Source organism: Halichoerus grypus, chromosome 5 (genome assembly GCF_964656455.1).
Source record: "Halichoerus grypus chromosome 5, mHalGry1.hap1.1, whole genome shotgun sequence".
NCBI lineage: Eukaryota > Metazoa > Chordata > Mammalia > Carnivora > Phocidae > Halichoerus > Halichoerus grypus.
In genome coordinates, this window is record NC_135716.1 from 33,644,810 (window position 1) to 33,716,560 (window position 71,751).

General features: G+C 39.8%; 3 protein-coding genes across 5 annotated transcripts; 1 reads left to right on the forward strand and 2 right to left on the reverse strand.

Annotated features, from left to right (window-relative positions):
• Positions 1-859: 859 nt before the first annotated feature.
• Positions 860-26,342, reverse strand: DCAF13 (DDB1 and CUL4 associated factor 13). Of its 3 annotated transcripts, XM_036120153.2 has the most exons (11): positions 26,035-26,342; positions 22,969-23,168; positions 22,288-22,395; positions 18,240-18,329; positions 16,243-16,398; positions 12,261-12,338; positions 10,306-10,388; positions 6,413-6,577; positions 3,110-3,245; positions 1,726-1,889; positions 860-1,041 (listed from the first exon to the last, which is right to left on the reverse strand). In XM_036120153.2, exons 1-11 carry the CDS (start codon positions 26,102-26,104, stop codon positions 954-956), a joined length of 1,338 nt encoding a protein of 445 aa, XP_035976046.1. In that variant the 5' UTR covers positions 26,105-26,342; the 3' UTR covers positions 860-953. The 3 variants fall into 3 exon arrangements, with proteins under 3 accessions (XP_035976046.1, XP_077928280.1, XP_077928281.1); XM_078072154.1 differs by lacking the exon at positions 12,261-12,338 and having other exon boundaries at positions 26,035-26,341; XM_078072155.1 differs by lacking the exons at positions 22,288-22,395; positions 22,969-23,168.
• A 51-nt stretch (positions 26,343-26,393) lies between these two features.
• Positions 26,394-41,716, forward strand: SLC25A32 (solute carrier family 25 member 32). Its single transcript, XM_036120155.2, has 7 exons — positions 26,394-26,804; positions 32,399-32,549; positions 34,566-34,651; positions 35,786-35,946; positions 36,328-36,441; positions 36,761-36,906; positions 38,057-41,716. Exons 1-7 carry the CDS (start codon positions 26,651-26,653, stop codon positions 38,196-38,198), a joined length of 954 nt encoding a protein of 317 aa, XP_035976048.1. The 5' UTR covers positions 26,394-26,650; the 3' UTR covers positions 38,199-41,716.
• Positions 41,717-49,031: 7,315 nt separating this feature from the next.
• On the reverse strand, positions 49,032-59,806 carry CTHRC1 (collagen triple helix repeat containing 1). The gene is made up of 4 exons (XM_036120152.2): positions 59,527-59,806; positions 54,956-55,177; positions 52,709-52,925; positions 49,032-49,551 (listed from the first exon to the last, which is right to left on the reverse strand). Exons 1-4 carry the CDS (start codon positions 59,677-59,679, stop codon positions 49,409-49,411), a joined length of 735 nt encoding a protein of 244 aa, XP_035976045.1. The 5' UTR covers positions 59,680-59,806; the 3' UTR covers positions 49,032-49,408.
• Positions 59,807-71,751: the final 11,945 nt, after the last annotated feature.

The following is a 71,751-nucleotide window of genomic DNA, read 5'->3' on the forward strand; positions in this document are numbered from 1 at the left end:
TTTTGATCTTTATCATCCCTGTGCATTTCTTTATATTTTTAATACAAATATATGCATTCTTAACATATATATTTGTGTGTTTTAAAAAATCTCTTCTTTCAGTTTTTTGTCTTTTTAAGTAGGCTCCACAACCAGCATGGAGCTCAGTGTAGGGCTTGACCCCATGACTCGGAGATCAAGACCTGAGCTACAATCAAGAGTCGGATGCTTAACCAACTGAGCCACCCAGGTGCCCCTAAAAATCTATTCTTTACTTAAAATTTCCTAAAATTTGGGTTATATATACTCATAGTAAAGTTTACTAAACTACAATTTAAAAAAAAAAAAACAACATATGTCACACAGCAGTATTTATGATTTACTGAGATTGAGAAATTAGAAATGGATCAAAGTTACAATGTTGAGAAAAGGAGGTTTTATTATCTTAACTTGACCATAAATTATAATTTTCATAAAAGTTATATAAATGCAAGCTGATCATCTTTAAAGTCTCAAAGAGCCAAATACAAATAAAGCACTGAAAATTAATTGAATTAAAAAAGTTCTGACATAATTCTTCCACGTTACGTGTAATCATAGGAAGAATCATTGCAATAATTACCCAAAGTAATATTAAAGGTAACAAAAGAGCTGTTTGGTCTTAAATGTAAATTCAAATGTACAGTATATCTATAATAATAGATCAAAGAGAAAGTGTATCTGCAATTTCTAACAGTAATAAACATGTTAGCTAGCAAATACTGTATTCTTCAATGAAATAAGAAAGCAGATCAAGGATAAAATGTTGGATAGTCTTATCAACCAGGCCACCTTTCCGGACAGTTTTTCAGGGTAGTGTTCTACACATGTAACTGAACTGTTTGTTATTGTTCTAAAGCCAGTACTTTATTTGCAGTCTGCACATCAAAATGTAACAAATAATTATTCATCAGGATTGGTAGGAATACCAAGTATTATTTCACAACTGCCACTATGTGTTTCTTCTTCTCTGACACAATTGATACAGATCCAGGCTTGCTATGTTTGAGACGATTCACCTCCCTAGAAATAAACAAAATAAACATAATTAAACGTAAGCACGTTTATGAGAAATCACCTTAACCAAAGAAAGCTTTCTTAGAAAAACCACAGTCTTTTCTTTCACCAGAAAACTCCTTATTAAAAAAGAAGTTTTCACAAGGAGATTGGGTAAAAAGTAGCTAGAGATCAACTCTGTTTAACTTATTTGCTTCTTCTCTTATCACATAACGATGTCCTATTACAAAGAGAAGAATATTCTCCTGGGAAAATGGTAGCGAGAGCTCTGTCTTAGATCCAAAATTCTATGATGGATAAAAATTTTTCTAACATGTTTCAAGAAATGGATGCTATGAGTTCTTTGCATTCTTTCACTTGGAAAATAATACCTCTTAATTCCAGCTTCATTAGAAATCATTTTTTAAAACATTATTTACAATAGTTTTTTTTAGTATGAGCAGAAATGTTTTCTTATTTTGATTGAATTCATTTTTACTGGTTGCCCTTTAAACATAATCTCAAAAAATAGGTAATGGAAATTCCCAGATAATCATTGCTTCCCCTTCAGGGAGTATCCAAAAACATCTCTACTGTGTAACAGCACATAAACTATTCCCTCAAAAGGCAGGTTTTTGTTTATTTCCAGCGAGCTAAGAGGAGAAGTTAGAAAAGGGTACTCAGAGAGAAATCAAATGCCCCAAATCATACTTCCGTCGGCGAGCTTCCTTCATGATGCGCTGTTCCTGGATCTGGCTGTAGATAGATTTTGGTAGATGCCGGTGACGAGCAATGCGTTTTATATGAGGATGATGTTGAAATTTCTCTTTCAACTTCTGGTTATAATCTTTGGCTGCTTTTTCTCGTGATGTAAGCTGGAAAAATGCATTTTGATATTTCAATGAATGGTTTGTTCTTTTTCTTCATATAACAAAGCTAGGAAGCACCGTTTGTCCCAAAAACTAAACTTCTAGGACATGCAACCAAAACTGCCAATGTAATTCTACCCTTTACAAGGTTATGTGAGTCATATCTCTGCAAACACTGAATTTCCTTTTAGGCTGTATGCCTCCAATGTAGACAGATGCCACCAAGTTAAAATATCAGTGCTGAGGGAGTAGGGCTATGTGGACCACTGAATCGGACCTTCTCTGGGCATAAATAACAGAGAAAAAGCTCCTAAAATAATCCCTCAACATTTTTCCATAAAAATAACTACTCAAAACGAAAACAAAAAGTGTTCAATTCTGTAATGACAAGGTCTTGTTTAACAAATGTTAAGGATGATATGATTTAGAGGAACTTGTAATGATGAACTGAAACCTAGGCATAGTGTAATACTTACCAATCATTAAGCCTAAAATAAAATTGTCTTTAATTACTGTTTATCATATCTTGATTTTCTTACTGGGGCTAAGTAGAAAATAACTCATATTTAACCTTTCCTTTTTAAACTCAGTATTTGTTGCTGATATAAACACTCATATTTGATACGTCTCATGTTTCTGCTATTTTTTTGATGTTTTTCTAAATGTCTCATATTTCTGCTATGAAACATGAGACATTTAGGATAACACCAAAAGAAAAACCAACCATAACCCCAACCCAGAGGTAGCCAGCCAATGATAATATGTGTTATATCTTCACTGAATCTTTTTTATAGCCTGAAGCTTTCTGTAATTTTTTTTTAAGTTAGTGTTTCACTGTTTTTGAAATTAAAAGACCTCCCAGGCACTTGCAGCCTTTGATGTGCCGGATTACTATTCCTTTAACAGAAGAAACAGGTATTCTCAGTTCTAACCTTCTAGTCTCTACACCTTCTCTCCTTATCTCAAGAAAAACACAAAGAATCAAGAAGGCTCAAATATTATCAAACGTTTTAATTAACAAAGGCCCCTGAAGGTGCCTGTGACATGAAAAAAGTAAATCTCAATACAGATTTGTCTATTTTGTTGCTAACTTATTTCTTTTTATCACAATTATGCCAGTTTGATCAAAATACTTAAAGAACTTCAAATAAATTCTTTACAATATAATAATACCCACTAAATTAGAAACTAGTTTTATGATAATGAAAGAAAACGAGTTCTCTTACCACACCCAATTTTTCAGAAGCATTAGCTTTCCATAGACGAATGTTCATTTCATCAGATCCACACATAATATATTTGCTGTCAGAAGTCCATTTTACACAGATAACATGTTGCATTCTCTTTGTGTGATAGACTTCCCTAAAGAAGAGGAATTAAGTTAAAATTAGGATTTTGATATAGATTTTCTTTAACCACTGCCCATCAAGTATCAGGATAGCACTTCTGAGTCTGAAGAGAGTATAAAAGGGAAATTCAAATTAATTTTTTTTTTTTTTTTTTTAAGATTTTATTTGACAGCGAGAGACATAGAGAGGGAACACAAGCAGGGGGAGTGGGAGAGGGAGAAGCAGGCTTCCCAAAGAGCAGGGAGCCAGACGTGGGGCTCGATCCCAGGACCCTGGGATCATGACCTGAGCCGAAGGCAGACGCTTAACGACTGAGCCACCCAGGTGCCCCGAAGCTAGAGTAATTTTTTAACAATAAGAAATAGATTGTCTCCTCCCTCCAAATCAATACAGGTCAATAATCACTTTTTTTTTTTCATTTTACTGGAGAATAAAATAAATGTAATAGCATTCAAAGAGCACATCCTGATATGTTGATCCTAATGTCTGATTTTTGTTTCAGTCAAATTGTTTTAAAAAGCTTGCTTAATTAAAGTGAGAGTTGATGATTTACATGTGTGAACAGAAAGGGAAGGCTATAGAAGTATCTGATGAGTTAAGAATCATTTTATAAATGGAAATGTAAAATATCGTACCTATTTGGAAAGGCTGTGAAACATGTTAAGTGAATTCACAGAAGATACTATATTGGGAAAGTGTTAAGAAGAGCATTAAAAAACAAGTAAAAGACGGGGTCAGGAAAAATAGAGACTTTTGGAGAAATGAACTTTCCATATCTGGGTTAGATGATTCAAAATGCAGACTTGAGAGAAAGGAAATGAGCCTGGCCACTCTGCACAGTAAAAGAAAACCCACACATGATGACCAGATCAAAAAGAATTTGGATTTATAAAAAATATCTGAGACACACTCACGAAACTAGTCTTTTACACTGTTTCTAACGGGTATGTTTCGAGCTCTTGAGTGAACACGTAGAGAAACCCTAAGAAATGTATTTCTAAAAGGTGAAGGATGGTTAGAAAGAACATCAACTATTAAAATAAAAACATGATAGACTGCATTTTTCCCCCCTCTCAATTATCTGCTTTTACAAGATTCATTTTTCATAATCTCTACCTATTTAAGCGGCCCTTCTTTTCTTTAGCAATATAATATATGTATGTATGTATTTATTTATTTAAAAAGATTTTATTTGTCAGAGAAAGAGAGAAAGAGAGAGAACACAAGCAGGGGGAATAGCAGGCAGGGGGAGAAGCAGGCTCCTCACAAAACAAGGAGCCTGATGCAAGACTTGATCAGAGGACCCTGGGATCATGACCTAGGCCAAAGGCAAACCCTTAATCAACTTAGCCACCCAGGCATCCCATAATGAATTTAAATGACAGGAAATTCAGGGTGCCTGGATGGCTCTGTTGGTTAAGCGTCTGCCTTTGGCTCAGGTCATAATCTCAGGGTCCCGGGATGGAGTCCTGTGGCGGATTCCCTGCTCAGTGGGTAGCCTACTTTTCCCTCTCCCTCTGCAGCTCCCCCTGCTTGTGCTTGCTTGCACGCTCTCTCTCTCAAATACATAAAATCTTAAAAAAAAAAACAAAACAAAACAAATGATAGGAAATTCATCAGGCTTTAACCATTAAAAATAATCTGTTGATATATGAAACCAGTCAAATCCATGGTTAGTTCCTTAACCAAAATAGAGCCTCCTTAATGGTAAACTATGCAGAGTTCTTAACTTCTAGATATGTTTATATGCGTTAAAGATTTACAAAAGGGGGGCGCCTGGGTGGCTCAGTCGGTTGAGCGGCTGCCTTCGGCTCAGGTCATGATCCCAGGGTCCTGGGATTGAGCCCCGCGTCGGGCTCCCTGCTCATCTGGGAGCCTGCTTCTCCCTCTCCCACTCTCCCTGCTTGTGTTCCCTCTCTCGCTGTGTCTCTCTCTGTCAAATAAATAAAATCTTTAAAAAAAAAAAAAAGATTTACAAAAGCTCACTAAAAGTTATACTATTAGGAGATACCTTTTAAAAACTTAAATTCTTTACTACACAAATTATTCCATGTGAATGCAAGTAATTTACTAGTTTGCTTAGTAAATATTGAAATAGCAATTAAAGTCTAATTTCATTTTTTTAAGCTCTCAAATTAGTAACTTTATTATTTTTTTATTATGTTCAGTTAGCCACCATATAGTACACATCATTAGCTTTTGATGTAGTGTTCAACGATTCATTAGTTGTGTATAACACCCAGTACTCATCACAATATGTGCCTTCCTTAATACCCATCGCCCGGCTACCCCATCCCCCCATCCCCCTCCCTTCTGAAACCCTTGGTTTGTTTCCCGGAGTCCATAGTCTCTCATGGTTTGTGTCCCTCTCTGATTTCCCCCCTCTTCAGTTTTCCCTCCCTTCCCCTATGGTCCTCTGTGCTACTTCTTATGTTCCACATATGAATGAAACCATATGATAATTGTCTTTCTCTACTTGACTTATTTCACTTAGCATAATTCCCTCCAGTTCCATCCATGTCGATGCAAGTGGTGTGTATTCGTCCTTTCTGATGGCTGAGTAATATTCCATTGCATATATGGACCACATCTTCTTTATCCATTCATCTGTTGAAGGGCATCTCGGCTCCTTCCACAGTTTGGCTATTGCGGACATTGCTGCTATGAACATTGGGGGTGCATGTGCCCCTTCTTTCCACTACATCTGTATGTTTGGGATAAATATCTAGTAGTGCAATTGCTGGGTCATAGGGTAGCTCTATTTTTAACTTTTTGAGGAAACTCCATACTGTTTTCTAATTTCAAATACTGACTTATTGTAGTTTTTAATAATCTATTAAAAATTTACTTTAGAATTACATTTTACCATTTTAAAGTCTTTCAAAGAAAAACAGTTTAAAAATAAAGATTATTCAAAGCACTGGCTGTGCTATTTGATGTTTGTAATGAACTAGAGCAGACCACAGAACAAACCAGAACTACCTGTTAAGCAGATGAAGGCAAAGATCAGAGGAAATACCACTTGTATCTAAACCCAATCACAAGTACCATATACCACCGCTGTGATTACAAAGTTAGTCCACCATATACACATAACCAAACAACCTTTCAAAAAAGGTAAATGATGATCAAGACAAGAAAACATCAATAAGAAAAAATAGTTTACTGGTAGTCACATACCTGCTTCTACTTTTGTCCACAGGAAAGATACGAATAGATTTATCAAAACTAGCAGACACAAACTCTTTCCCAGTGGGAGAATAATCCACATCAAGCACCGCAGATACATGATCCATATGTACCATTACAGGAGTGTCCAGTGCACGCATATCAAAAGTATACAAGCTGTAAATGAAATTTTGATTATTCCATACAAATTTCTATAAAGAAACATATGCAGTACTAAGAGACACTAGGGAAATTAAGACCATTAGCTAAATAATGCACACCTAAATATATAGCTTTTTTATATAGCAGCAAGGGATAGGGAAAAATATTACCAGCTTTTATTATTCCTTAAGATTACACTTACACACTTCCATCCTCATTGTAGAAAATGTGAAACTTTCAAAAAAGTACAGAGTACAAAGCTTACCTTCAATTCCACCACCCAGAGAAACAACAGTTAGTGCAGTATAATTACTTCTAATCTTTTCACTATGCTAATATTTAAATATATACTTTTAACAAAATTTGTAACATTGTATAAAGTTCTGTATTCTGATATTTCATGTAGCATATTATAAACACTTATGGTTGCATACTTAAATGAGTTAAAATAACTTATAAATTATTTAAAAATTTAAATATATTTATTTATAATTTATTAATAAAAAATTTCCAACTTTCAATTTTAAATAATTCTTAAATTCCAATATTTGAATTTTTGAAATTCAATCTTTAACTGAATGGGACAAATTCAATTAAATCTGGACAAACTCCTGCAAGTGAATTACTAAGTCCAAAAGCATGAGAACTTTTAAGGTTTTTGAGTTGACAAGTCATTTCCAACAAAGTTCCACTCCTGTCGGTGATATATAAAAGTGACTATGGCTTTTCAAAGGGTGTTTTAAAATTAGAAAGCTATACTTCGTGCACAGCTGGTAAAAAAAAAAAGGAGTTCATTATTTTCAAGATTTAAAAATTCTTTTTTTTTTTTTTTAAGATTTTATTTATTTATTTGACAGAGAGATATAGAGAGAGCACAAGTAGGCAGAGAGGTAGGCAGAGGGAGAGGGAGACGCACGCTCTCCGCTGAGCAGGGAGCCCGATGCGGGACTCGATCCCAGGACCCTGGGATCATGACCTGAGCCGAAGGCAGCCACTTAACCGACTAAGCCACCCAGATGCCCCAAGATTTAAAAATTCTTAATCAACAGCTAAAATAATAATGCTTCAAATGAACCAATGTGCATAACCGACAACAGTAACACAGCATTACTGTAATCAAGTTCCTAACATTACAACACTTCAAAATGCTAAGATTACGGAGCAAAAGTTTGAGGAGAAACCAGGTATCTACATAATTTCAAGGTAACTCTCCAAAGATTAGTGTTAATTACAAAAGGAAAAAAAATTGTAACTTTATAGTGCAGAAACTTGCCAGATACCACCTTAACTAAGTGATCAAGATTACCACCACCAGTAATAAGACAAAGTGACATCATGTACCCCTGAAGTGATGAGCTAAGAAGGGCACATCTGTATTGTGGTATTCTTGCAAAAATTGTATAGTCTCAATCTAATAATGAGAAAACATCAGTTTAGCCCAAATTAAGGGCAGTCTACAAGGTAAACTAACAAGTAAATCCTTTTCAAAAGTACTAAGGTCATCAAAAACAAGGGAAGGTTGAGCAACAGTCACAGACTGAGCAGACTAAGGAGACATGACAATTAAATGCAATGTGGAATCCTGTGTTGGATTCTAGAACGGACAAAGAACATTAATGGAAAGACTGGTGATGGAGTAAAGTCTGTAGTTTAGTTAATCAATGTCAAATGTATTGTACCAATGTTAATCTCTTGTTTTTGCTAATTGAACTATGGTTACATAAGATGTTAACCTTGGGGGAAGCTGGCTGACAGATACTATTTTTGCATCTTTTCAATAAGCCTAAAAAAATGTTTAAAAAATTGACCTAACACTTAAAGAATACTTTTTAACATCATTACTATGAAAAATCACTCATGGTATTGGTAAAATATCCCAAATGACACAAAATTCTCAAGAGACAAGTCACTGTTGGTGGCGTTGTTTAAATCTCCCAACATACACAGGATGGTCAGCCAATGTCATACTGATCTTTGAGGTTAAACTTCTGAGTTGACAACTGCTTTATATTCATTGTCTAGAGCAGTGGTTCTCAACCAGGTTTTCTTTGTTTTAGCACATTGTGATTTGTTAGTAAATTCTGTTAATCTCTACACAAGAAAAAGGTTAAGAACTTATTCAAAATCTAAGTAAATCAACCCATTTGAATAGAAAATGTTTACATAAACAAAGTTTCAAGTTACAGGAGTCTTTAGGGATTATCTATTTCAACCCTATTATCTTACTGATGATGAAACTATGGCATGCAGTTAGTTTACATGACTAAGTCCAAATTTTTACAGCGGTTACTTGGGTGGGTTTTAAATTCAGAATGATTAGATTATTTGGTGGGCAATAAAAGAAAATACAAAAAACCATAGACTACCAAGGCAAGATCACTTTCAAGTAAGAGCAATTACGGTAGTCTAACAGCCTTCTTACAAGGGATGTGCTTTTTGTTTCAGGTGTCATATGAAATTCTTCCCAAGGCAAGAACTGAGAAATCCCAGAGATACTCTGTAAAAAGGTATCTTGCCAAAAGAGCTAATTAGAACAAACTTTAGAAACCTTAATAAGGTTGGTCAGCAAAACACTATTTTATTACCTTTAACTGGAATAAGGCCATTTAATTTCTAATCGTTCATAAAGACTTAAAGGCCTTCAACTAATTTGGTTGGATATTACCACCTAATGAGAATCCAACTGAGCATAAGTAAAGAAAGTCATAACAGATGTTTTTAGTTGGTACCACTAAAACATCATGTAATAAATCCTATTTCTGAGCTAATTTATGTTTTCATAAATAATGACAGTGGAAAGAACAAAGAATTTAAATGCCAAAGATCTAAAGTTCAATCCAGTGACAAACTTTCACCTTCTCAAAAAAACATGTATTAAGAATCTACCATATGCATTGTACTACAACAAATGCTTTGGATTAAAGAAAAGGTAAGACACTCTTTCCTCCCTAGGGGATTAAACTCCCAGCTTTAACACCCTCATGTCTAAAGATAACATACATGTCCTCCTATCTACCTTACAGGGATACTGAGAAGATAAAATAAGACAGCCAATGTGAAATGCCTCAACAAGTTTTAAGGCAATATATAAGGGATCATAAAATTCCATCTACGTCAAAAATGTAAGGCTGCTAAGTCACTTTGCACGGAGTCTATAAACATTAAGGTAAAAATTGAAACTTTATTTTTCCTTTTGTCTTACTGAAGTTAATAGTGATGCTGATAACATGACTATATGAATATCAGCTATGTGAAGAACTACACATTTGGTAGGCAAATATTTTTAGTTTCTATTAAAACATGTATGGTTCAGTCATTATTTACATGGTACAGAGATCAGCCAACTTTTTCTGTGAAGGGCCACATAATAAATATTTTTAGCTTTGTGGGCCATGTGGTCTCTGTTGCAACCACTCAACTCAGGCATGGTAGCACAAAAGCAGCCATATTCAACATATAAATGTGTATCATTATATTCCAATAACTATGTACAAAAACAGGCAGCAGATAGGATTTGGTCCATGGGTTGTAGATTACTGTCTCTGGTCTGTATCACTTTGAAAACTGAGAATATTTTTCTAAGAAGCTCTTTTCCCATTTGGGAAATACATTTACTTTAGCAAAGCAAGTGACAATTTTCTAATATTTGAAGGACTATTACCTACGAAAACGTATTAGTAAGATTTATACAACTGAGCCACTTCACATAGAAACCAGTAAGTTTTAAAAAGAAGAAAACTTACTTGTAATCTTCATTTGCTGCAGTAAAAATGAAAGCTTCCATAGGGTTCCAACAAATTGTATTTGTTCTCATATCTAAGATGACCTGAGAAAGGAAGAATACACTAACCCATTACCATGAAATCAATTCCCTCTCAAATGGATAAGTCTCCCACTTCATTTCCTTTCCTTTTTTTAATTGATTTAAGCAAATATTTAGTAAACACCTGTTATGTGCACAGTACTCAGTTCGGGGCAACAGGAAAAGAAATCAATCAATCATTGTTTCCAGAGTACATAGGCTAAATAGTAAATACTGAAAAGTACAAAAATGCTTAATAAATGGTCCTTCAACCTCGAATAACTTATAGTTTAGTGAGAAAAATGAGATATATGTAAGAAAAGTTAAAATACAAACAAACAGTAAATGATTAAGTATCAAATTGGGGGCAAAATTAACAGTGATTTTAGGGTTAAAGAAGAGAAGAAAGGTTTCAAAAAAGACAAGCATGATTTGAGCTGACCTGGGAAGGACCAGCATATTAGTGTTCTCAGCAAGAACACTACTGGCATTTTGAGTAGAATAATCTTTTGTTTGGTGTAACTGTCCACTGTAGATGTTTAGCCTCTCAGGCACATGTCCACTAAAGGCTAGTCTCTAAAATGTCTCTCCCACATTTCTAAAAATATACCCCTTGTTGAGAACTAGTAAGTGTAGGAGAGAAAAGATAGAAGACACAATGACAGCCTACTATATAGAATAAAGAAATGAGAGAAAATAGTATCTCTACCTCCATCAAGGCGACTTGCATGTGACAAACCCTATTTAAATTTTGTCTTACTGACTGAAACAAATATATCAATGGAATGCAAACTGGGACCAGATCTGGAAGGCCTTGAAAGCCAGGCTATAGTTCTTTTCTTCAACTAAAAGTAATGGAGCACCATTAAAAACAGAAAATGTAAGGGCAGAGGGGGCAGAAACTACTATTTATTAAACTAGATTTCATCTTAGCATTTGGCTAAGTGGTTAAAATATCATGTTTTATTCTCACCAATGTGCTGGAAAGTAATTATTAATATCATTTTACAGGAGAAACACAGATTAAGTTGCCTGCTTAAGGTCTAACACCAAAGTTCATGCAGGATTGGCCCACTATACCATGTGAATGAGTGAAATGATTAAAATGGTACTTTGGAAAGATCATCATTTTTATGTAGTTCAAACCTCAATGAATATACTCTACTTCTAATATTTTCGAATTTACTACATGTAGTAAAAATGGTTGAGAAACAACAAAAATGTTAAAAGCATTTCTTTCACATGTGGACTATCACAATGGACTTGTGGCACATGAGCAGTGTCTAGGCCCTTCTGCACTCTGAGTTGGAGCACTTGAAATCAACTTTATCCCCTTTCACTTACAGGGGCACTCCTCTCTTTACTGACAATACATCTGTCCCTCTTGAGAGTCAGCTTAAGGTTGTTTCAGCTTTGGTCTCTAAGTCCTGGAATGACTGCCTTAAAACTGCTGGGAGATGTGTCACCTTGAACAAGATAGTGCCTATCTAAACAAAACGTCAACAATAGTATCCATTAGCATGTAATTAAACAAAGCTGGTTATGTGAATCCATTACAAAACATTCTAGAACAGAATACTGTATGTCTTTTGAAAACCATGGGGTGTGAAGTAATGGGATGCAATACTTAAGAACTTTGAGCTCAGTAAGTACCAATTTGGGTGCCTAAAATTTACTGGCATTATGGAAGATATGAAGTTGACTAGGATATAGAACTTAGTGAAGATTTAAGGGTCTCGAAAAAGCAACAGTGAGATGAGAGAATGCCATTATAATCACTTTGGCTTCTAAGAACAAGCCTGTGAAAATATTTAATTCTGAAAAAAACATTTGCTCCATATTTTTTTGTCACTCACTTCATAAAGGAATGCATTAACAATTGTACTTGAAACTCACCTTTTTCAGGGGAGTAGACTGCCTCATATCATATAGTACTATATTCCTGTCAGAAGCACAACTTCCCAAGAGAAATGTCTAAAAACAACAATCATCAGTTAAAAGCCAAGCTTGGCAGCAAACCCTGTCCATTCAAAGAACAAATGATTCAAATGCCCTTATTGTTTATGTTTAAGATACAAAGTTATAATAATATCAAAGTCCATTTTTAAGATAGAACAATGAATCACTCATAACCTCAGCAACCTAAGTCAAGTATTTTCATTGCTAAATGCCCATGAGTGTATTTTACATGTCAATGATGGGAGTGTTCAGATAATTCAGTGTTCTTTTTATAACAGAACATATTCTATTTATCCATTCTTTTTTTTTTTTTTTTAAGATTTTATTTATTTGAGAGAGAGGGAAAGATAGAGAGTGAGAGAGCACAAGCAGGGCCAGGGACAGAGGGAGAAGCAGACTCCCCACTGACCGGGGAGCCAGACATGGGGCTCGATCCCAGGATACCAGGATCATGACCTGACCCAAAGGCAGACACTCAAAAGCTGAGCCACCCAGGTGCCCCTATTTATCCATTCTTCAACTTAAACAATCCTAGTTTTCAGTATTATCACGAACACTTCAACAAACATTTTCATAAATTCAAATCTTCTTTTTCTAAAATTTCAGTAATGGATTACTGAGTCAAAAGTATGAACAATTTTATGGCTTTGATATTTAGGACAAATTGTTTTCCAAGGAGCTGTATCAATATACACTGCAGTGTGGAAATATGTCAGTTTTACTGCAACCAGGAAGCATTAAGGTAGTGGCATTTAAAAGTTCATATCTGTACAGAAATATTTTCTAATCATATAAACTATTGATTTTTAATAGTTAAACATTTCCTCATGCTCATTACCTTTGTATAAACTAAGCCTGTTCTTTGTCCAACTGTTTAATTGCTGCATGTATAAACTAATTTTTAGTTACCAAGAGATTATCATGTTAGATGGTATAAGAAAATATCCTGATATCTAAGTTTTACACTCTCAGAGACCCAAAGCTGGTAAAAGAGAAAAAAGATTAAGTCAAAGTAGCAGGGTATAAAATTGTTTGTATGAACTACTGGAACAGGAGGTGCTGCAGTTTGACATGAGTTTGGCCTTGTGGTGCTGCTGAGAGGTCAGCCAGTCAGAGGGCACCCTTCCTGCCCCCAGCACATACCCCCCTGCAAGTATTTAATTTACTTTTAAGTCAGTTATAGTGTCCAAGAGGCTGATATAAGTAACCCCTGGCTTTATGTTAAAACAAGCCCTCTACCTACCAGCAGGACCTGAGTCCTGCCATGCCTCCTCACTCATGGTTCCTGACACTTAATAACTCCTGGCTTCTGCCTATCACTTCCTACTGCAAGCTTAGGAAGAAGAGTTATCTACTACATGGCTGTATGGCCAGCTAACTACTACTGTATGTGTGTACACAGTCCAAATAAAACATCATAAAGCTAATGCTACAATCATGATCTCTTGTCCAGTCCTTTCCAAAACCTTCCTTTTTGGGGTGCCTGGGTCGTTCAGTCAGTTTAAGCATCTGCCTTCAGCTCAGGTCATGACCCCAGGTCCTGGGATTGAGCCCCGCATTGGGCTTCCTGCTCGCATCGGGCGGGCTCCTGCTCGGCAAGAAGTCTGCTTCTCTCTCTCTCCCTCTTCTTCTGCCCTCCCCCACAATGCTCATTCTCTCTCCCCCAAATAATAAATTCTTTAGAAAAAACAAAAACAAAACAAAACCCAAAACCTTCATTTTTAAATCACTTCCTCTGAGACTTTCCCCTAGTTAGTGACTCCTCTCAATCTTTCTTGGTTTCTCATTATGCCACCTCAAAGTCTGACTAGGTTCCATTTCTAAAAATAAAGACTTTAATCTGAGCAAAGCAAAAGATTCTGCCTAGACTGAAAGCCGACTTTTACACTATAAAATGTGGCAATGCTCAGCATAAAACTTTTGGCTTTACCAAAATTGTAGGCTTCAGTATTTTAACAGAAAATTAACTATTCATGATTAGAGGAAACAAATACACTCCCCACTTGTTCACAGCAACATGCCCTTCCCATTAAGTTTTATAGGGTAAGAGACATGCACACCATTTGCTTTTACCACTCAGTTCATAAGGGTAATAATAATAATAAAAAAAACCCATACAGCTTAACAAATATAGTTGTTATACAGGCAAGTTTGAAAAACATGGTCACTAGGTCATCACTAATAACTAATTATGATTTTTGGAATTAACCATCAGCTCTTCTGACACAGGTGTTCACCAAAATAGAGAAGCAAAATACTGTTTATCCCTCAGAGAAATAGGAATCAAATTCTCTCTGTTCTGTTTATTTTTTTAATAGTAATAACATCATCCTAAATTTGGGTAGCATCTTTAAAAAATATTCACATAGAATTCATCATGTTTTACCCTCATGACAAACATATAAAGTACACTGGAAGATGTATTTAATCTCATTTTAAAAATAAAGAAGCAAATATAGAGAAGTGTGACTTGTATAAGGTCACTGCCAAGGTACACTGGCAGAAAATACAGTTCCAGTTTAGCTCCACACCAAGTAGGACACAAAATGTTTCTACAAATTGCTTGTGTTTGTAGCCTGCTTCTGCCTAGGGTCACCTTGGCCTGGCTCTGCTTAGCTGGCCTGCCCCCGCCCCCCATGCCATATCTCACTTCTACAATCAAAAGGTGATGGAGGATGGAGTGAGGAAGATACAGTACAGATACTCTAGACCAAGGGTCAGCAAACTTTTTCTGTAAAGGACCAAAGAGTAAATATTTTAGACTTTGTGGGCCATTGTGCTGTCATAGTACAAAGGCAGCTACAAACAGTATATAAATGAAAGGACATGGCTGTGTTCTAGTAAAAATGTGATTTATAAAAACAGGCAGTGGGCTCACGAACCAGTTTGCCAACCCCTGCTCTTGACCTATAGCCCCTCCCAGAAGTGTGCAGGTAGGTATGTGCTGCGGGCAGGAAGGATGCCGTCTGACCTCTCAGCAGCACCACAAGGCCAAAGTCACATCAAACTGCAGCACCTCATGTTCCAATACTTCATATAAACAATTTTATACCCTGCTACTTTGACTTAACTTTTTTCCCCTTTTATCAGCTTGGGTCTCTGAGAGTGCAAAACTTACATATCAGGATATTCTCTTATACCATCTAACATCATAATCTCTTGATAACTTTGAAGATTAGTTTATACATGCAGCAATTTCCTTTTCTTTCTGCAGGAAGAGGCATCTCTACTGAGTCTTTTGGACAATGAGTTCATCTATTGTTATGTATTCAGAAATAGCTCAGGGGAAGGTCTTAAGTAAGGGCTAGCTTAGCCTTTAGGGCAGCCTCCTTTCCTAAATTCAGACCTCAATAAACAATAAGTAGAGTTTAATCTCCAACTCTTCCCTCAGACCTCGAAGGACTTAGGAATCACCATATCAGACATCTGAGCAAAGAAAAATATAACTATCATCAGGCAGTATAGTAGTAATCGTGGATATTATTATAGATCTTTAGTGCCCTTGTCACTTACAAATAATTAAAGAAAACAATGCTCAATGCCTCTTCTGACCTCGATGAGAGTTAAGAAATGAACATCTCCCCAAACATACAATGATGCAATCTGTGGAACATGAGCACTGAAGGCATGAGTAAAACCGTTCACAGTACAGTATTTGCTTGACTTCTACTCCTAAGAGCACATGCACACACCTTCCTTTAATGCTACGTAACACTGGTACATGGGGCTAAACTGTGCGCAAACATGTCAAGATTGACCAAAGGTGTCAGAACTCAGATATACTCTGGAAAACTAACCAAATGTCAGAAGCCCACTAAAATTTAAACAAATTCTTATATCATACACTCAAAAGCTTCCTAAACAGAGCTGAAATTATTAAAGAAACAACAAGCAGAAGTATTTCAAAAAGCAGCATTACCTCAATTGGGTTAAATTTAACACTACTTATACTGTCGAATCCCCAGGTCATTGAACATACAGGACTTGTTCTTTGTTCATCCCAAATGTCCACTTGCTGTCCACATGTGGCAAAAACAGCTTCTTTCCAGTGATGATCAATTCCCGTATACACTGTCTTTAAGAGCAAAGATGTTGTTTTAGATGGGTCTTTTTATCATTAATATTTCAAATCTGCATATTTTAAATATATTTACCCACACTCTCATTTTTTTAAGAAAATCCCTGTTTACAAAGAAACTCCTTTGAAGCCTTTACTTAAAGACTCAGTAGAGCATATGACTCTTGATCTCAGGGTCGTGAGTTCAAGCCCCACACTAGGCGTGGAATCTACTTAAAAAATGAAAAAAAAAAATAAAGGAGAGACGAACCATGAGAGACTATGGACTCTGAAAAACAAACTGAGGGTTCTAGAGGGGAGGGGGGTGGGGGGATGGGTTAGCCTGGTGATGGGTATTAAAGAGGGCACGTTCTGCATGGAGCACTGGGTGTTACACGCAAACAATGAATCATGGAACACTACATCAAAAACTAATGATGTAACGTATAGGGATTAACATAACATAATAAAATAAAATATATACTCATAAAAAATAAATAAAGGATAAAACAGTATGATAAAAAGTAATGATTCCTATCACACATTCTAGGAATAAAGAAAACTGTTAACATGGATGTATTTAAGTTTGAATACATACCTGAAGTAATCCCTAAATCATCACTGGGTATTCCAGGATCTTGCAAACAATTAATGAAATACGGAAGTAAGGTCTAAAACACTCAGTTCCACATTTAACATATGAAGTACTGATTCCAGGACAAAAACACCGAAACCAACAATTGGATTAAAATTTAGGGGGAGAAATAAACCTGGCAAGGATGGATGCTAATACTGTTAAAATCAGTAAAATCTCATAAATTTGGTATTATCCATTTAAAAGATGTGATTGATCTATTCAGGGCCAGATTAAAATCTGTCTTTATACTATGTGGTAAAAAATGTTTGCAAAGCAAATTAAAAGGAAATATTTAGCCAACACTTTAGGCTTTTAAGAACCCTTAGCAGCATCCGCAGGCTTCCAATTATATTTTCTATTCATGAAAGCAAGTCTGACAAACTTTTCCACGGTAAGAATTAATCCCCATTACCACAGATATAGGGGTAAGACGAAATATTTCAAAAATATTTGGAGCTCCTAGAGAGAAGACATTTTCAAGAATGAAGCCAATTTTGTTTTAGGAATTACTACTTTTTTTTACCACCTACAAATTATTTCCATCTTATACTCATGCCCCACCTCCATGTGCCTTTAAAAACATTTACAATTTCTTGAAATCTGAAAAGCAGAACTTAAATATATACCAACATAATACTAAAATGATAAACTGATTTTAAAAACGCATTTATTTAAAGATTAAATCTAACTTTAGAAGTTCGCTTAATATCAAAATGTAAGCATTATGAAACATGGGTAAAGGCCATATGATCTGAATTACACTTAAGCTATAATTAACCATATCATCTGATTTGCAGAATAATGTTCTAAGAAATGTAAATGAGATTTATACAAATAGCATCATATTATAATACCTCTTCGTTGCCTAAAGGGTTCTTTCAAGTAAGAAATTCTGAGCTTTGTGTAAGATCTATGATAATATAAATCAGAGAGAAGCCGAAGCATTATTTTTCTTATAGATTTCCTCCCATGGACTTACCATAGGAAATGTTTCATTGAATCCTCCAGCTAAACACAGAAACTGAACCCAGTAAAATGAACACCAAAGACCCATTCAAATTCTTTAGCTGCAAAACACCTTAACTGCATTAAATATTGCTTAAAATAGGTCAATTATTGCAGCCTAAAGTCTCATTTACATCTTTTTTTTTAAATTAAATTCTGACATAATTTTAAGAGAAGAATTTTAATAGACAAAGTACAGGTCAATTTATTTCCGTACCTTTCCTAATATTGTATGCAATGGCTCCTCCTCTTCTCCATAGCTCGGTCCATCCATTTTCCACTGCTTCACAGTTTTGTCATCACCAACCTCGAAACATTAATGATTCAGATGATAATGAACTACTGTTATTAACTGTAAACTTGATAACATATACATCATATTATAAACATCTCTAATTTAAAAAATACATATCCCATATCCTTCCAGTACTGTATTTGTTGATGCATTTATGTCCCACCATGTTAGAGTACGGTATAGTATAGATTTGTGACAAATACACAGGAGAGATAAAATTAAAAATAAGATAGTGTAAGTCAAGCAAAAGGAGAGTAGAAACAAAGGTCATAAATATTGCAAGAAATTGCTTACTGTGATAAGGATGGCATTTCAAATTAGGGGAAAAAGTGGATTATAATAAAATGGTATTATGATACCAAGTTAGTCATTTAAAAAGTTTGAAGCAATCTGATACCTGACATAAATATAAAATTCCACATAATTTTAAATGTAAAAAATTAAATACAAAACATAAAAATAGTAGACAGAAGTCATTTTTATTGCCATGGGTAAAGCCCTTCTTTGCATGATATAAGACTCCAAAACTATTAAGTCAGTGTTTTCCAACTGTGAAATGCAGACCTCTGAAGGACCCTGAGAATTTTCCAGGGGTCCATGAGGTCAAAACTATTTTCATAATGTTGTAAAGACATCATTTGCCTTTTCACTGAACTGACAGTTGCAGCAGATGGTAAAAAAGCCATGGTGGGTAGGACTGTTGGCACCTGAGCCCAAATCAAGGCAAGGTAACAAACATGGTAGTTTAGACTTGGGCATGTGGCAGATACATTCAAGATATTAGGTGAAATAAGCTGCAAAACAGAATGCACAATATAACTTAGTTTAGGGTTAAAAACATAAAATAATCATATACAGGGCATGAACAATTGTATATATACACCAAACCACTAGTTTTAACTGAAAGGTAGAAATACAGGGTATGTTAACTTTCTAGCTTACGTTTATATTATACACAATCTACATCTACTTTCTAAATAAAAATATTAACAAAGATATATATTTATCTAGGAGAGGAGTGTAAATTTAGTTCTTTCCTTACAGCAAATTCAAAAAGGGAAACCCTTTCTGCAAAACAATTCATAGTGCCCATGATATTAGAACAGGTAAGTGATTAGGAAAGAAGTTTTAGTACTAAGGTCAGACAGGAATTTCTTTTGTTGAGGATGCTAACAGAATCCTTAACAACATCCTTATAATAGACAAAAAGTATTTAATAGGGCTATATCTTTTTTTTTTTAAGATTTTATTTATTTATTTGAGAGAGACAGAGAGAGAGAGAGCATGAGAGGGGAGAGGGTCAGAGGGAGAAGCAGACTCCCTGCCGAGCAGGGAGCCCGATGTGGGACTCCGGGATCATGACCTCAGCCAAAGGCAGTCACTTAACCACTGAGCCACCCGGGCGCCCAATAGGGCTATATCTTAATAACAACCTGAATCTGAGCTATTGGCATCATACCAAAAACTCAATATTGGAAACCCATTACTGGGAGCTAGTAAGATGTAATTCAGGTACTGAGGTCTTCGCTAATCTGGCTTGACCCACTGGAATTTTAGCATTTATGAAAGACAGGATAAATTGTCATTGAGAATGTCTACCCTAAAGACTGCTTCTTTCGATCAAGCTTCTGATAGTATCTGCAAGCCCAAGACTGAATTCCCTTGTAATCGACTAAGCTACTCTACACAGTCTGTTGAGTATAAGCCTTAGCAGATCCATCAATCCTGAGAAAGGATTAACGTTTTGTAGAAATGAGGAGCCAAGCAATATATGCCTGGCCAGAATATCTTATCTCAAGGCTGAGTAAGCTGAAGAAAGACCTGTTGGTGCCACAAATTGAGATACAGTAGATGTTATTTTGCAACATTGTATATCGAACATTTTTTGAAACATTAAGTGCTAAAATTTGGCCAACAAGTAGTTTTCACATGTCTTACCTGAAGAAAGGAAGTGAATAGTGAATATGAAATATTTTTCAGCCTTTATTCATTTTACGCGTTAAAAAAAAAAAAAAAAAACTAGCCAGGAAATCCTCTGGCTGGGATATTAAACTAATCAATATATCCAAAAGAATAACCAACTGGAAGTGCAGTTATAGTCAGTCTGCTCCAACTTCCCACCCAATTCCTTCTATAACATACTGTATACAGGGTCATGAAGGTTGTTTAAACCCCTTTAGTGAAAAATACCTGAATTCCCTGCCAAGTAGCCTATTTCGGTTTTTGACAGCGAGTAAGTCTGTCACTACACGGAAACCAAATCTTTTAACATTAACAACTATTCCTAATGCTGCTATACAGAAAAGTCCATTTCTTCTTTCACACGACAATCTTTCAAATATTTAAAGGTTTCCCAGAAGTCATCTCTTCCCTTTGCTATGCCTTTTCAATCTACCTTGGCACCCAGCATGCTACTCAAGATTTACATGGTTGATTAGTGTGTAGGTATACACAAACTGCTATATATATATATATAGGTCAAAACATATGAAAGGATAGACACCAAACTGCCAACAGTGGTAAAACTGAAAGATGAGAATCACAGGACCTTTAACTTTCTATTTTTTACAGGTCTATATTCCTAAAATATTTCTTTCAGTCTTCATCCTCATCATCCTTTCTAGAAGTTCACACAACCAATGATCCTTTCCTCCTGAGACATAAAGCTCGTTTACAGGGTCTTCTAGCTCTGGCTACTCCCAGAGTTTTCCTACTTCCTAGGAGCAGGTATTCCCCAAGGCTATTTCTTTGACATTTCTGGATTTCTACATTTTCCCTGTCACTTTCCCCCAATTATGCCATACCATGGCTTCAATCATTATTCCTGTACTGATGATACCAAGTTTAGTTCTGACTTCCTTCCTCAACTCCAGACCTACATCTGTAAGGGTCTGATAGACCTCTTCACTCAGATAGCCCACTGTAGTCCAGTTCATCATACCATATCCTTCCCATTCCCTCTCTCCTCTAAAGTTTCTGACACTCTTGACTTCCCCATTTCTGGAAGGAAAAGGAATCTTCCTATACACCCCTCAGTTGCCACGCCTGTCACACCGCCAAAATGTTTCTAAACCTAACAACTACTTTCCACGGTTTTCCCTCCCTAGCACAGACTCATTATTGCTTACCCAAATTATTAAAACAGCCTCCAAACTGATCACTTACTGCTGTCAAATTAATTACCCCAAAGCACAGCTTAGATTCTTTCATTCCTGTTACAAAACTTTCAATGAACTTGAGCAGGTATTTGCACACCAATGTTTATAGCAGCATTATTCATAAAAGCAGAAAGGTGGAGACAAATGTCCACTGATGGATGAATGGATAAACAAAACATACGTCTGTACAATTAGAGTAGTATTCAACCATAAAAAGGAAAGAAATTCTGACAGCTGCTACAACATGGCAGATGCACAGAAAAAGAAAGTGAAACAGTGGTTACAAAGGGTTGGGGGCAGAGGGGAATAAGGAGTTACTGTTTAATGGACATGAGTTTCAGTTTGGGAAGATGAAAAAGTGGTGACAGTCACACAATAATGTGAATGTGCTTAATGCCACTGAAATGTACACTTAAAAATTATTAAAATGGTAAATTGTACATTCTGTATATATTACCACACACACAAATACTTCAAAAATTTACTACTATCTGACAAAGTACAAATTACTCATCTCCAACACTGAAAATCTTCCAGAGTAAACAACCTTTCTAGCCTTGCCTTGCATTAATCCCACTTCTCAGTGTTCTACAGAATATTAATTCGATAACATGTTAAGTATTCATTTAAAAAAATCAAGAAGTATGAAGAAGGCTGGAGTATATAAAGAAAACCAGGACTTTTCAAGGCTTTAAGAAGTGATTTTGGGTTGTGAAACTCCAAAACTTGGAACAAATAAATGAATTCAGAAAACATTAGCTCAGTCTCACACGTGTTGAAAAGAGTTAATGACTTAATTGCATTATACTTACAGTAAAAAAAGAAGTCCCACAAAAGCGAGTACATATTCCTCGTACAAAACCTTCATGTGCTTGTATTGTACGGTTACATTTTCGTTTAGTCAAGTTCCAAATTCTAACCTATGGTAAAGCATACCAGGAAATTTTAGTGAACTATAAACATAAAATGTTCAGGCGCAGGAGTACTACGTTCCAAGAAAAATAAATTCACACTGAAAGGGCTATGAATCACTCTACCAGATTGCTAAAAACAAAATCCTCTAGTTTAAAATACTGTGCTGCATATGGATAGTGTATCAACAAGCAAAAAATTCAATCTGTTAAGTACTCTGTTGATACTAGTTTAAAGTGTTTCAAAGCTTTTTCTTGCCAGAGTGGAAATAAGTGTTGAATCATTAATAACATCCTCTGTGGAAAAAAAAAAAAACCTCACCAATACCTTTACTACTGTAAACATGCTTGAGCCTTCAGCTCAATTAAGCCTTCAGCTGCTATGTTTCTAATTTCTGAGGCTTAGATGAGAAACTACTGTAGTTTGTAATTCAAACAGAATTCATTCTTGAGAATTAATAGAAAACAGGACATAGAAAAATGAAATCAAATCAATTAAAATCCACAGTAACGCAAAACTAAAGAACATTTGCAACACAACTATTTTTAGTTTAAAACAGCAATGTTTAGAATGACACTTGCCTCTCCATCACATGCCCCAGACAGGACAGTAGCCAGGCTCTTTGGATGCTTTGCCAAGCAATTGACTCCATCTCGGTGACCATCCAGAGAAGCAAGGAATGGTTTTGCAAATACCCGTTCCAGTTTGGTAGCATTTAAAGCTCTTACGTATTCTCGTGGGACCTCAAAAGGATGTAAGGTAGGATCATAGTTTCTTGGAACTGAAATAAAAATGTCTCCTCTTAATAAAATAAAATAATTAGATTTTAATATTTCCTGTGGTCTTCCTCAGCTAATTATTCAATTTGTTACCCAATAAGCCTTTGTTAGGAACACTGTTCTATGCCTAGCACTGTGAAAAATACAAAAGCAGATGACGTTTTACTCAGAAACCTTTCCAAAACTACCGGAAAATCATGGAATGCATACATCTTGCAAAATAATTAGACCCTACATATAATCTCAGCTTTTCCTTTTACATGTCTGACTACATTCTTTAACTGGATTGTAAAGCCTTCATGGGCAGGGCTTTCACTACATTCTTCACTTTACTACTTATGCCTAGCACAGTGCTTGGTACAAAACAAATATATGACAAATGTTTACTCAACCGAACTCTAAGCTCCTTTTGAGGCAGGGAACACTTAATCTCCAGTGCTAGTCACTATACTGATAGGCATACACTGTTGTGACTATGATTATAGTTACTTTTTATTGAGCATTTCACACATTTGTTTACTTACTTAAAAAAGTTTACCATGTCCCAGGCACTGTTCCAAATACTGTATATTAATCATTTAATCTCCACAGCACCCTATGGGGTAAGTTCTATTACTATTTCCCATTTTATAGCTGGGAAATTGAGGCACGGAGAGGTAACTTGCCTATGAAGTGATAAAGCCAGGATTCAAAACCAAAGCAGTCTGGTTTCAGAATCCATGTTCTATTAACTATTATGCTATGCTGCCAAACATGTTGTCTCAGTTAACAGTTGTGCTCAGGAAATATTTCTAAGCACACATGTCTAAAAAACCCTTAATGTTTAAAAGTAAATGCATTATCTTACCCCACATCTTCACCTTGCTGTCTTTTAATCCTCTAACTCCCTATTAATGGTACTATATCCAACATTCAATCAAAATTTACAAGGAAATAACACCTAAACACCTAAACAAGAATGAAAGAATAAAAAAAGGTAACAAATGGAGTGCCTGGGTGGCTTATTTGGTTAAGCAGCTGACTACTGATTTTGGCTCAGGTCATAATCTTGGGGTCCTGGGATTGAGGCGCGCATTGGGCTCTGCACTCAGAGGGGAGTCGGCTTGAGATTCTCTCTCTCTCTCAAATAAATAAATAAATAAATATCTTTAAAAAAAGGGGGGTAACAAATGTCTTCCTTGATTTATGTTTTACAGAGCTCCTAAACTTCTATTTTTCCATTTTGCTATTAAAACTTCCATCAAAGGTGCCTGGGTGGCTCAGTCAGCTAAACGTCTGCCTTCAGCTCAGGTCATGATCTCAGGGTCCTGGGAATGAGCCCTGGGACAGGCTCCCTGCTCAGCGGGGAGTCTGCTTCTCCTTCTCCCTCTGCCCCTCCCCCTGCTCATGCTTGCTTTCTCTCAAATAAATAAATAAATAAAATTTAAAAAAAAAAACCACTTCCATCAGAAACTATAAAGAAATAGGAAGATATAGAAAATAAGACATTCAATAACATCAGATGATGAATAATCTCCTAACATGGAGAGTCTACGACCAGCCACTCACTCACTCATTCCTTCCTTCAGACATTTACAAAGCAACCACTATGTGCCAGGTGTTGTCTAGACACAGTGGATATAGAAACAAATAAGATTCTTCCCTTCTACACAAGCTCAGTCTGATGGAAAGGACTAATAACCAAAATAATCATGAGACAATGTGATACACACTCTGACGTTAATACAAAAATGTGATCAAAGCATAGAAGAAGGGTGCTTTAAATGGCTGGGGGGGGCAACTACAGGGAATAAATATGCAAAGATTACTGTTCAGAGGAAGGAGCTAAATTGAGTAAGGGTGTGTGCCACAGGACATCTGAAAGAGAAATGTCTGAAATGTACTCAGATCTCCAAGGGTAAATGTAAGCTACTTGCAAAGAAAGTAGTAACTAGTGAAATTAGAGAGGAAGATGGGACCAGAGGTTCAAGAAGCAGGGATGATGTCAGGTCCAAACGACATAACCTAATTTGCATTTTAGAAATATTACTATCTTGTTACCTAACCTGTAAACATCTTGTGAACAGAGGCCACATATTTACCTCTCAGCATTACTCATATATATGTGGATAATCTCTACTACTCAATCAAAATACTGAAATATCATCCGAGCCTCATCTTCTATGGCTTATCCCCCTTACTCAAACTCCGAAGACATGGCCCTTCCCTTATGCTTTATCTTTATTCCTGCCTTAAGGCCTTTGTTATTCTCTTTTCAGACATGGGTAGTCCCTCGTCATTTAGATATTATGATCTATAAATGATAAGCAGTCAGGATGCTAATGGGGGAACAGACCAGTAAATAAGAATAATAAATAAGACCAATAAATAAGACTTATTAATTTCATTTTAGCCATTTTCCCCATCAGACTTCTGCACAAGAGTTTAGAAAATCGATGGCTTTACGTTTCACCTTTGTCTCTTTCCACATTTAGAAGGACGTAACTGTAAGAAGTAAAGTGGCCGAAAGTTCGAGAGGTTTAAAGAAGCCTGTTAAATCCTTGAATTCACGAGTTTGGCTTTCACGTTCCACTTCTCAACAACTGGAATCTGAGAAAAATCAGAGAGCAGCAGCTGGAAAGGGGAAGGCGGAAGCATTCCAGGTATGACCAACTTTCCCCCTTACCACTAGAAAAAGTTCTTCAAAAACGGCCTTGAAGAGAAGTTACCTGCTACCCAGTCCCGCAACGTCCTTATCTGTACAAAGTTAGCCTCGGCAAAAGGGAACAGGGCAAGAACCAGACTGGAGCGCCAGTGTGCCCCCAGCTTTGCTCCGTGGACGCTGAGGCCACACTCAAGGCGGGCAGACTCCCTAATAACTTGTCTCACCTCTTTGTAAGTCCAGCTTGGTTTCGCGGACATAGTTGTCCGGGTTCCGGCTCAACATCTTCACCTTCATTTTGCCGGCTAGTTATCCCAGACCACCCAAGCCTTTCCTCCGAGTTCGGGTTACCCCCGCCTCCTCAGGCACATGCTACTTCCGCTTCAATACTACTTCCTGTCATGTGACTTCCACGGTGTGGAAGCCAGCCGCCTCAGCAGGACCCTGCGGCGCTCTGTAGTTCTGCCGACCGAGGTTGGCCCGAGGTGGTTCTTAGCAGTGCTCTCGGGTCCGCTTCCCTCGGCCCGAAACTGCCGCAGCTGGGGGCGGAGCGGGGCGGGGAGGGGGGCGGAGCGGGGCGGGGAGGGGGGGCGGGGACTTGGCGGAGGCGGGCGCCCCGCTTCCTTCGCCCTCTCCGCTGGCGTGACGTGCTACCTCGCCCCTCTCACGCGGGCTCTGCGCTGGGGTCTCTCCGCTTAGTTACCGCGTCCTAGCACTGGTCCCGGAAGTGGGCTCGCCCCCAGCGGTTTCTGCTCCTGGGCGGCGACGGTCGCCACGGTGGCGGCCACTGCATCTCCTACCACCTCCGCGGCCCTGGGCGTGGTATCAGCGGGCCCTGGGACTATGACGGGCCAGGGTCAGTCGGCGTCAGGGTCGTCGGCGTGGAGCACGATATTCCGCCACGTCCGGTACGAGAACCTGGTGGCGGGCGTGAGCGGCGGGGTCCTGTCCAACCTCGCGCTGCACCCGCTGGACCTCGTGAAGATCCGCTTCGCAGGTAAGAGCCCACTCGGACCCTGGGCTCCTTCTCCTTGCTGGTACCCCGATCTGGGTGATAAGCAAAAGGAGGCCTTGCTTCCCCTGCCCCTTGCATACTACGAGGCGAGCGTTGAAGCAAATGCTGCTTATCCGGCCTCACCTGGAACTAGATTTGAGGAAGGGGAGCCTGGGAAAGGCATCCGGCCAGCCTCGTTCCAGTTCCCCAAGTCTAAGGGATGGAGAACAGGGATAGAAAAGTCTGAGAAAAGTTCAAATTGGCGTAGGATGGAGGACTCAACGCCGTATTTGTAAAGTGAGAAAGGGATTGGCACATTTTAGGGTTTAGCCCTCGCATGTGCTAATCATTCACCAACCGTTGGAGGTACTTTGAAATCTTACGGTAGCCACGTGTTTGGCAGCTGAGCTGAGAAAAAGTGCTTGGGCTACGGCGTAATCCTCAGCGGGTGGCTGGGAATAGGTTTGGGATAGGATTCTCTTGAAGGCTTGTTTTTTGGTGTTTATAGTGTGGTACAAAGTCCTATGAAGGAATAGATAGCTAGAATCCAAATGCTATTTTTTTAAATTTACGTTTATGGAATTAAGTGCAGGGAGTTAAGTGAAATTTACAAAGCACCTTAGAAGTTAAACTCAACAGTAAATTCCGGAAAAGATAGTTTCGAGGAAGGTCTTGATAACTTTACTGGGAGACTATTTTCTGGCATTTGGTTTTCTTACTACTACAAGTTCTGCCTTGAGAATTAGATCTGCAGAAGTGGTTCATCTTCAAGAGTCAGAATGATTCTATCCGCCTAAAATATATTGTTCTCTTAATATTTGTAGACTGCTGTATAGGATACAGAGGTACCTAAACAAAGTTCTTATCCTCAAGGGACTTACAGTCTAATTGTAGGCTTGAGTGTTAGTCACATAAAAGATAATTCTAAGACAACATAAAATCGAGGGCAAAATCCAAATATCAAAATATGAGTAGAGACAGACTATCAGGAGAATTATAGATTGCTGACAGCCATAGGTATCTGTATCTGTAAGATTCCATTAGATCTTGAGGTTCCCCACAGAAGGACTGATATTTTGACAGCTGGAAAGGAGTCAAGAAGCTATTCTACAGAGGAAAATCAGTGAAAATTATGGAGTATACTTCCTAGAAGAAAACCCAGAAAGGCATATAATTTCCAATGTTTTGTCTAGGAGAAAAGGTGACAGTTGGGATGATCACTGAGGAATAGTGTTGGCTTGGTGAGTTTAAGACTGTGCTATGAAGCAGATTATGCCTGAAGAAAGGGAATTCTTGGTACCTGAGAAGATTGGTCATCTTGATGAAATGGGGAGAGTCTTAGGAAACCAGTGTGGCCAGGGTAATAGGTAAGGTGATTGAGACTGGATGGGAGGACAAAATTAAAGATCTAGGAATCAAAGTAGGACTTTGTAATGATAAAGTGTGGCTGTGAAATCGTGATAGAAAAGAGGAAAATTTAGGAAGATGAATAACTGAAATCAAAATAGTTGATTGGCCATCAGCATTAATGCTGTAGTTTTTATGCTTCATAAAACTTACGCCCTTGTAATGAAATTTTAATTACCTAGTGACAGGGGTATTAGTCTTGAATGTCCCATTAAACCAAACCTGGAATATTTCGATGAGTTCAGGTGCAAATTGGAACTCAGAAGTGTCCAGAGTGGTAGAAAGATTAGAAATCACTTGTGAGAAATGACTGAAGAACTAGTTTGGCTGCAGGTGGGTGGAGGGCAGGGACAGGTATTTGAAGAGCTGCCATGTGTGAAAGGGATTTATCTTATTATGAGTTCATCTAAAGACCAGGTAGAGGTTGAGTGGAAATGACAGGTAAGCAGATTGTGGCCTGCCCCAAGTGGGGGTGCTCAGAAATGAAACTGGTGATATCTGGAAGTGGTTCAGGGCTAGATGACAGTAGATAGAAGATGCTCTTGGTTGAGTGGAAAGGTCTTGAGGACCCTTCTAACTTTAAGATACAATTTTAAATCATCCAAGAATGATGAGAGAGAGGGGTGCCTGGCTGGCTCAGTTGGAGGAGGGTGCGACTCGATCTTGGGGTCGTAAGTTCAAGCCCCATGTGGGATGTAGAGATTATTTAAATAAAACTTAAAAAAAGACTGATGAGAGAGAGAATGCATGCCCCAATGAAGAATGAGGTATAAAAACAGTAAGTTTCCAAAATAACCTAAAAGCCTAATAATCCATAAGTTAATCGAGGAACCAAAATGTAAAATCAAGTAACAAGAATATCACATAGTCCAGTTTTGTATATATAGGGTAATATTGCACAACCCTGTAGCTTAAAGAAACTAATATTCACTTAATGCTTGCTGTGTGGCATACATGATTTTTTTTTTTTTTTAAAGATTTTATTTATTTATTTGAGAGAGAGAGAATGAGAGACAGAGAGCATGAGAGGGAGGAGGGTCAGAGGGAGAAGCAGACTCCCTGCCGAGCAGGGAGCCCGATGCGGGACTCGTTCCCGGGACTCCAGGATCATGACCTGAGCTGAAGGCAGTCGCTTAACCAACTGAGCCACCCAGGCGCCCCTTAAGGGCTGTATATGTATTAATTCATTTAGCCCTTTGTAATTTTTATAGTTAGGTTCTATTATCTTTCCCATTCTGTGGATGAGATAACCACAGAGTAATCAGGTAAGTGACACAGGGTCACACATTAAGTGTTGGAGTGGAAGGGGGCTGCAAAGGAAATTTAGTGGCCAGTGAAGAAAGAGGAAAATCAGGAGAGTGTGGTGTAAAAATAGCCCAAAGAAGAGTGTTTAGGAGGTAGACAGTCTTAGGTGCTGCTGAATGGTTGGTGAGAAAGAGGATTCCCAAAGTTCACTTTAGGGGCTTTGGAGCACTTGCAGTAATGGGTGGAGGCCCAAATCACAGGGCAGTGGACAGTTCATACTATCACACCATTGTCCTACTTTCTAGCCTAATTTCCTACCATCCCTTCCCTCCATCAACTGTACACTTTTCACCAAAGCCCTAATGTTCTCCCAGACGGTGCCAGGCACTGGGATGCTTGCAGGTTATCTACACCATCTATTGCACTTGTCTAGAGACACACCTTTCTCTCCTTTCCCCAAAGACAAGTTTCTAATCAATCTTCAAGGCTCTACCCAAGCATTTCTCTCATGTTCCCTGTCACTCTACTGCATCTCCCCAGTTCCTTCTATACAGAACATTTTTTTGTGTTTCTTCTGTAATCCTATAGCACTTCATTCACCATAGTGCTTGTAACTTTGCAACGTGATTGTTCCTGTTTGGCCTTGAAGATTATGTCTTCCTCAGGGTCAGGGTTTGTGTCCTACTTATGTTTAGATTCCCCCTTTGCCTGGCAATAATAAGGAGTCAATAAATAGTTTTTCAATTTTTTTTATAAATTGATAGGTGTACAAATGAATATTTTTCAGATTTAAAGATTTGATCCTAACTATATAGTGGAGACAAGATTATAGTATCAGGGAAGTATAGGGTATAGAATGTTGTTGCCTGTTACTGAGATACTTAATACTCTACTTTTATAATTAAGTGACCTGTCAAAACAATAAAGAAGTCATTGGTTCATACCCATGAAAAGCAAAGATGGTGTTTCTGTGGTTTTGTTTTTTACCTCAAGAGAGAAATTGTGTTGTGAGCTTATTATTGAAAGGAAAATGGAAAGGTACTTAGAAGAAATTTATGAGGAGAATAAGAGATGTGAAATTCAAATTCTGATGTTTATCAGAAAGATTATGAAATAAACACAGCAAAATATTTCTTGAGAGCCAGTCCCTCTATTACTTGCTTTTAAACTTGGTATCTTGTATAAACTTGACAGCAACCTGTGAGGTAGGTCATATTTATCCCCATTTTATAAATGAGGATGCTAAAGCTCAGAAAGATTAAGATCATGTAGCTAATTAGGGAAATTAGATATCAAACCCAGGTCTTCTGACAAAACCTCATGTACTTTAATCTCATTTCATGGTGTAACATTGTTAGGTTAATGATGAAAGAAATTGACTTTTCTCCCTTTCCCTGGCAATGGCAAACAGTGATTCTTTGCCAGGCTGCATTTTGTGATGGAGTAGTGACAAAGGGGACAATGAACTGGGCATGCTTTTATATGGCCAGAGGACTGTAATTTGTATAAACTAGAGGGCAGTTTCAGTATGTACTTAAAACCTTTGACCCATATTAATTCCCATTCTAGTAGTTAATTCTAAGGATATAGGAATTTGAATGTTGTACAGAATATTCTCTAGAAACCTTTTAATAATAGCAAAAAAAAAATGAGAACAACTTACATGTCAAGTAGGGGAATGATTGTACAAATGATGGGATATCTATGAGAGGGAAAACCATCATAGCATTTTTAAAAATCTTTTGATAGTCTATTTAATTACAAATAACAAGTTTATAATAACAGAGGAATTCTCACAATATACTCTTGAGTGAAGAAAAAAGCAGTAGACAAAACTATATGTAGTAAAATTCCAATTTTAAAAAATCTAGATTATAAATTTGACATTATTTCATTCCATTTCCCCATAGGAAACAGAAGGCACATTCAAAATAAGATAATTAAGGGCGTGGCGGGGGGGGGGGGAGGTTGCTTAACAGGACTGTTTACAAAGATACGAGATTATAGCAAAACCACAAGGAATACTGCAGTATTCTGGAGCTAGAAACCGTTTGGGCTGTTGCCACCTGAAGGGCCAAATGTCAAGGGGGAGAAGGTCACTGAGAGAGGGCCACCTTGAGAGGAGCTGTGACTGGCAGTAGAAAAGTGCAGCCCACCTAAGGCAACCCCATAGGAAGGGAGGTAAAAGAGTAAATACCTGCATCCACTCTCTTCCATCCCTCTGATCTCTTGTCAGGCCTCCCCACTAGCCCAACTCAACTAGAAACTAGAAGACAAGGTCAGGCTGCTAGGCAGAACGTGGTAGAGAGGGATGGACAATGGATCTGGAAAAGAAACAATATTCAGGATATAATAATTGAGTAAATATATATTGAGCGCCTACAGTGTACAAAGCACTAAGATAGGAATAGAAATAATTGCATCGAAGAAGTAGTAGTCTCTGCCCTCACAGAGCATCTTCCTATTGGGCAGCCAGAATAATTGAACAATAATGATTGCAATGAAGAGTGTTTTTATTATGGTAGGGAAAGTATGGTATGCCATGGGTGCAAAGAAACTTGAGCTCATCTAGGGGATAGGAAAAGGATCACCAAGGGAAATTATTAAACAGATCTGAAAGAGGAATCAAAGTTAGCTGTGTAAAGGAGTTAGGTGGCTGGGAAGACAAGAGTGTTCATGGCAGACAGAATAGCCTGTGTAAAAGCTTTAAGGTTCAGAGACTGTAAGAACTGAAAGTTGTTGAACATTCTAGCAATATGCATCAGATATTTTAAAGAGAAATTAATAAAGAGTAAATAATTCCAAAAAATAAAGAGAAATATTTTTCTCTATCTAAAAAGGGTTTTCTTCTGAATTTATCTCTACTAGGACTATGTGATGTCTGTGTTTATATGTGATTCAGAGCTAGAACTTTCCTCTCACCTAATTTTGTGCCTTTACTGCAGTGAGTGATGGATTGGAACTGAGACCAAAATATAAAGGAATTGTGCATTGCTTGACTACCATTTGGAAACTTGATGGACTACGGGGACTTTACCAAGGAGTAACCCCAAATGTGTGGGGTGCAGGTTTATCCTGGGGACTCTACTTTTTCTTGTGAGTAGATCTGGGAGATTTTACAGTACTAAATAAAAGGAGTTTTTGTTTTCAGTGATCTGTACATTTCAGTTGATGAAGCAAGATGAGTCATTTCATCAGTTTCTCTGAATAGGAAGGGTCAGAAGGAGCAAAAGGCTTATTACTTTCCTTCTCTCTCAGCTATTATCAGAGGTATTTGGTCTGCAAGAAAGTTCTAAATAGGAAGAAGGTGAAGGATGAGTTGGAGAAACACTCTTTACAGAAGCCACCTCTGTGAGGTGAATTCGGGAAGATGCCTTATCAAAGTACTCCTGATTCGTAAGGAAGTTGGAAAGCCGAAGAGGACATGTCTTGGGGTCCTCATAAGAACACATACAATGGGAGCCCCCTCTTGGGAACAGAAAGTAAAAGCCAGTGCGCGGCTAAAAGAGCTTGAGGCACATCCCTTCTTGCCTCCTATTTGACCTGCTCCATCGTCTTCCTAGCTCATTCATTTCCTTCCTCCTTCCCCTGTCAGGTATGGTCACCGTGTGAAATAGCTGTGATTCTGTGAGCAGTGAAGAAGCCGCAGAAAGTGCCTGTGTCAGGCACACTCAGCTTACTGACTGTGCAAGAGCGTGGGAACAGAGCACTGCATTGCAGGAGCGCTTGCTGCCTCTGTATTTGAACTGGAATCCAGGATTGGGGAGGCTTGTCTTTGTTTTAATAGATGGCATTTTTAGGAGAACATCAGGACCTGGTCTATTTGCCTTTTTCTCTTTTGTGTTGTATATTTTACTTTATCTGCCATAATTTTATGGCGGTATCCAAACCACAGTCTTCTTGGCGTTGGGGAGGAGCAGAGGGAGAGAGAGAATCTTAAGCAGGTTCCCCACCCAGCGCAGAGCCTGGTGTGGGGCTCCGTCTCACAACCCTGAGATCATGACCTGAGCCAAAGAGTTGGAAGCTTAACCGACTGAGCCACCCAGGTGCCCCCAAACCACAATCTTAAAATATTTTTTAAGTGAATGCAAAACAGATTCAACCTCAATATTGTTTAAAAATGTATTTTTCTTCTTTTTGGTTCTGAAACACACTTAGATGGGTGAAACTATAGGTATAAAATTGATTCTATTATGAATTTTAAATTGTGTAGGTTCTCTAAAGAGAGTTTCTAAGGACATGCTCTATGAATGTAAGGTTTATGTGATGAGAATTTCTTTAAAAAGTGTACTTGTTTCATGTTAGAATAGTATTGGTAAAGTTTGGAAGGATTTATGTAGCTGAACTCTTCTTCCAAGAGGAAAATGGAAATTGGAGTTAGAGAGAATAGGCTGATCTGACTCCTCTGCTGAGAAACATTGAGTGGCTCTCAGTTTTCTGCCAAATAAAGCCCACGTGTCAGTCTGCCACTCAAGTGTGTCTCGGTTTTCTCTGTCTTCCCCTGCCGCCCTTATTATAACCTTGGCTCATGCTCACCTGTTTCCCCATTGAAACTGTACCTGTCTCCACACCCCACCAGTGCCGCCTCCTACACAAGCCTTCTGTGAGCTCAGCCATAGTTTCTCTAGCTCTTATGACACCATCTCTGCTGTCTTTGTTATGATTACTTGTGTGCTGCCTTTGGTCCTTGTTAATCCACTAGGAAGGACCCACCGAGTGTTTTATCTAGCAGAATTGCCAACCACAGTACCTGAACATGGTGCTCAGCACTTCTTTGTTAGGGGCCCCCTTTTGTCCTTCTGCCTTGTCTGCCCCATTGCGGCACCACTGCTACAGCCCTCCCCCTCCTAGTTTTCCTGTTGTCGCTATTAACTGGTTAAGTATGTGATTAAAATATTTTGCATATGTAGTGGTAGCCGTATACACTTCGGGGGCGGGATGGGTAAACTCTTAGAGTAAACCATTTCCAGGAAATCCATTCTTGGTTGCCTTATGCATTGACTTTTACTTCTGGGGTACTGCTGTTAAGTTACACACATTTTAAAACAGACTTTACTGCTCTATGACACCTATTCAAATATTTATCAAACTGCTTATGTTTAATTCTCTTAGTTACAATGCCATCAAATCATATAAGACAGAAGGAAGAGCAGAACGTTTAGAGGCAACAGAGTACCTCGTCTCCGCTGCCGAAGCTGGTAAGGCAGTATGTGAAATCTAAAACAGCAACTACCAACTTGATTTTCACTTTTGTATTTTGTTTGCTTTTTTCCCCCCATTGAACAATAGAGTTTAAGTATGCTTATGTAACCAGTTATCACATGGAATTTCTTAGAAAGCAACTATTCTTACTGGTTACTCTGGACAGATTTCAAGAATTCTAGTTATCACAAAGGAAGTAAAATTTAGAAAAGTTATGAATTCCTGATAGTTTAAGATGATTTGGTATGGTGTTTTCTTCAATTAAAGTATAATTTCAGTTTTCAAATTAGACAGTTTAGTAGCCTTGTTTAATTGTCTCATGTATGTATAATATTCCGAAGAGAAAAGCAGAACAGGACCCATAAATCTTTATAACTCATACTTTGACACTTTGTTTACTGATAGTTCTTGTCTTAAAAAACCTACTCATTTTTGAATACCTAGCTGCTAGCACAGACCTGAATCACAATGGGACTTAGTAAATGTTTGTTGAATAAAAGACTACTTAGGAAAATCAGCAAATGAGAAACTTAACCAGGTGAAATTCTTCATATACAAAATTGTCACTTTCTGTAAAGAATGTAAAATATTATTTATCATGTAGTTCTTTAAGTTTTGAGATGTGTTAGCTACTTTGAATGGATTTGAGGAGGATTGTGGTAAAGTTGGGGTGGATATATATATAGGCACATGTAGAAATTATTGAGGTGTTGGATTCCTGATCCTTTTCCCCTAATATCCAACCCCTCTGGGTTATACTTTGTCCTACTCCTAAATATTTATATCTTATCAGAGTCCGCTTCCTAGGACTCCCATCTGTTCTCTACACCAAACCATACTGTTTAGGAGCCAGGACATCTTTGCTGTCTTCACACCTCAAAGGGAAAGTGTTTCACATTTCCATTTCCCTTTTAATTTACCTCCCACTAACTGAGGGAGGAACTTTTTATGACCACCAAAAACTATGGCTACCCTTTAACGCTCAGACTTTCTCAGAGATTATATCTCACTGTTTCAGGTACAACCCCTGGGCAACCCATTGTTTATATTAAAGGACTGTTCTTAATCTGGCTTGTCGTAAGTGACAAAGTACCTGTATGCTGAGTAATCTTATTTAAATTTGATTTTAGGAGCCATGACCCTCTGCATTACAAACCCATTATGGGTAACAAAAACTCGCCTTATGTTACAGTACAATGGTGTTGTTAACTCCTCACAACGACAATATAAAGGAATGTTTGATACACTTCTGAAAATATATAAGTATGAAGGTGTGCGTGGATTGTATAAGGTAATGAATTATCAATATTTCTTGAATAACTGACCATTGTAACTTCCCTTGACTCTGTTGTCTGAGTTCTGAATGACCTCTAGTCGGTCCTCAAAAGAAGCCAGACTCAGGCAAGAAACAATTTAATGAAAACCGAAGTTCTAGTTTATAAACAGAAATTGTGCTTTAATCTGTTTATCCTAATTACCATAAGGTACATCATCATGACACTGGTGGGTGTGAGAAGGCCTGTCTAAAATTTTGTACAGTAACCATTTGTCTAAGTCACACATCGAGGCCACCCATTCCTTACTCCCGTCTCTGGAAACTGTGGTCCTTTGGGAACTGGCTTAGTTTTTGGTTTTTTTTTGTTTTTGTTTTTTTTTAATTGTTCCCTTTTAGGGATTTATTCCTGGGCTGTTTGGAACATCACATGGTGCCCTTCAATTTATGGCATATGAATTGTTGAAGTTGAAATACAACCAGCATATCAACAGATTACCAGAAGCCCAGTTGGTAAGATGGTTCTTTATAAAAAAAAAAAAAAAGGATATCATTTACGTTTATGAGCATTTAATAGATGGAAATTTTGTTATGTTTACTTTGGTAATATTGCTATGATGACAACTGCCACTAATTTAATTTACAGTTAAATATTTTATAGGCAAATGACACGTGTTAAAAATAGAACCCCTTATTTGCTAGAGCTTGTATTAAATGGGGAAACCATATTTTTCACTCTCAGATCCATTTAAACGCTTTCATATATAATGTTTACTTTTATATTTGTAGAGGAATCCCATCTAAAGAAAAATGTTTTGTTTTGTCATTTTAGAGCACAATAGAATATATATCTGTTGCAGCACTCTCCAAAATATTTGCTGTGGCAGCCACGTACCCGTATCAGGTCGTGAGAGCCCGTCTTCAGGATCAGCACATGTTTTACAAGGGCGTGCTGGACGTGATCACAAAGACATGGAGGTGAGAGCATGCGGCATCTCAAAACGGCTCTCAGGAGCTGCCCTGCATGCCTCAAAGTATCCGGTTGCTATTAGTTGGGTAGCAAAGGCCACTGTGCTGTGGGGAAAACATGGCTGGTGGCCCCTGCTTTTCTGTTTCCCATTGACTACCTATAGAACCACAGACTTAATCTCTGAGGCTTGATTCCTTCATTTGTAAAATCAGAAAATCTAGGCTGACAAGGTTGTTAAAAAAATCAAGTGAGATTAGGGCTCCTGGGTGGCTTGGTCGGTTAAGCATCCGACTCTTGATTTTGGCTCAGGTGATGATCTCAGGGTTGTGAGATCGAGCCCTGTGTCAGGCGCTGCACTGGGCGTGGAGCCTGCTTGCAATTCTCTCTCTCCCTCTCTCTCCTCCCCACCCCACCCACCCCCACCTGCTCACACTCTCTCAAAAAAATACTGTGCTTCAGCAAATTAATATACCAAAATTTAGGTGTCAAAAGACAGTTGAATGGCATTGAATATAGGAAGTCATAAAAACCCTAGTTTAATATAATTAAACTGCTACTTGCACAATAACTTGCAAACAGTTGTCTCCATATATGGAAGAGATGCTTGCTCTTCAGCCTTTGGATAAACTGTTATAGGTAGACATCCCCGTATTTTTCTGTAATTCTGAAAGGCCAGAGCAGAATATTTAGGATGTTTACATTGAGTTCAGTTCAGTAAATATTTATTGAGAACCCAAGTGATAAGTTCAAAGGCCATATTTCCATTCTAGGCATTAAGGAAATAAAGTTTTGTTTTTGTATGTGCTAGATTTAGTGTCGCCTCGCATTTATATAAGCTATAAGATTTTTAATGCGTACATCAGTTAATCAGTTAATGCTCCTGTATGCTTGTACATTTAGAGACATTTGAAAGATGGTAGTCATCATAGCACTTTTCAGTTTTGGAGTGCCTCTGCCCTCTCTTCCTGAGTCAGTCACAGAAGGAATGGAAACCCCTACAAATAGCTCGTAAACTACATTACTTCAGCATGTCGAAAACATGGACTTAAAGCACAGGGAGGCTTGAATGCTGATTTCATGCCCTATGCCAATTAAGCTTCTGTATCGTCAGGTTAGCTATGTAGGAAATTAAGCGTGTATCTGTTTTTCCCTCTAAAGGAAAGAAGGCATCGGTGGATTTTACAAAGGAATTGCCCCCAATTTGATTAGAGTGACTCCAGCCTGCTGTATCACTTTTGTGGTATATGAGAATGTCTCACATTTTCTACTTGACCTTAGAGAAAAAAAAAAAGTAAGCTAGAAGAAGATAATTCCAGTACATCTGATTAAGGGAGCAACTGTTCCTTTCTTTGTGTTTGAGATGTAAACCTCGGAAGAAGACTGCACAGCAACGTGGTTCACAATGGAAATTGGTCTGTAATCATTAGAAGTCAAAGAACTGCTCAGACTTTGCAATGTTTTTCTGCTTTTTGCCTTCCCCGTACGTATGGGACTTGGCTACCTCTGCCAGAAATGGCTCCCATCAACACAGTAGTAAAACTGACATCAAGCGGAGAGTTTCACAGATTTCTGTATTTCACCGTTCATGTAGAAGCTGATTACAGTATTTGCTAAATGGATTAGATAAATGTGCTTCTTTTTCTGAACTCATTTGCCTGGATTGGCTTTAAAATCAGTCTCTGTGCAATAGAAAGAAAATGGCTTCTGAAAAGAATTATCATTGCTGTTTCAAGGGTAAATTAAACTTTAAGGATTTGCTGGGAAAAGTACTGCTTAAATCCAGACCATTTTTGAATTGGGAAATTTTGGTAAGAAAAAAAAAAAACACTGTTAGTGTGCTTTAGTTTTAATTCAATTGGAATGTGCTAACTAGGGAAATTTGAGAAGTTATATACTTCTCTTAATTTGAGAAATATCTGATATTTGTTGTCATTCTGTCATTAATTTTTTTCTCCAGGGGCTCTTCCATAATTTAAAATGTAATTGTGGATCCAGTTATTATATTTTTTGACATAGGTACTTAGTTTCTCTTAAACTTAGAAAATCTGAATTAGGATCCAGCTTTGTCAGCCCTTACTTAGCATATTTGGCTATAAATCACTAATTGGCTGTAGATGACTAGTAGATCACCTCATACAGATACTGGAAGAATTGGAATGTGTTTGTTGAGAAAGTGTGTGAAAATAAGTAACTTCCTACTTCAGCTATCGGATATATGGGTTCAGATCCCAAATAAATGATTAATCTCCATTGGTTGTTCATATTCAGGTTTAAATACAAATTACATTGATGGCCATTATTGATTTTACTTCTTTAAGCCATTGTAAATATCTATAAAAGCCTGCCCCAAAAGGATGCCAGAATAATATTTTTATTTATCATAAACCTTTATGAATGCTGTTGCACTTCCATCTATTTGTTGTAAATAAAACATTGTGGTTTTCAAAGCCATATTTAAATGGTTCTTTGAAAATAGGTCTATTTTTTATATTTTGAAAATGGCATTGTTTTAAAAATATGAAACAGTAAGTATCTAATTGTATTTACTCTAATCTCTTGTAACATGCACAGGAATACTTTATAAATTAAATGAGATGTATTTTTTCATACTTCTGGATTTACTATAATTAATATGAAATTACTGTTTGGAGTTTTAGAGGTAGTGCCATTGTTTGAATGCCTCCTGTGTACTCCCAAATTACTAAAACATAATTCCTGTCTTCTAAGAGCATACAAGCTTGCAGAAAAAATAAATAAGCATTAAGTAACTAATAGTTCTAGACTAACAGGCAAGAAGATTTCTACAAAGCCCTGTCAGAGTTCTGAGAAAAGAGAACTCATTGCACTCATGCAACAACAAATTGTTACTGAGCTCTTGCTCGGCACCGTGCCAGCCCTGGAGATAAGCAGGAAACAGGCCGGACAACCTTCCTGCCCTCAGGGGGTTTTCATTTTAGTGCAAGCGACAAAAAACATAAATTATGCATAATACAATCTCAGATATTAAATGCTGTAAATAGAACTAAAGCAGAGTTGGAAATAGTGCTGCTATCTTAGGATGGTTAGGGTAAGGAAAGACCTCTTGGAAGAGGTAGTATTTGAAACATTTTGAAAGAAAGGAGGAAGCAAGCCACAATGAGATAAGGAAACACATTCTAGGCAGAGAACTTATGAAGTACAAAGGCCCTGAGGCAGGAATTAATTTAGCTGGAGGGGATGAGTGAGGAGAGGGTGGCCAGGGAGGAGGAGGTTGGAGAAATGACCCTTATAGTATGGTAGGAAAGAGTACAGGATTGTCTTTAAATTTCAGCTTTCCCATTTGCTATTTGGCCTCAGGCCAATCAAGTTTTCTCATATGTAAAATGTGTCTTAGATTTGTTCCCTTGTGAATGAGGATGATAAGAGGATGCTTGGGCAAGTGATTATTGAGAGAGTGCTCTTATGAGAATCTGTAATGGAGTGAAGAAAACAGGAGAAGTTTCAGCCTGACCCTACAGGACACTCTGCAGTATGAATTAGACCACAGAGATTGTCCTGCCCTGAGGTGAGAGGCTGGGCTATTGTGTTCTCACATCAGGCAGTCATTGACTACCTGTCATGGGAGGAGGGGAGGCTAGGTCCCTCTCAGTCAAGAGCAATCCTCCAAATAAGGTGGAGGTGACAGCTCTTAGCAGCCCTGTAAGAAAAAAGGGATTTGGTGGGTCATCAACAACGTCTGCCAATGAGGATATTAAAAAGTAGGTAGCTCATAGGATCATTGATCGGATTAAATGGATCAGTCCGTGTAAAGTGCTTAGCATTTTGCAAACATTAGCATGGGTCAGATCTTATAGGCCATGGTCAGAGGTTTAGATTATGGGAGAGATCATTCTAGTGATTGTATGAGGAAACAATTAGGAGACAAGAAACAGGGTTACTAGTTAGGAAACTTTCACAGATACCTAGTGAAGAGCTAGTGGTGACATGTCTTGAGCAGTGTGTTGTCAATGTGGTAATAAAAGGAAGAAGAGAAAGCTGAAAGACCAGGACCAGAATGTGAAACTCTGAGTCTTACTAAATGTGTTTGGGTTTTATTTGATGAGTAAAAGAGAAATGAGAGACATGGTTACGTCTTAAGGGTGACAGAAGACAACCAATCAGATAAGAGGAGCAAACTCAAAGGGAAGGGGTTATCAACCATGTAAATATTTCAGTAAGATGAAGATGAATGTCACTGATAACTTTAAGCAGATTCCAATTATAGAGGCTGAAGACAGATTGCAAGCAGCTAAGCAGGTGGGGCAAAGAGCAAGTATTCATTTCACTCTAGGCTCTTCTTTCTTGGATTTCAGCAGATAAAGGAAAGGTAGAGAGAGAACTTTAGCTTGAAAAAGGTACAGGGAGTCTAGGAAAGGGTGCGAGCGGGGAGGTTGGCCAAGGGAAAACCAGAACATGATCATAAAAATGCTCGAAGGTTAAGATCTAGGCCAAAACAAAACTTGGAGTTCAGCATCAGAGAATGAACATAGGGTAGAATGTGAACCAAGACAATGTTGGGTGCCCTGCCTTGTGAAAAGAAGGCTATTATATTGTCAGTATGTGCTTTTGTAGTGTGGCAATTTTAGAAGGTCGTGTTGTTTAAAGCCGTACTGGAGAAGGGATATCAAACTAAAAAACACGTTTGAGTTCAGGAGTCATCAGAGCAAGGTCTGTCTTTTGAATGTGGACACATTACTGAACATAAAATCCTCCAGACAGAGTGTTATTACTTTAATAGCAAGGCCTTTTTAGTGACTGTAGAATTACAGAAATAAAATACCAGGAAATGATTTAACTGTTTCTTTTCTAAAAATGTATTATTTAACATGCAGAAAGTATGTGAAGTTTTGGGTTACTTTGGGTGAGGTCTTAAATTTCTTTCGGAGTGAGTGAATAAGAAATAGACTCTGGAAGTATCTATAGTGAATACCTTGTTACTGGCTGCTTGGCATCTATTTCCCTTCTGAGACTAGTAGCTGGAATTTCTTTTCAGAACCTCTCTCCTCCCTCCATTCTCACCTTTGTGGTTTAGATGGAATTGGCCTCACCTGTCCCAGAGGGGGCCCTGATTAGCAGAGCCAATCTACATGTGCCATCTCTGTTCATAATGAATGTTTGGGATTGACACAGTTGCCTAAGCTGGCCCAGTCGGATGACTCTGAAAAAGACATTTTTTTTCTGTGTGTCCTGACGTAAGTTCTCCCTTTGTTGTTTCATCAGTTAGGATTTGTGTCCTGATTCACAAAGCTCCTCAAAGCCAATTCAGATTATGAATTGGGAAGTGGGAGTTTGGAGTCAAAATGAAATAAAAACCAGGGAAATGACAATAAAAATTGAAAGAAACTAGGACCTAAATCATGTCATATGAGATTCTGGATCACTTCTGACCCCCAGCTACATGTACCTCTATAGTTTTCATTTGAGTGAACCAATAACTTTATTTTTTAAGCCACTCAGTTGGATCTTTCTGTTACTCGCTGTGACTGGAAGCTTCCCAGATGACACAGAATCTGTGATACAGACCCCTTAAGTCTGTGTGTCATTTTCCCATCAACTGTCATGATGTTGAACTCTCGTTTCTATGGAAATTGATGTTACCTTTAGGAAAAAGGAGCACTTTGTGACCCTTCCATAGGTTGTATAGGTTTTTGAAAATGTTTTTACCTTAACTGAAAAACATTAGTTATTTAATATTTATAAAGAATTAAAGGGGTTATTCACCTCACCATGAGAAGCATGAAAGAGGAAGACGGACCAGTAGCCTTAGAAAAATAACTAAAATCTGCTATTGGAGAAGGTCCAACTGTACAAGCGTTGGATGATTTGAAAGTTGTCCCCAATGTATTTTCTGACATCAAATATTACAAAATTGTGTGTTTATATTAAATTTCAGTATATATTAATTGTGATGCCAGGCAAGGCTAGAAAGTGATAAAACCAGTTCATACTCAACATGTCAAAAAGCAACAAGATGCTTTTGTGAAGTGATTCACATTAACCTCTTTCTCATCCAGGCTTTAAAAGATTTCATAAATAGGGGGCACCCAGGTGGCTCAGTTGGTTGAGCATCTGACTCTTGATTTCAGCTCAGGTCATGATCTCAGGGTCCTGGGATAGAGCCAGCATCAGGTTCCTGGCTCAGCAGGGAGTCTACTTGTCTCCCTCTGCCCCTCCCCCTGCTTGCGAGCTCTCTCTCTCTCAAATAAATAAATCCTTTAAAAAAAAAAAACTAACTCAGAAATTGATAAGGTAAGTGAAGCATGAAAGATTATCCTTAGTAGTAGTAAGGCTGAAATTAGAGAATGAGGCTTATAACTGTGTAAAAGAGGGCTTCCTTATACTAAGCCTGAGTCATACAGACCTACCCATCCAGCCACAGAGAGCACTGGACCAACACTCTTATAGTCTGTCCTTGTAAAACAGTAAGGAGGGAGTGCCTGGGTGGCTCATTCGGTTGGGTATCTGCTTTGGCTCAGGTCATGCTCCCAGAGTCCCAGAACCGAGCCCCATGGCGGGCCCCCTGCTCGGTGGGGAGTCTGCTTCTCCCTCTCCCTCTGCCCCTACCCCCCGCTCCTTCTCTCCCACTCTCACTCAAATAAAATCTTAAAAAAACAAAACAAAACCAGCAAGGAGATACAGGGCTGAACTCATGCTGTGAGCAGCTTGTTCCCAAAGAGGAGAGAGAGAAAGCACAACTCGTGCTCACTTCCTTGTCCCCAACTTTTAACAACTGATCACACTCTTATCAATCTAAGTCCAAGCAGGAGACAGAACACACAGCAAATTTAACCAGGAGAAGATTAAGGAATTGCTAAGCTATGATAAATATATTACAGGAACTCTAAACAGTACCCTAAAGCTGAGAAAGAGTAGCCACGGAAGGACAAGCTTGGAAGAGGGTCCCCCTTTGAAATTCAGACCTCTTGAAGAAAGTGCTGTTGCAGACCACTGGATGATGAGAAAGTCTGCTGGGTTTACTGGGTCAGAGCTGTTTTAGAATTACATAATAGGAGGCAGGAAAAGATCCCTTAGGACACAAAGCCAAGGCTAGTTGAGCAGGTGGCCAAGGGAGTTGGGACATTTTTGCAGGTGCAAAACCAGGGCAGACTTTGTCCACGTTGGAAAGGCTTCAGGAGCAACTCTGGGACAGGCAAGCCGAGACTTGTGGATGAACATGCTGGGGAATGACGGGTACTGCTGCAGCGGAGGCCAGGAGTATGTGGCGTCCCTCTCAAGTGCAGCAAGATAATCAGACCACCGGGGCTGGGGCTGCAAGTTCTAAAGGACTATGCATTCTGGGTGTGCAACTGGAGCAAAGTACCACGAGATAGACACACACACCACTGATAGGAGCAAGAAAAAGCACATTGCAGCACACTGAAACCAGGAAGACAAGCTTCTTTCTTCTGCAATGTCCCTCCAGTATTCTCTTAGCAGGCTCCTTCTAAAGGAGACATACTTAGAGGCCAGTTCATTATCACAGCTGTAGGTACTGAAGATAGAATTTAGAGCTCAGAAGCAATAAATTGATGAGTAGTTTAATTGACCCTTTGGAGTACTTAGCTTCATTTGCAACCTTCTACACACATTCCAGTTCCTGCACAAGGACGAAGCAACTAACTCTGTATTTTAACCCTAGCATGAGACAGCCATCCCGATAAGTGAAGTGCCTGCCCTTCCCCCACATGAGAAAACAAAGCCCAACAGTCATGGAATCCATTGCTGGCTATATTAAATACTCCTCAAATTCAGTCATGGTCCCAATGAATATTTTGTTAACTAAAGACTACATTGTAAAGTTGACCACCAACTTTTATACAAAATAAAAATGGGAAGGAGAGAAAGGAAGAAAAGGGGTTAGCATGTATAAACAGGCATATAACAAAGAGAAAATATCCAAAATTACCACAGTCCTGGTTTCTGTCCTTGTTCACAAGGTCGTAGTTGGTACCTATAGCTTCCACCTTTAACTACCCATTCCACATCTTCCTTGCCCACAGCCACAACCCACAGCTCTGGGCTCTTTACCTGGTGAAGTCGATCCAAATCCTCCTTTCTGAAAGGTCTGGATCCCCAGTCACTCTGTCTTTTCTGGTTCCTGCAGTTCTCCATTAATCTTTGACAAGGAAGTACTTTTTAGAACCTCGGAAAATATTCTGGGTTCCAAACACTTCCACCATAGTAGCAACCAATTTCCCTTGGTAATTGGGATCCATCAGCAAAGCCGATAGATAAACCTCCTGTTTTTCACCTGTTGGTTCAGTGGTATAAAGAGTGCAAAATGGCCAGGTGGCAGTCTGCGGTAGGTGGGCTTCTAATACATATTATGATCCCTGCCCCCTGATGTAAACAATCTATTTCTACTTGAGCATAGTTGGTTATCAAGTCCGTGATTATGTTATATGGCAGAAGGAATTCTGCAAGTGTAATTAGGGTCCCTAATCAGTTGGCTATAATCCAAAAGGAGATTATCCTGGGTGGGTCCAACCTACCTAATCAGGCAAGCCTTAAAAGCAGACAATTTCTCTTGCTGGTCTGGAAGAAAAACAGCCATGTTGTAAGAGGAGGGGCCACATAGCAAGCACCTGGGAGCGACCTCCAAGAGGTAAAAGCGGTTCTCAGCTCACATCAAGAAAACAAGCTATTCAACACAGCTGCAAGGAATTGGATGCTGCTAACAATCACATGAGCTGACAAGAGAATCCTGAGTGTCAGATGAGAGAACTGAGCCAATATTTTGATTTCAGCCTAGTGACACCATGAGCAGAAGACTCAACTAACCTATACCTAGACCCTTGGCCCACAGAAACCATGAGATAAATAAATTTGTGTTGTCTTAGTCTACTAAATTAGTTATGCAGTCAATAGAAAACTAGCACAGTCCCATCTTCCAATTCAGCGGAACTACTTTTGTGTCCCCTGGTGGAAGCAGTCCCCTCTTGGATACCAAGATCTCCAAACCAGCCATTCAAGGTTGCCAGGACAGGAAGCAAAAAGTCTACAAATGAGTTATTAGGTATAATAGTGAGAGAACACACTCTCACTTCCACTGCTTGTATTCTGGCTACAGGAGAGATAACAGCATATAATGATTTCTGATCCAAGCACATAGTGTGTCTTGTAAGACAAAACCCCATTCTTCTAGGATGCTGTCTACTGACTCGTACCATAATGAGTCCTCAATAAGCCATTTCACCTTTCCTTTAGACTAGACCCTCCTAGGTGATGGGGTATGTAGTAAGACCAGTTAATTCCATGGGGTGAGCCCCATTGCTACACTTCTCTGTTGTAAAATGAGGTTTCTGGATCTGGAGCAGTGCGGAGTAGAATGCCATGACAGTGGTTAAGACATTCTGTGGGTCCATGCATAGTAGTGCTGGCGGAAGTATTATGGGCATGGAGGGCAAATCTATATCCAGAATATATGTCTATTTGCATGAGAATGAATCTCTGCCCCTCCATGGTAGAAGAGGTCCACTAGGTGTCTGGCTTGTCCTCTCAGGGAATGGTGCCAATGTTACATACTCAATGCTGGTCTCTAAGTAGTAACACTAGCCAGGCCAACCTTTTAAGGGAAATTCCATGCTGTTGAACAGCCTCCATCCTTGCCACCATGGCCCCTTTGTTCATGGGTCCATTGAACTAGCACTGGCGTGGCTGGGGAAAGGAGCTGACATCAATAGTGTGTTATTTTGTCTATCTCATTATTAAGAGCCTCCTCTGCAATGGATGTTCTTTGGTAGACATTCACATGGAACCCAAGTATCTTCACAGTCTGTGCCAATTTAAAGAGGTCTGAACTAACTTGTCCCCACCCAAAATGTCCTTAATCCCAGTCCCATTTCTCAAAATTTTTACCCATCTTGGTTAACTTCTCTTTTCAACATTATTTCATCTAGACTCCTTTTCACCCACTTTTCCTTTCCAGATATTCTGAAGCAAATTCCAGACATCATATCACTTTACCTTAAATATCGCAGGACCTCTAAAAGATAAACATTATTCAAAAATAACCACAATATGGGGCGCCTGGCTGGCTCAGTCAGTGGAGCATATGACTCTTGATCTTGGGTTTGTGAATCTGAGCCCCATGTTGAGTGTAGAGATTACTTAAAAATAAAATCTTTTTTTTAAAATATTTTATTTATTTGAGATAGTGAATGAGAGAGAGAGAGCATGAGTGGGAGAGGGGGGCAGAGGGAAATGGCAAAGCAGGCTCCCCACTGAGCAGGAAGCCCTATGCAGGGCTTGATCCTAGGACCCCAGGATCATGACCTGAGCCGAAGGCAAATGCTTAACCAACTGAGCCATCCAGGTGCCCCTTAAAAATAAAATCTTAAAAAAAAAAAAAAACAGTTCAAAAAAATAACAATACCATTATCATACCTAAAAAATAAGTAATTATTTGATATCAAATATCCAGTTAATGTTCAAATGTCCTCAACTATCTCAAGCATCCAATTAAAGTTCAAACATTGAGATGGATTGATATGATAGTAAATCTCTTTTAATCCATGTTTTTTCTTTCTCTTGTTTTGCAATTTATTTTTTGTTGAAGAAATCAAGTTGTCTTTCAAGTTTCCCACAGTCTAGATTTGCTGATTATGATTGTTATGTCAATTAACATGTTCTTCTATGCCCTAAAAATATTCCTAAAATTTAAGGGTTTTATGTGGAAGCTATATCAAATCCAAGTTTGATTGTTTCTTGGCAAAACTACTTCTTGGGTGGTGTTACATACTTTCATTAAGAGGTACATAGTCTGGTCCCTCCCTTTTTGGAATGTTATCAGTCACTGATGGTCATTGCTAGATCCCTTAATTTGTGAGGGGTTGCAAATTTGATATTCTAATTCCATCACTCTTCATTTGTTATCTATACCAATACACACTACAAAATACACACCCACTTCTATAAGGACAAATTTCCCTTCATCAACAATTTGGTCACCCAGAAAAGTGGTTCATATTGAGAAAGTAGAATAAATGCTTGGTTTTTTCTATTTACCAATTTTCAAAGTAACAAGTTGGTTTGCTGGCATCCTCCAAGTTGACCAATGAAATTTATGTTAATATCATTATGAACTCCTGCATTAAAACATATTTGATGTGTTGCAAACCATTGCAGTTATTATCTTTATTGACACTTACATTGTACCATCTTTGCCAGTGGGAACCAATTCAAGCTGGATCTTGGATCCTTTTCAGTTGTCTTTCAGAGCTGCCTTGTTTTCCAGTATGCCACGATGTTCCAGACTCACACTGTACATTTCCTGCCCCAGAGCTGAAATCACCCATTTCTTCAAGGAGGCTTAGTTCCTTTTAGTAGGAAATGGAATGTGGAGATCTCAGTCGGGGTGTTACCCGACTGGTCATCATTTCTAAGCCTTTTCTAGGTCATTGTTTGCAGGCCAAAAACTAGGAGGCTTTGTTGTTATTGTTTTATAGGCTTCTTTAAGATAAGGTACTTCAGGAGTTCATACTGATACTTCCAATTCAAGGCCAGGATTCCCCTAACTTTATCAGTCTGACACCTGTACTTCCTTCCTCATGAATTCTTTCTGATCACCTCAGCCAGAGGTAATAGAACATCCTCTGAATTGTACCACCCCTCAATCAACTTTTATGTCAATCAACATATTGATCTTTGATTTATTGTTATTTTTGTATATATCTTATCTTCCCTACCAAGTGGCAAGCAATTTGAGGACAGAATTCCTCTTTTTATTCTTTGTTAAAAATAATGATCTTTTTGGGCACCTGGGTGGCTCAGTCATTAAGCGTCTGCCTTCGGCTCAGGTCATGATCCCAGGGTCCTGGGATCGAGCCCCGCATCGGACTCCCTGCTCCGCGGGAAGCCTGCTTCTTTCTCTCCCACTCCCCCTGCTTGTGTTCCCTCTCTCTCTGTGCATCTCTCTCTGTCAAATAAATAAATAAAATCTTAAAAAAAAAAAAACAACGACCTTTTCATTCTTTGTTAAAGATAAAATTCCGAAAATGCTATTGCATTTCCTGACAGGTAAATATCCTTTTTTTCTTTATATTCTTCAAAATATGGAACTCTAATTTTACTGGCAATTAGGTTAACATACTGAAGTTGTTTGAAATAACTTTTATTTCACAGATATAAAACAGTTCTGAACATTTACAACTTGTACAAAGACTGGTATGGTAGCCTTTCTGTTTTAAAAAAGTGCTATCCTAAGAGAATAGGAAAAGTTCAAGACCACAACGACATTCCAAATTATAGTTACAGGGAATGGGGAATATGAAGAAAGTATTCTAATCAACTACAAAATCCTGAAACCATTTTTGATGGAAGGAAAATGAATAATACTGGATTTTCAAACAGTGTGAAATCACACTTTGGTCTGAAACACGTTTAGCTTTGCTTTTTATTCAGATGTATACATACAAATTATATAAAAATGCCACTAAAATGAACCCTTCAAAGGTTTAATAAAAAAGAGGTAGGGAATGAAAATTAAAGGATTTATTTTGGCAGTTCTTCAATAATGATGCGAGATACTGAATTCCATCCAGTAGAGGCATCTCCTTTCGGGTAATCCGAACAAGTCCCAACCCAGATGGCAACATCCACTAATCCAGCTCCAATTCCTTCACAAAGCCCTTCCACTGCAGAACAGAGATGAAAGTTAGACCTTTCTTTAGAACAAAAAGCAAAAATCTTCACCTAAATGTTATTACTTTAGCAAAGTAGGTGACAAATCTATTGAATGCACAGTGAATTAAAAATTCTAATACTCAATAAGGACTTCATAAAGATAAGTTCTCTTTTTCTTACCACATAAATATTTTTTAAAAACCTATACCTACCCATCTGATGCTATAAGCTGAACAGGCAGTTTTCTTGCAGGTTTCAGCCATAAAACCAGAATCTGTTTAGTTACTGAAAGTTACTGTTTAGGTGACTGAAAACAAAAAAGCAATTTATTTGACTAAACAAAGGAAGCCAAGACTTTTATTTGCTTTGCAGGTCTTTTTTAAAGAAAGCCTTTTCTAACACTTACCTATACACTTGATGCATAGAAGAAAGGACTTTTGTAACATTAAAAGAAATTCTAGCATAATCATTATACCAGTCCTTAGATCTGGGAATCCCATTTTACATGGACTTTCCTCACCGTGAACAAACAAACAAACAATCTTGCTTTTCCTCTATGTTCTTATGCTTTATAAATATACAACTTTTCTCAGGGTCTCTGGACTTTCACATACTAATATACAACTTGCAGTCCATCTTACCAAGATCCTTCTATACTAAAAAAAAAAAAATCCCCCAATGGTCATTTTAACAGACAAAAAGATATGTGTCTGTGTAAGGGGGGAAAGGAACCAGAGGTTGCCAGATTCTTTCAGAAAATGAGTCCTGACATATAAGTAGTATAGGGATTGCCATCATGTGACTGGTCAGGTTTCCCATCTGGTAGGTTAGTACATTCCAACTGAGCCTCAGGGATGTAGTCCTAGAGCAATCTTCTTCCTTGAGCTGACACATCAATGAATCTAAGGTAAGTCCCTCAGAATCCAGACTTGACTGGTTCAGGCCCCTTTCAAAGCTGGGAGAACGAAGCAGTGTGGCCATAATCCCATTTAATCTAGCACCACACCGAGTGAGAATGCCCAGAAATACTCATGTTCTCCCAAGTTCTGCACGTCCATGGCCTAGAAACTTGTTCACCTCACGCTACAGGACGTAAGACAAATTCGGGTCTAGCATCAGTCTCACATGAGGAGAATCAAATGGTCACTTCATGGTCTTTAACCTGTGAAGTAATATTTTTTGAATGAATGAACATTTTTGCTATGATAAGGTAATATTGCAACTTATTAAGCACCTAAAATATGTTGGATTAGGGGGTTCTAGACCCGTTTTCCTCTTGGCCCTAGGTAACAAGGTGACATTCAATTGTTTTTCAAACTCCCCATGGGCATATCCAAGGCTCTAAGTCATCCTCAATGTGCTAAGCGTGTCTCCTTTCTCTCAAGAAAGAGTTTCAGTGTATGAGGGAAAGTGATTTTATTACAGAGGTAACCTTCTATCATCTTAATACAAAAACTGTTATAAATAACAAATTACTTCTGACATTCCACCCAAGTGATCACACCAAATAAATTTCTACACCATGGTCGGGAACTGCTATGTTAAATAATTTATAAAGCATATGCATGTATAGGTCACAGTTCCTGGGCCTGAGGGCTTATATTACAGCAAGATATTAGCACAAACACCTTAAAGGTAATACAGTAGAAAGTAAGTTGCTTATACCAACTATATATATCACATACATACTATATAGTATGTAATGTTTAATATATATACTTATATATATAATTTAATAACATATATACTAAACATTTATATAATTTAATAACATATATACTAAACATATATCATTTCCTAATTGAATTTTGATGTTATATCTAGATTTTTCTTATTGTAGAGACTGCTTCTCAGATGGAAAACACATCATCCTTTCCAGCACAAGTATCTAAGGACTTAGTGATGAAGCTTTTTAACCTGATCAAAGAGAGGGCTGGGGAGACAAGACAGCAGGCAAGGAGCTGGTTTCTGCTCTCTTGAACACTGATTCTACTGTCCTGCATAACACATTTTATTTCCCTGGACCTTCTCTATATGCCAAGAGAGGGGGTTCAAATATCTTCTTTATATCTCAAGGATAGTGTGGGATTTGAGGAATAATGCAGAAGGGATGCCCTTGATTTCTCAGGAATAAACGTGCTCTGTTAATTTTTGGGTTCAGTATCTGACTTGGATCCCCAAAGCATGCTGAAATAGAATTTCCTCTATTAACAGTGGAGGGATCTCTTCTCTTCCCTCTGCCATTTTTTAAGTACAAGGTTAGTGAGAAATCCCTGCAAGACATCAGGGGAATGAAGCTAGTGATACATACATCTTGTGATTCTCCCAGCAGGGACTGTCATGATGTACAATCCCACTGCAACTCAAGAAACCAAAATGGCCAGCAGCCAAATATCGATAGAGGTGTGTCTGGGTGATGACATTAATAGACACCCCGACCCCTTCTATTTCTTTGGTATCTTCCAAGCTTTCTTTAATGAACCTTAAAATAGAATAAAACAAACCAATAATTTTTTTTTCTTACAGCTTAAGTGACCACTGGTTTAAATGAATGTCTTTTCTCTTATACTAGGCAGAAACAAAGAACGCACTATAGAAATGTCCTCTTTTACAAATTCAGCAGACAATATCTATCCTTTTAAAGGACAAGGTGGAGAAATAATCTCCTTATCAAGTGGATCTCAACCTTGGCTGAGCATTAGACTACCTGGAAACGATTCTGAAATCCCAGGGCCTTGGCTGCATCTAGACCCATTAAGTCAGACTCCCTGGAAGGGTGGTACCCAGGTATGGGGAATTTTTTAAGTTCCCTAGTTGAGCCTAATGTGTAGCCAGGGTTGAAAACCACTGCTCTGTGGCATTATGGGCTGTTTTGCCATTTCATCTAATTCAGTGATTTTCAACCTTAGGGATCTTTAAAAAAAAAATACGGTATTATCCCCAGAGATTCTGATTCAGTCCGTCAGAGACAGAGCCCAGTTATCTGCGTATTTTTTTAAAGATCCATTTCAGGGAATTCTGAATGCAACCAGAATGAGTAGTTAGGTACTGAAAACTTGCTATAGGTCTCTTTATCACAGGCTGGAGAACCAACATGATAGTGGCTTCAAAACCAATCTTTGGTGTCTAAAGCCATCAGGCACATCCTGCAGTCACTATTCCACGTACCAGAAGAAGTGCGATGAATATTAATTGTTGAATTGAGTTCAGGGCTTCCTTGGTCCAAATAAATGATGGCTTCAATGGGAAGAGGTCCTGAACATTCAGCTCCATTGAACGTGAAATACCAACGCTGACAGCATGCATTCCTGCATTTTAACCGAAGGGAGCCACTGAACAAAACTCTCAGAGCGCTATTTGAGCGCATCTTCGTAAATGTACACTCCTATCACAAACACAGAAATAGGGTTCAATTAGCATTTTCAATCTTCATTCAAAAGGTGCTTTCAAGTTGTAGTGTGAATGTTATTCAATTTTCCTTTTCCTCAAACTACATTTTAAAAAGCTTAACTTTTACAGAAGGAGAGAGATTCTCTGCAAGGCAGAGAAGAGACTCATATTGATATTAGACACTCTAAGAAAATCAAATTATGGCATTCTTAGAATTCTTCACACCACGGAAGGTATCTTTTAGTCTTACTCAAAACAGCTGGTCTTCAGTATTTTAAGCCAAACCAGTCTATGTATTTACTTTTCTTTTTTCATTCCAAAAATATTTCCTGAGCCCTACGTGCTGGATGCTACAGTTAACGACAGTAAATGAAACAGAATCTCTGCTCTCATGGAACTTATATTCTAGACTATATATTTATTCTTGAGCAACAGCAAACAGTATCAGGGGTAAAGCAGAGGTGGAGGTTTTAGGCTTATATAATGACACAATGAGAAGGCCCCGGGTTTTTTCTCTAATTACTCTTTGCAAAATTTGTCTCTCTACTGGCTCATGGTCTACTATCTTTTACTTTCAGAAAGCTCCCAAACTCATTCTGACCGCTCCTAAAAGAAACTTAAAAACATATTAATAATTCGGAGTGCACAGGGATAGTTTCAGAGAGAACTCAGCAACTTTTGATGAACTATAAATAAGTAACCAGTCTATCAATGTCAGGAGTTTAAAGAAGCAGGCAACATTTTAACACATTTAAACACAATGCTTTCTAAGAAATAACAGGAAAATAAAAATGGTCACAGTCACCAAAACTCTGGAGGCTCTATGGAAATTCTAGTACAAAAAATCAAATCAAGACAGCCTCCAACATTTTTATAGATAATGGAACAGACAGTAAAGAGCTGAGATGAGGAGCATCTCAGAGTTCTGTGAAAGTAAGATCTCTTCTACTTGCATTTGCATTTGGTGGTAGGAGTGGTTGATATCAAGGAATAACGTATTGTTGAATAATAATAATATACACACGGAACCATGTACAGAGTTGGTCAACAAAAGAAAGAGCCTTAGGAATAGCACCAGTTTCTTCAATTCTGTGCCATCCCAGTCGTCTGGCCAGTTACTTTTAAAGCAAACACTAATTAAAGTGACTGAATCATTAACCAAAATGCATTGCTAGACAGGCTCTTTTGAGTACTTTTCCCCCCTAAATGTTGCAGAAAAATTTTAAATGCTTACTGTTGTACATCTCTGGTCCGTTCCACTTCTCTTAAGCTTAGTAATTTTAAGCCACATCTGCTACCCAGAATAAGGACAAATACCAATGGACTTCCCACTTGGGAGATCATTCCTATCACATGGTTAGTTTCTTGGAAATTTCTTCCCACCCTTATGGTGTCTGGAGCCACAGCAGAATTTCTTATACTAATTTATTTATTTATTTATTTATTTATTTATTTATTTATTTATTTATTTATTTTAAAGATTTTATTTATTTATTTGACAGAGAGAGACACAGCGAGAGAGGGAACACAAGCAGGGGGAGTGGGAGAGGGAGAAGCAGGCTTCCCACTGGGCGGGGAGCCCGATGCGATGCGCGGCCCCATCCCAGGACCCTGGGATCATGACCTGAGCTGAAGGCAGACGCTTAATGACTGAGCTACCCAGGAGCCCCTTTCTTATACTAATTTAAAGTTAAGTTCACTTTCAAACAAGATTGGAAAGCTGCTTACTGTCCAGCACAGATACTTATGCTCTTTTTGTTTGCGTTTTTAAAAAAGGAGTGTTATTTTAGATATTATTAGGTTTAAAATAACATGGTGATTTATTTGTCTTAGAAACACCTTTATAAAATTAACTCTGAAATGTTATCTTTTTTATTCATTAATTCTAACTTAGCCACAGGGTCCCCACTCCTTAATTTTGTAAAAAGTCTTTTAGCAAAAATAAAATAAAATCTTAAATTCACACTCAACTATGAACACTCTTAAGTTTTGCTTCAACTTTAAAATAATTCAGACTTTACTTACCGCAATTTTCCCAAGATCTATGCCATAATTGAGTGAACTCCATGAACACTGCTTGTAGTTAGGTGTCCAGGACTCCTCAAAGCTTTCCCTCAAGCATTCCCCCTTTTCTCCTTTGAATCCATCCCGACCTGGGATCCCAGGGGTACCGGGAATGCCATTGGCCCCAGGGCTTCCATCTCGCCCAGGCATCCCTGCAGGTCCTTGTAAGCACATTCCATTATACTAGAGCAGAAAAAGGAAAAGGGGACAAACCCTCAACATTCAAGATTCAAAGCTCTTTCTGATTAGAATTGCATTCTTAAAAGATTTATTTTATTTATTTTAGAGAGGGAGAGAGAGCAGGAGAAGGGGCAGAGAGAGAGGGAAACAAGAAGACACCCGCTGATCATGGAGCCCGACACGGGGCTTCGCTTGGGGCTCAATGGGGCTCGACTGGGGGCTCAGCTGGGGGTTCAATGAGGGGGGCTTGATCCCAGGACCCTGAGATCATGACATGAACTGAAACCAAGAGTTGGTCGCTTAACCAAGTGAGCCACCCAGGGCCCCCTAGAATTGCATTTATTTTGAGCAATCAAAATCAGCAATAACTGATTTTAAAGTTATTTCTAAAATATTGAGATTTCTTTCCCATTTTTTTTTTGCACAGACTGCTCACACACACACACACACACAGAGAAATCAAAAAAGACAAAATGTTTTCATTTGCCTGCCTTTTTTCTACTGCTTATTAAAAGCATACATGATTTTTAAATTGCTGTATTCCAGGGTGAACATAATTAGATATACTGCTTTTTTCTTCTAACCCTATATGTTGTAAAGCACTGTAAAGTATCATAATGATACTTTAAAAATTTTATGCAAACATTGCACTATTTTGGGATACTTAGGTTATTTCTATTTTTTCTATCATTAGTATTATTGTAATGAAAATTTTCACCCATATAGCTTTTTTTGTCTTTTGAATTATTTCCCTAAGACATAGTCCTAGGGATATAATTATCAAAAAATCTTAGTTAATAATTATCTTACACCAGCAATATCTTTGAATTGGATTGCACATCTCCCGCTTCTATTTTTATGTGAAGGAAGTGTCATTAGATTAAAACTTCTGGCCTCCAACCTCACATCTCCTCAGGAGCAAACGGCCTGGTCACAGGTGACCACTGGTAAGTGCCACCAGTAAGGTGGCAGTAATCTCTCAAACCTCTTTTTTTTTTTTTTTAAAGATTTTATTTATTTATTTGACAGAGAGACAGGAACACAAGCAGGGGGAGTGGGAGAGGGAGAAGCAGGCTTCCCACAGAGCAGAGAGCCTGATGCGGGGCTCGATCCCAGGAAGCTGGAATCATGACCTGAGCCAAAGGCAGATGCTTAACGACTGAGCCACCCAGGCGCCCCTCTCTCAAACCTCTTAAGTGCCAGGATTCTCTCTGGTTTTCTTGGTGGGCAGACAGCAAGAGTATCAGGTAGAAATTAAGAGCATGGATTCTCTGGATTTTTAATCCTGGTTCCACTGCTTATTAGCTATGTGAGATAAGGCAACTTGCTCAACATTTCAGTGCCTGTTCCCTTCCCTGTATAAGAGGGAAAATAATAAAGATTCTTACCTTGTAGGGTTCATGTGAGATTTAAGTGAGATCCTATATAAAACCGTGCTTAGACCCGTGCAGGGCCCACAGTGCGCACTGCATATGTCAGCCATGACGATTCTTATTACCCCCCAAGACCCCGTGAGGCAGTGACACTGGGCAGGTGTGCCTACTCCCTTGGGGGGACCTTACCAGGGTCCAGACCTGGGAAAGACAGCATTGGCAAACCCGTCGGCCAGCACACACACACAAGCCACACACACCAACATAGTTGGGTATGTGGTAAAGGTAATATTTTATCTCCATCTAACTCCCCTGTCTTTTTCGGAATTGGTCCATTTATTAGGACCCCAACCTCAAATGCAATCCACTTAAATTTGTACTTTAACATTCCCCTATTGGTGTAAATTGTACTATCATTCTGTATAACGACACTGTCCAGTGAGAACAACAACAACAAAAAACAAGATTCCTTATATATTAAAATAACTTCTGGACTTAGACATGGTCATATCATAAAATCCAGCAATGCCGCTGCCTAGGAAGGATCCTCATGTACATAATGTTTCCCAATCAATTTCTTCTCACATCACCAATTTCATCTATCAAATCACTGATAAATGATTTTTGTCATGACTTTGGCCACTACCATTTTCCTGATGTAAGAAAAGGCACTATTTATTTATTACCAAAGAAACAGTAAAAGTATTTAACAAAATTACAAATGTATTTAACAAAATTTGAAGACAAGCTAAAGTATAAAATATTCTAAAACAGTTTGGTTTATTTTAGACTTACTTTTCATTTTAGTAATCTCATTCACTTTCACTAGCAGATACATGTTTAGACATAGATTTCAAGTGGGAAGGGAGAAACAAGACTTCTGATTTTTTTTCGCTATTATCCCCCCTGAGGCAAGATGATACACAAAGTTTTATTTTCCTATATATCACTAGTTCTCAATCAGGGATGATTTTGTCCCCCAGGGTATACTTAGCAAATGTCTGGAGGCATTTTTGGTTGTCACAACTTGGGAGGGGAGGGTACTACTGGCATCTAATGGGGATAGGGACCACAGATGCTGCTAAACATCCTACAATGTGCAGGACGGTCCCCACAACAAAGAATTATCTAGCCCCAAAAGTCAGTAGTGCCAAGGTTGAGAATGTTTATTCAGATTTTTATCTAAAACCTGCATTTCAGTGGCCACATAATTTTATTGAATTTGGTTCCACGGGTATTACATGTCTTCTTTCACTTTAAAATGTTAACCCAGCATAGGCTTAGTACTAGGCAGGCGTTCTGTAAACGTCTGTAGAATGAACCCCTGTTTTTCCACTGGCCACCAGGGGGCAGAGCTTGCTGGAAGCTTGAAAGGAACGCTTTGAAAGCTCTTGTACAAAGAAGTTACTTTATAGAAACCTTCTTGAAACCTTCTCAGTGACCACATGAACATTTTTTTTTTCCTCCAGCAAAACCAAACCTAATCTACAGGATGCACCTGAGCTTGGTTGCACAGTAAGCTTTTCCAAGTTGGGCGAGAGTTGTGGGAAACCGCAGGTACTGTAAATCCGTGGAGGAAAAGAAAAAATTGCTAGCTTTATGGAGAAAAGGGGTATTTTGTGTATCATAATTACAAATTCATAAAATGCAAACTGCACATGAACCCCAGCCATTTGGTACAGTTTTAGGCAATTTAGACACTTAAAATAGAACCGTAGCCCTGAACACATTGTCTGCTTTGTGGAGCAAAATTACATAGCGCATCACCAAAAAGTGCAGTGTGCAATGGCAGGAATTTTTTTTCCAGAGGTTTTGAATCTGGCATAGAACTAGCTGCCAGGGAGTTTGGTTTATTAGCTCAGTTTATAATGGCAGCTTAAAGAAACAGGTGTTTTGTTTTGTTTTGTTTATCAAAACAATGCCCCCCCCTTAGGTCCTGCAATGCCTGTAAACGACACCTGTCTGCAAATAAGATTGGCCTAAGGACTGAAGTTTATTATGTGCCAAGGAATATGGTAGTTGTGAAAGGACAGCTCTTGACACAGGGCAGAGGACTGCTCTGCTCTCCACTGGGTTTGTTGACTTTTGGAGGGAAAGAGCTTTAAGCAAACAGACCTTCCCATAGATTAGACCCTCAGAAAGCACTTGGGCTGTTTGTTTTCTCTTCTGAAAACTGTCTTCTCCCTTAGTTCCACTGTGATGCTCCTGCTTGGTGGCCACAGGCTGAGGACCCAGGGTATCTGGAAGGATTGATGCCCATCTGTCTATAAACAGAACAATGACTTGGGTCCTGGGAGGGTTAGTGCAGGGTCCCTTCATTTTCCCCTTCTGGCCTTAATCCCTCTGAACCATTCCTGTCCTGAGCTGTGGTTGTCCGACAAAGTAAATTGCAGCCCACACTCCCTAGGAAGATGACCCAACATGACTCATAGTGTTCAAGTTACAAAGAGTTGGACGGATACTTTGTGAGGGTTATTATTCTCTCCTGCAGGCAGACGTGGCCACCAGCCCCAACACAGGACACGTCGCAGGGCTCTGGCCCAGGCCCACCCAGGGGAACAGCGAGTCCAGGGTCTCCCAGACAGCTCCCAGGCCCACCTTCTAACCTACTCAAGCTTCTCATTCTCCCCACTTGCCGCCCTAACCCTCTCCGTCCTCCCGGGGTGTTGGGGGTGGGGGGGGCGAGGCCCTCAGAGGCCAGAAATGTATTTTGGGACATCCCACCCGACCCACGTCGCATCTCCGCTCCAGCATTTGGGTCTCCCGTGCGAGTTCCATGTCCCCATGTTGGGGGTGGGGGGGACGGGCGCATTGCTCGCATTGCCCAGGTCATACCTTACACGTGGACTCAGACAAAGCGGGACACCCAGGCGCACGCACGAGCCACAGACGCAGCTGTACAGACCACCCCCCACCCCACCAGCCGGACTCCCGTCGCCCCCGTGCGGCCCGCGGCTCTGTCCCCGCCGCCGGACTCACCAGGTCCACCACCTCCCTCTGCCGCAGCAGCGCCTTTTGCTTCCCCTTGGGGCTCTCGGAGGCGCTCGACGGCGCCCGCAGCTGCAGCAGCAAGAGCAGCAGGAGGCCGAGGAGCCGCTGCGGGGAGGCGGCGGCGGGGCCGTGGGGGCGCATGGCGCGCGGCGGCCCCGGGACGCGCGGAGCAGGAGGACCAGGCGGAGGAGACGCGGCGCCGGGACGTGATCAGAGTCTGGCCCCGCCGCGTTGCGAGGCCGCCGCAGGCTGCATCAATGCCCCTTTCACCCGCGCGCCTCCCTCCCTGCCTCCCTCCCGCCCCTCTGGACACCGAGTTTCCATCCTGTAATAGGCGGGAGCCCCCACCCCAAGCCCGACACTGGGCGGGCCCACAGCCGGGCCCGCCCCCTCCGGCGCGGCCGCCTGGACCCTGGCAGAGAAGCCGCCTGCGGAGTCGGGGCAGGGGCGCGGGGCACAGGGGGGCGGCGGTGGGGGGCCACAGGTGGAGGCTTCCAGGCGGGGGTGGAGATGGCACCGCCTAAATGAACATTGAGAGGCACGTGCCCTTACCGGGGTCCAGAAACCACCTTCGGGGGTTGTCAGACTGTCACAGTAGGCAAGCTCTTCTTCGGAGATGACATTTGGGAGCGGAGCAGGGGTGGGGGAGGAAACATAGGTATCATCGGATTCTCCCAGGGCCCCATAACCTAACTGATTAAGAACCGATGTTTCAGAAACCAAAAAGCAGACTCTTAAATACAGAGAACAAACTGGTGGTTGCCAAAGGGATGGCGGGTGGGGGGGATGGGTGAAATAGATGAAGGGGATTAGGAGATACAAACTTTCAGTTAGAAAATAAGTCAGGGAGGTGAAGAGTACAGCATAGGAAATATAGTGGATACTATTGTAATAACCTTGTATGGTGACAGATCATGATTACGCTTATTGTGGTGAGCACTGAGCGATGGTATAGAGTTGTTGAATCAATATGTTGTGCACCTGAAACTAATATAACATTGTATGTTAATTATACTTCAATAAACATTTTTTTAAAATACATTAAAAATTTAAACAGAACTGATGTTTCAGGGCGCCTGGGTGGCTCAGTCGTTAAGCGTTTGCCTTCGGCTCAGGTCATGATCCCAGGGTCCTGGAATCGAGCCCCGCATCGGGCTCCCTGTTCAGCGGGAAGCCTGCTTCTCCCTCTCCCACTCCCCCTGCTTGTGTTCCCTCTCTCGCTGTGTCTCTCTCTGTCAAATAAATAAATAAAATCTTAAAAAAAAAAAAAAAAAGAATTTCAAGACAGTTTTAACAGAACTATATACCAAGGATAGGATTCTTTTAAGCATAGCTGCACAGGTCACTCACCCATGAGACAGCCCTGCATAAAGCTGAACAAGGTCCCCGCTGGTGCCTTTATGTGCCAAACCACTGCGGTGGCAGCAATCTACAGGCTGGAGAGGAGGGGAGGGCACCCCCAGAGGGTATCCAATTGCAACTCCTGCTGCCGTTCCACCCAGGGAGTTCAAATGGTCCTTCTCTGTGTAAATTTGGGGGTCCAGATTGGATTTTCAGAAAACAGCTCATCTTGTATTACTATCCACGCACTTTTTTTTTCCCATTTCTTTTGCTTTAAGAAAAACTTTTTTAGGGGTGCCTGGGTGGCTCAGTCGGTTAAGCATCTGCTTTTGGCTCAGGTCATGATCTCAAGGTCCTGGAATGGAGTCCCACGTTGGGCTCCCTGCTCAGTGGGGGGTCTGCTTCTCCCTCACCCTCTCCCCCAGCTTGTGCTCTCTCTCTCAAATAAATACATAAAATCTTTAAAAAAAAAACCTTTTAATTTTTTTTTTTTTAAGATTTTTTAAAATTTTTTTAACTTTTATTTATTTGACAGAGAGACAGCGAGAGAGGGAACACAAGCAGGGGGAGTGGGAGAGGGAGAAGCAGGCTGCCCGCTGAGCAGGGAGCCCAATGCGGGGCTCGATCCCTCAGGACCTGAGCCGAAGGCAGATGCCTAACAGCTGAGCCACCCAGGTGCCCCAAAAAACTTTTTAAATTGAAGTATAGTTGACACACAGTGTTACATTAATTTGAGTGTACAACATGATGATTCAACAACTCCACACGTTATGCTGTACTTGCCACAGGTGTAGCTACCATCTGACACCATACTATCAATATCTTTTTAAAGTACACATTCCGGGGCGCCTGGGTGGCTCAGTCGTTAAGCGTCTGCCTTCGGCTCAGGTCATGATCCCAGGGTCCTGGGATCGAGCCCCGCATTGGGCTCCCTGCTCCGTGGGAAGCCGGCTTCTCCCTCTCCCACTCCCCCTGCTTGTGTTCCCTCTCTCACTGTCTCTCTCTGTCAAATAAATAAATAAAATCTTTAAAAAATAAATAAATAAATAAATAAAGTACACATTCATATAACTAATCAAATTACACTGTAAGATAAGTTAACCAGATATCATTATCTATATTTCACAGATAATCTATAATAATGTATAAGTGCCTTACACATACCCTCTCAGGTCCTAAAGTTATCACAAATCTATTCCCACTATGGGTTTGATTAACTTCACTGTCTCTGAGCTTACTTCTATATAGCTCTGTGTGTTTGCTAAGTCATTTTTCCTACCACCTCTAGAATTTACTATTTCAGTCCAGTTGAGTTTTCTTGGTCTAAAATTTACATCCATTCTACCATTACAGATTTTAGTTCCAGTTAGAGATTATGGACTAGTTTAGTATCTCAGATGTTATTTCCAGAGTGACCTTTCCCAGACATTTCCAAATGTTCTGCATATTTTCTGTTCAGATATTTTACTTCTTTTTCTATTGGACTATTCATGCACTTCTTATCTATCATAAAAACTACTTTAAGGTTGACATCTCTAAAACATTTGATCTTCCCATTAGGGACATAATGTATCTCCCCAGTTTTCCAAATCCTCTTTTATGCATCAGTAAAATTTTAGGATTTTCTTTATATATTTCTTATTGTTGCTATGATGTATTTTGCTGCTATTGCAAATGGAATCTGCACACACACCCCATAGACTATATTATTTTTCTATTACTGCGTAACAAATTACCACAAACTTAGTGACATAACACAACACAAATTTGTTACCTCCCAGTCTTGTGGGTCAGGGGTCCAGCTCAGATTAGTGTCACAGGAAGCTGAAGTCAAGCAGTCAGCCAGGTGAGTCCTCATCAGGAAGCTTGACTAGGGAAAGATGCACTTCTAATCTTCCTTGGGTTCTTGGCAGAATTCATTTCCTTGTGATTGTAAGACTAAGGTCCCTGCTTTTTTGGCTGTTTGTTGTCTGGGGACCGTTCTCATCTACCAGAGGCTACTCTCATGTCTTTACCATGTGGCCCCTCCCTGTAAGCCTTTGAATCTGTGGGGAAGAGTGTAGTACCTTTTAAGGTCTGATATGATTAAGTCAGGCCCATCCAGGATAAGTCAAAGTCAACTGATTAGGGAACCTAATTACACCTTCAAAATTCCTTCTGCCATATAATATAACACAATCATGGAGGTGACAGCCATCATCTTCACAGTTTTGCTCATACTCAAGGGGAGGGGATTATTTACCACAGGGCAGAAATCTTAGGGTGCTGTCTTAGAAATCTGTCTACCCCATGTATCAATGGGCTATGGCTGGGAGCTTTTGATTGTCATCACTTGTTTCCTTATAGCGTAAGAAGTGATGTTTTCTAACATAAAAAGTTCTGGCAGGTGACAAGAAGATCAAGGTGGTCAATAAAAATATTGTAATCACACTAGTGGTAGGAGTCAGCCACAGAATTCTGCATTTCCCTTGCAGGAAAGCAAGCACAGGGAGTCCTCAACTTTTAAACTGTTAGGCATTCACATATCTCTCAGTCACCCTTTGTTTGCCAAGTGCATCTTCCACGCATCACTTGATAATGAACATTTCAAAGTATCATGTAATCATAGCCTGCCAGTCAAAATTCCAGCAGCATCTCTATCTTCGTAAACAGTATTTGTGCAATTATTTGACAGCTTGTATTTGTTAGACCCCACGCCCAGCGTGGAGCCCAACACGGGGCTTGAACTCACAACCCTGAGATCAAGACCTGAGCTGAGATCATGAGTCAGACGCTTAACCGACTGAGCCACTCAGGCGCCCCTGTTCTTATTATTTTCTAAAAAAAGAGCAAAAGGGAAAAGAAAGGTAGTGATGTAAATAAGAACTCATAAAGTTAGTATAGTTGAAATAAAATAGAAATAAATGGGCTGAAAGTACCATTTTTTAAAGACTCGAGGGGACACTTACTGGAATTAAGGTAGAAGAGCCTATAGCATCAGTCGAGGTCTAGTCAGAGTAACATAAACCATGCAGGCGAGTTCAAACAGAGAAGATTTATCAGCTGCTACCAGGAGAAACTGGAGGCTAAAGCTGTAGCTATCCTCTGTGTAGGGGCTTACTGAGTGCTTTTCCCTGGTACTCACGGAGTGCTCTCTCTATATTAGCTATTATTATTTTTATTATAAGAGTTGGGGATTCCATACAAAATTAAAGGGAGCCATGGTTCAGTAGAGGACACTTAACATATACATCAGTTGTATTATTCAGAACCCAGTGAGGAAACAGAAACCACTCTGAGTATGTAAAGAGAATTTACATGTAGGAATTAACGTAGGAAATTGACTACAAAGTCTAAAATGTCAACAGGGGACAGTGAAGCGACCCACAATTAGCCATGGCCATAAGCTGCTACCACTCTTAAGCTGGAGAGACCTAAGCTGACCAGTCAAAGCTGGAATCATGGTGGGTTTATCCACTGGAACCTGGAACCGTGAAAGAGATGGAGCCACTGCCAGAGAAGGAAGATGAGTAATACCGGCGCTATTCCCTTCTTCCCCCCTCCAATCTCGGATTGGTCAAACGCAGCTAGCAGCCCCCAGAAACAGGAGTCTGGGAAACAGCCTGCAGAGCTCAGCCTCCTGAGATACAGAGCAGAGCTGGGGAAGCTTGAAGAATGATCTGAGGGCAAAGAGCACCGATCAGTCCTGAAGGGGGTCCTGAAGTCCTCCCTCCACTAGCTCATGCTTACGTGTGTACACACATGCAGCTCTCAAATCCAACACTGCGGTGGCTTCATCTGCAATCCGAAATATGTGAAGTACCAGACTGTTTGGACTGGTATTAAACCGTTAATCTATCCACATCCGGCACTGATAAACAGTAAGTATCTAGCATCCTTCCCAGCACATGAGTGATTGGGATTTTTATAGTTCTACAAGAAGAAAAGGTGATGGAAAATTATAGAACCCAAATCATTGATAAAAGATAAGTGTAAGTCCCTTGCCTGTGATTATGGCGAGGACATTCTTCACGTACCCTTTTTTATTTGTGCACATGCCTGAGGGCAAGCCCTGGTGGTCTGTGTTAGACTTGCAAGAGTTACATTTCATTTATTCTGAATCATAGCATGTGACATGCTTTCAACTTGGGTAGTCTTTCATTTCCTGTCAAATTTTCTTCCCTTTCTTAAGTTACCCGAAGCTGTGCGCTTTCTGCCCCTCTTCATTATGCCCTGTGTACAGAAGTTTTGAAATCAGCATCCCTCTGAACAGGCTCTGCATTGTAAGAATTCCTTAGAAGATGGTTCACCATGGAGATCTGTGTTTGAGAATGGTCAAGATTAAAGGCGTCTCTGGGCAGTTCAGATGACTCTGCAGCCCGTGTGCCTCTTTCAAGGCACAAAGAGCCGCCTGTTTTCTGCTAAAAGAAAGCCAAAGTAAGCAGGATATTTGGAATTACATCCTAAAACATTTAGGTTTACAAAATGCATCCAGGTCTCTCGTTCCCCTGCACACATCTCCAACCCCATCAGCTAGACCATGGTTTCTGGTTATTGCTTAGTTGATATAAAGTCAGGTCATTGGAGTGGAAGTCAAAACAAGCCAAAATATTATCCCCTCCCTCACCTATCAGAGTTTTTAGCAAATAACAAAGCAAGCTGAATGCAATTTCACTTCCTCCCAAACTGCCCAATAGAGAATGCTGGATAGTGATAACATGGGAATTGATTGGTGGCAGGAGGGAGAAAATCAAGAGGTTTGGATATGAAACAAGAAATGGCTAACTGTCCAAAGAAAAAACAAGAGTGAATGGAGCAGATCACTATTTATTAAGGCATGGAAGTTACCAGTTGAACTATTTGCTAACCACCACATGTAGAAAATTGAAACTAATTTTAATTAAGTTAAAATTGGTTTAGGCAAATTCTCCTCCTATGTTCTTTACCATGATTTGAAAATAACCCTTTGGCAATATTATCAGATACTTTGGCATTGTTATCAGAATCATCAGCCTTACAAAATTATCAGCATTATCAGAAACATCCTGTTGCCCCTTTTCCTTCTAACTCTTGGCTAAATGAATGATTCCTATTTTTATGGACTGTTGACCTCCTCATTTATTTATGGGTTCTATAGAAAGCATGCTTTGCTATTTATAGATGACCCAAAGCTGGGAGAGGTAGTCAAACTCCTTGCAGCAAAGCGTCTCGGGGGTGGGGGACAAGAGGGAAAACTGAATTAGCCACTTGTTAAATGAAAACCAAAGAATTATTATACAGAAAAAAAAGTCACCTGAAATTGAATGGGAGACCACAAAAATCCTCACTTATCCGTTAAACAGATATAAACATCCAATGACCCCAGCCATATGCAAATTTTCTTTTTGGATCTTAAATTCACCAGTTAAATGTGGCAGCAGGTAGTTGTATGTGATCCCCACACCAGGGATGAGAAGAGATACCCTACAGCTTGATCCCCTCATGGTTTTGTTGCAAAATCTCGTCAGCTAACTGGAGTCCTTGCCATGGACCCTCATTTTTTGTTATTGAGGTTATATTAACATATAACATTAAATCAGTGTGAGATATGATCCCATACTTGTATATATATTGCAAAATCATCACCACAATAAATCTAGTTAGCATCCATTGCCACGTGTAGTTACAATTTTTTTTCTTATGATCACAACTTTGAAGGTCTACTCTCTTAGAAGCTTTCAAATACACAATACGGTATTATTAACTATCTTATCATGCTGTACATTACATCTCCAGGACTCACTTATTTTATAACTGGAAGTTTGTACCTTTTGACCCTGTTCCCCCAATTTTTAAGGTGATTGCTCCCTTGGGCATGAAAGGAAATTTGCACCCATACCCCCTTTCATTTAGGTAGAATTCTTCTAAGAGCCAGGTCACTTCCTCAGCATCTGCTTAATATGTCCCCAGGAATTTCTGCTTCTTGGTAATTCATTAGTGTCTGATGACAAGTCAAGGTATGGTTGGAATATTACATTCTGGGCCTATCGCCCAGTCACCACGCCTTCCTGGCCCATATTCATGCACATAGACAAAGGCAAAGTCCTGCATTTCTACTTTGACGATAATTATATCGCTCCATATTTCACTACTAAAAACCAAGGTAACTTTAGTGATATCGTAACCACGATAAGAAATAAAAAGCATTGACAGACGTAAACTGTCCTGCATGGTTAAAAACCCTGCTGGAGTGTGGTGCTCAATGCCAGGCAACATGTTTGTTTTAAAGATTTATTTATTTGAGAGAGAGAAAGAGAGAGCACCTGTGAGCGGGCGGAGGGGCAAAGGGAGCGGGAGAGAGAGAGAGAATCTCAAGCAGACTCTCTGCTGAACACAGAGCCCAACAGGGCGGCTCGATCTCCTGACCCTGAGATCCTGACCTGAGCCAAAATCAAGAGTCAGACACTTAACCAACTGAGCCACCCAGGTGCCCCAGGGAACATGTTTTAAGAGGAACGAGGGCAAATAGAACACAGGGATGTTTCTTGGCAGAGGGAGCTCAAAAATCATGTCAGAGATGGAACAGTTGGAAAGTTGGAGCAGGGTGGCGAGGAGGAGACAAGGGCTGTCACGAAAGGGAGGGAGGAGCCTTGGTCTACTGTGCTCTGTGCTCGGGCGGATGGGATGAGCTTCTCGGAGGTTATCTGCGGCATTCCAGCGCATGTCAGAGTGGAAGCGGTCGTTGAGGATGATGTTGGCTCCATAGTAACCGGCCAGCTGCCCCCACAGTGAGCAGGCAGGAGCAGGGGTGCTGTCCAAATGGGCAGCGGCACCTCCACAAGGCGTCTCCTTGAGGGGAGTTTGCATAGGCAGTGGGTTGATTCTAGGAGAAATGATTACTACGTTCCAGAAATAGGATATGAATTGGCAATGTCTAAATCCCCGAAACTGAGCTTAATAGGTAGTGAGTGTCTCGGGGACTGAAATCAGGTACCTACTCTCCAAACAGCCTGGAGGCAGAGCCAATTTAAGAGCGACGAGGCTGTGGGGGGCAGACCCCAAGCTTTATAAAGCAGGGCTCGGGGACATCATTTTCCTCTCAACGTTATCTCGGGACTTTTAATTTCGAAGAGACTCCACCCAGCCCTGCCTTGCCCAGCAACTGTGCCAACCCTCTCTTTCACGTTGGGTTGACTCTGCCACTTGAGTTAGCTCCATTATTCCTGGAAGTCATTCACTCACTTATTTAACATTTATGCAGTACCTACTATGAATTAAGATCCGGTGCTAGACACTGGGAATAAAAATAAGAGAAAGGCACAGTTTCTGTCTTCAGAGAGCTCTGAGTCTGATGAGAAAGGCAGATTTCTAAAAACAAATTTCTAAACATACGAATGCAGAACAGGATGGTGAATGCCATGGTAGGGGTGTGTACAGGTTGCCCGAGATGGGGAGAGGGAAGAGGAAGAGGCGCTGCCATGGAAGGCTTCCTGGAGCAGGTGATGTCTGGCTATTTGCAAGAGTATGGCATGGAGGGTAATGAGAGGAAGAGCATTTGGTCAGCGTGGCAGCACAGGGACTGGCACAGAGGTAAGGAATAGCCCCCAGTTCAGGGAACTACAGACTTGGGGTTGCCAGAGCTTATGGTGCAAGGCAGGGGTGTCCGGCAATGAGCTGGAGAGGCCAGCAGGGGTAGAGCATGGTGAGCTCTGTATTCCTTGCAGAGGTGATTGGGTTTGTAACCAGGACTGGCCTGGTCAGGTTGTTTAGGCAGACCCTCCTGGCTGCAAGCAGGGGCTGGACTTGAGGGAGCCGGGTGGTATCTGGAAGATCGTTCAGGCCAGCAGCTGTCTGCAATGCGACTGTGTCCTGATCGATCTGAGAACTGTCTCTGCGAGAGCCCACGGAACTGCCCAGGATTTGAAGCCTATTTTGTCTGGACCGCCTGCCCTAGGAGCAGCCTGAGCATACCTGCTATGATTATGCATGAGTATATCTTTCTCAGAAGAAAAAAGATGATGCCCACTGGTGTGGGTGAGAGATAACAGGGATGGAAACTTGCATACTGATAGCTGGGTTGATGAGGAGGGAAGGGTGACAATGAGAAAAATCTAGAGGATGCAATCAGAGGATTTAGTGATTGATCAGTCTAAGATGGTGGTGTGAGAGAGTGAGAGGACCACCGGGATCTCCTCCCTTGCCAGGATTTCTAGCTTGGGTGACAATTCACAGACTGGGATGCCGCCAAGTGGAGTGTAAGTGCAGCCAAAGAAACAGTGTTCAGAACGCACAGAAGGAAGACCGTGTGAGGACACAGCCAGAAGGAGGCCATCTGCAAGCCAAGGACAGAAGCCTCAGGAGAAACCAAACCTGCTGACACCTCGATCTCAGACTTCTATCCTTCAGGACTGTGGGAAACCAAATGTCTGTTGTTTAAGCCCCCCGGCCTCTGGTATCTTGTTATGGTAGCCCGAGCCGACCAAGACAGGTCCATAACCCAGAACCGGAGCCACTAGCTCTCAACACTTGCATTCAGAAGACTCAGGCATGTGCTTCTACTCACTTTGGGGAACCGGTTCTGGGGGGGAGATGTATTAGCGCAGCGGCTGTCAAGCTTCGATGATCATGAGCATCTCCTGGAGCTTGTCAAACCCCAGTTGCTGACCCCACCTCCAAACCTTCTGAGTCCATAAGGTCTGGGGAGGGGCCTGAGAATCTGCATTTCTACCAAGCTTGGAGGAGGCTGCCGGGCCAGGCGGCATGCATTAAAAATTGAAATAGAAAGCTAAAAAATATTTTTACAAATTCATTTTAAAATAGCAATAATTAGCTCCATTATATGTTAGAATAAATAGCATTTTAATGAAAAAATAGCTATATTTTCTAAAACAAAAAAGTTAACAAAGAGAATGGCATTATTTTGCATCTTTTGCAAATCTTTTTTGCAGCCAGATTCTCCTATTTACTTCTGTATTCAATCTGTGGCCATATCACACATCATGTGGCCTCTGGAAAACTCCGCTGTGCACACGTGACCGAATGAGGGCAGAAAAGATAAACAACATCTTATTATTATGAACATAGTTTCGATGTCACATTTTCCCTGAGACTGTCTCAAGCAGCTCCAAGGGTCTCTGGACCCCACTATGAGAACAGATGATTTGTGGGATGGGCAGAAGAAGAGAGCCCCAAAGAACGGGCCAGAGAAACAGGAGGAAATCCAAAAGAGGCTCAGCAGCGGGAGCAGAACCACGGTCTGCGCTGTGGTCAGAGCCCAGCCAGCTGGGTTGGAGTCAGTCCTCCTCTGGCCACATGCACATGGCTGAGCACACATGTGCCTTGCACACTGGGGAAATTAAAATCACGGCACAGAGCAAACATACTTGGTGTATGATTAGCAGCTTCATCCCATTCAAGCACATGGTGGGCTTCCAGATTCTCGGACTATAGGTTCTGCTCTTCAGCCCTGGACTTTGGCACTAGATCCTCTTATGAATCTTTGCGGACCTCCTGGGCTTTGGAGTTTGTTGATTTTCTTGGAACCCTGGTGCTGTTCTTCTCCTTCCTATCTCCTTGCCTTTAGCCTTTGTCCACAGCATGCATTTCCTTCTCCCCGACCTCTCCACCAAGCTGGGCCTTCAGAACTGCTCAGCCGGAAAACCAGCCCTTAGTTCTTCCGGGCTGCTAATTCCCTTGCATTTACACTCCATTTTTAAGGGACAGGACTTTATTGGAATATGCCTTTGAAACTCGCCTCTAGTCATTTAATTTAATTAAAAATTTTATTTTTTTGAAACTCGCCTATAATCTTATTTAATTTAATTAATTAATTTTTTTTTTGAAACTCACCTATAATTTTAAAGTCACCCTTTTCCAGTTCAAGAACAGGTAGACTTTGGATTTCAGGACACAGGCTGGGCAATAAATATTTATTAAGTGAATAAAGAAATAAATATATATTAGCATTCTTCCAGAGGCAGAAACATGAAATGACCCTGTGATGTGTCCCTTTTCAAGAGTGAGAAAATTCTTTCCAGAGTCCTTCTGGCACATTTCCTTCCTGTCTCATTGGCCAGGATTGTTGCACATGTCTGTACCCTAAAACAAATCACTTGGCACGAGACATTCGCCTCCCGGGGCTAGAAAAAGACCATGCCTTCCCTGAAAGACGTGGCTGCTTGGAGGACAGTGAACAACATTTGGGCTCTATTAGCAAGGAAGAAGGGCAAGTGGCAGGCCTAGTGACTGACTGTTGGGTAGACAACTGAGAGTATCTGCCAGAGTACAGTCTTCCTCATAGTGATAATCTTACCATTTCCCCACTCCTGTCACCCACAGGAAAGCCCTTGGTTTGTTCTGCAACCTACTGTCAGCTCTGGGTACCTTTTGGAAATAGGAGACATCCAGGGAACGGGCTTATGATAAAGCATCAGGGAAAGTAAGCCTCTAAGTCCAAAGGACGTGTCACAAAGTTCCATTTGTGGATATTAACTACTCTCTTCTTGCACCAGTAGTTTTTCTAGTACACAAAGGCCAATCAGAGAACCCAGGTCTGTTTTTTAGGGAAGTAGCCCCATCTCTGTGTGGTTGCTGTGGAATGTTCCTGAGAGGATCCATTTTCATGAGTGTTTTATGTAAAGACTAAGGAGCTTACATAAATTTCTGGCTCACTCAGTATCTTGCCGTAATGTTTGTTTCCTGCCTCCCCAGGGATCTAATCTCCATGGAATGTGCTTCCCCTCACCCCTCCTGGGGTGATCATTCCTGGGGCCCCACTTACTGAGGAGCCTTGTGTAAGCCTGGGAGCTCTCACTTGAGAAGCCAGTTTTTCGGGTCTGTCATTTTGCCACAGGCCCTTCGTTGTCTCTTGATAATTCTTCAAATGAAATTTCGGCTCTCTCATAATGCCTGTAT

What these genes read in the sequence shown, in the direction of transcription:
- DCAF13 (XM_036120153.2), bottom strand. Translation starts at nt 26,104, where the DNA reads ATGAAGGTGAAGATGTTGAGCCGGAACCCGGACAACTATGTCCGCGAA. An exon ending in GTGGGACTTCTTTTTTTACT is followed by an intron (nt 18,330 to 22,287) that starts GTAAGTATAATG and finishes TAATGTTTCGAG; the next exon opens with GTTGGTGATGACAAAACTGT. An exon ending in GTGGACAAAAGTAGAAGCAG is followed by an intron (nt 3,246 to 6,412) that starts GTATGTGACTAC and finishes CCTCTTCTTTAG; the next exon opens with GGAAGTCTATCACACAAAGA.
- SLC25A32 (XM_036120155.2), top strand. Translation starts at nt 26,651, where the DNA reads ATGACGGGCCAGGGTCAGTCGGCGTCAGGGTCGTCGGCGTGGAGCACG. An exon ending in CGTGAAGATCCGCTTCGCAG is followed by an intron (nt 26,805 to 32,398) that starts GTAAGAGCCCAC and finishes CCTTTACTGCAG; the next exon opens with TGAGTGATGGATTGGAACTG. An exon ending in GATTACCAGAAGCCCAGTTG is followed by an intron (nt 36,442 to 36,760) that starts GTAAGATGGTTC and finishes TTGTCATTTTAG; the next exon opens with AGCACAATAGAATATATATC.
- CTHRC1 (XM_036120152.2), bottom strand. Translation starts at nt 59,679, where the DNA reads ATGCGCCCCCACGGCCCCGCCGCCGCCTCCCCGCAGCGGCTCCTCGGC. An exon ending in AGAGGGAGGTGGTGGACCTG is followed by an intron (nt 55,178 to 59,526) that starts GTGAGTCCGGCG and finishes TTTCTGCTCTAG; the next exon opens with TATAATGGAATGTGCTTACA. An exon ending in TATTCATCGCACTTCTTCTG is followed by an intron (nt 49,552 to 52,708) that starts GTACGTGGAATA and finishes TCTGTTCTGCAG; the next exon opens with TGGAAGGGCTTTGTGAAGGA.